Source organism: Heloderma suspectum, chromosome 3, assembly GCF_057233095.1.
Source record: "Heloderma suspectum isolate Gila_16-S chromosome 3, 16-S_ref, whole genome shotgun sequence".
Taxonomy (NCBI): Eukaryota; Metazoa; Chordata; class Lepidosauria; order Squamata; family Helodermatidae; genus Heloderma; species Heloderma suspectum.
Window position 1 is genome coordinate 321738138 of NC_139460.1, and position 72089 is coordinate 321810226.

Sequence of the window (72089 nt, forward strand, 5' to 3'; positions counted from 1 at the left end):
CTAGGCTGCATAAAGAAATATTACCCATGCTTTCCCCCCTGCCCCAACAAATAGGCTCCCTTGTGGTCTTTGAAGGCACAGGATTAGAAATAACAACTTTTATACATCGCAAGAAATCAGTTCTGAACGCATGTGCACAAACAGCAAATGAGTAAGAATTATATTTCTTAGGCAATGGTGAACCACAATTTATCAAGTATCACAGATCTGCTTCAAGTTCTGATAGAATGGATAAGCTCTAGGGGAGAGTTCAAGTAAGCAAACCAAGGTAGAATGTCAAATCCACTGAACAAGGAACACGAGAAATGTTTAAAATAATGAATAAACCACTCTTGTTTTTATGGTTTACGATGCGCTATTGCGGGGAACAGCACAGACCTTGTAAGGCTGGGGATGCAACGTCACCCCTACTATAGGATTTTTATTGATTTTTTTCACTCCGTCCGGCAGCTGGAACCTGAAGGCCCTCAGCAGGCTGGTCAAGAAGACGAAGAGCTCGATCCTCGCCAGCTGCTCCCCCGGACACACGCGAGCCCCTGGGAGAAAGCAGGGGAAAGCAGCAAGTTAGTAATAACCCATTATTCAGAGCATTTACCCTGGTCAGCAACTAGTTCTGACAGCAAGGCCCCCACCCACAAGCCAAAGCAGCCCACCAGCAACTCCCACTGCGGTAACCTCTCCTCCTTCTGTATCTCCTTTTTAACTTCTGGGTTGGCACTCGTCCAGGAGCTGGCTTTGGCCCAGGGGTGAGCAGTGCCTAGACTCAGCACAAGAGCTGTATGGTCTCCTATAGAAATAAAGAAACTACTTTTCCATTATTTCCCAGAGAGCTTTGGCTACTTCATCTACTTTCCCAGAGAGCTTCGGCTATTGGGCAGTATAGAAATAGATAGATAGATAGATAGATAGATAGATAGATAGATAGATAGATAGAAAGAATACGAATAGTCTGAAGAGAAGTCATTTCAATGGGCAGTATCCAATGGGGCTGCTGGCTCCATTGCGCTCACGGGACCCATCGCTTGTACAGGGCTTTTGTGCTTCTAAAAACAACCCCAGAAACTAGCTCATTTCCCGATCGGGAGAGGTCAGCAGAGCTCCCTTCTGTTGCCTCCACTGACCTGACCTGCTTATTTGGGGTTATGTTTGTTTGTACGCTTGTTTGGTTTCATTTCTAGACTGCCCAATAGCCAAAGCTGTATTAGAACCACAAAAGCCCCATTGCGCAAGCAGTGGGTACTGCAGGCACACGGGCAAAATAGGTTACTACCCAGTGTCTTCCCACCCCCTCACTCTGCCCCAAAGCTTGGCGGTACTACTCAAACTGTGCAGTGCTCTGTCGCTTATAAAGAGAGCTATACAGAAGGAATCACAGCTCCATAGTAAATCAGATGCTTTGCATTCAGGAAGTTCCAGGTTCAACACCTAGGCTAGCCTCTTCATTTAAAGCAGGGGTGGGCAACTTGTGATGTTTCGGCCTGGAACTCCCATCTTCCTTCACCACTGGCTGTGCCACTGGCTGACTGATGGGAGTTGTAGGCCAAAACATCTCGAAGACCACAAGAGAGCCAGGGCCTGCAGGAGAAGCCACCACCACCACCACCGGGGAAGAGGCATGCTTGCTGCTGCTGGGACTGCTGCTGCCGCCGCTGCCACCACCACCAGGCCTTCCCTGTGGACTCCTGCCTGGCATTTTTAAGGGGATTTTAATTGTTTTGTTTGTTTGTTTTATTTTGTTGGGGGGGATTTTGTTGTGTTTTTAGGGGTGGGTAGCCTGCCTGATAGGCGGGAGTGAGGGGGCATGTGTCCACCTGATGGAGGCAGCGGGGGGAGTGTTGGGGGCCAGAACATACCGAGGCTGGGCGGCAAGCACTGGCGGAGTGCTAGGGGCAGGCCATGCCAGGTAAGGGGAACAAGGGAGAGATGTGTAGTATCTGTCCCCTGCTCCAGGCCTGTCCAGAGCGAAAGGATGGCTGGGGGAGGCGTGACCCCATCTTCTGGCCTTCGTTTGCTGCTCTGCAATGCCAGGTCTGTTACCCAGAAAACCTCCCTCATCCATGACATGATCCTGGATGAGGGTGCAGACCTGGCATGTATTACGGAGACCTGGCTGGCCGAGGCTGCTGCTCCAACCCTTGCAGCCATGTGTCCAGCCGGATTTTCGTATGCACAGCAGCCGAGGGCTGGGGATCGGGGAGGGGGAGTGGCTGTTATCTACCGAAAGTCCGTGGTCTTCACCAGACCCCCTCTCCGGGAGACCAAGGTTGCTGAGTGCATGTACTGGAGGTTGGGCCCGAAGGGCAGTCTGGGGATTCTGCTCGTGTACCGTCCACCCCGCTGCACGACTGACTCCCTGGCCGAGGTGCTTGAGGTGGTCTCTGATGTGTGTGTGTGCAGTCCCCTAACTTACTGGTGTTGGGGGACTTCAACCTACATTCGGAGGCCATCCTCACAGGAGCACCTCGGGACTTCATGGAGACCATGGCCTCCTGGGAGCTGCACCATATTCTAACTGGGCCCACCCATGTAGCCGGTCATGCACTAGACCTTGTGTTTGTTTCTGGAGAAGCGGGGAGTGATCTGGAAGTCGGGGGTATATCCACCACCCCCTTGTCATGGTCAGATAACTATCTGGTGACGTTGGACTTCTTGGTTCCACAACCCCTCCGCAGGGGTGGAGGACCCATTAAAATGGTCCGCCCCAGGCGTCTTATGGATCCAAATGGATTCCTGAACGCGCTTGGGGATTCTCTGGGGCATGCCAACGGCCACTCGGTCGAGACCCTGGTGGGTGGCTGGAATGCCGCAATCACTGGGGCATTAGATCGGGTGGCTCCGAAACGCCCTCTCCCCCTGAACAGGGCTCGGACTGCACCATGGTTCAATCCGCGGTTACGAGCTCTGAAACAGGAGGTGAGACGGCTAGAGCGCCGGTGGTGGAAGTCTCGCTCCAAAGACGATCAGACACGGGCTAGAGCTATATCTTCAGCCTATCACGTGGCGGTGAAGGCAGCAAAAAAGGAATATTATGCTGCCTCCATCGCGTCTGCAGAGTGCTGCCCCAGGAGGCTGTTCCAAGTGGTCCGGAGCCTGGTCGGTCCTGTGGCTCCGGAACCACTGGAGCATTCTAAGGCCTCCTGTGAGGCTTTGGCAAGGCACTTTGCAGATAAAATTGATCAGATTAAGTGTGTTACTCTGCACGCTGTGGATACAGTTAGTGAGCAAGAGGCGGCCTGTGGCAAACCAGTTTTGTGGGATCGGTTCCAGCTTCTTCCTCCTGATGAAGTGGACAAGGTGCTTTCATCTGTAAGGCCGACCACCTGCTTACTTGATCCTTGCCCATCTTGGCTCATTATGAGCTGCAGAGAGAGACTGGGTGAGGGGATCAAGGCGGTGGTGAACGCCTCCCTTGAGGAGGGAGTGATGCCATCAGCCCTCAAGGAGGCAGTGATAAGACCGCTCTTAAAGAAGCCCTCCTTGGATCCTCAAGTTCTGAACAACTTTCGCCCAGTCTCAAATCTGCCATTTTTGGGCAAGGTGATTGAGCGGGTGGTGGCGGTGCAGTTGAAGGCACACTTGGAAGAAACTGATTATCTAGACCCATTTCAATCGGGCTTCAGGCCTGGGCATGGGACAGAAACGGCCTTGGTCGCCTTGGTGGATGATATGAGGAGGGCTCTGGATAGGGGTGAATGCTCCTTCCTTGTTCTCCTCAACCTCTCAGCGGCTTTTGATACCGTTGACCACGGTATCCTCCTGGACCGCCTGGAGGGGTAGGGCATTGGAGACACTGTATTGCGGTGGTTCCAGTCCTACCTCTCCGGCAGGTACCAGAGGGTAGCACTGGGAGAGGAGGTTTCAGACCCGTGGCCACTTACTTGTGGGGTGCCACAGGGTTCCATCCTCTCCCCGATGCTATTTAACATCTATGTGAAGCCGCTGGGGGCTATCATCAGGAGGCTTGGGGTGCAGTGTCATCAATATGCGGATGACACGCAGCTCTACCTCTCATTCAAATCTTCACCAAGGTTGGCCGTAGAATCCCTGTCCAAATGTCTGGAGACGGTGAGTGGCTGGATGGGGAGGAATAAGCTGAAGCTGAACCCTGACAGGACGAGGTACTTTTGGTGGGAGACAAGAGGAGGCTGGGGGATGTTGACCTGGTGTTGAATGGGGTACGGCTACCCTTGAAAGACCAGGTCCGCAGCCTGGGGGTCATTTTGGACTCCCAGCTGTCCATGGAGGCTCAGGTGTCAGCTGTGAGCCGGACAGCGCTGTATCAACTCCATCTGATACGGCGGCTGCGCCCCTTCCTTCCCGACCATCTGCTCCCATCGGTAGTACATGCCCTGGTCTCCTCTCGTTTAGACTACTGTAATGCGCTCTATGTGGGGTTACCCTTGAAGACGGTTCGGAAACTGCAGCTGGTACAGAACACGGCGGCTCGCCTGATTAAAGGCAGCCGCCGGCGAGATCACATCACTCCAGTGCTGAAGGAGTTGCACTGGTTACCAGTTGTTTTCCGGGCCAAATTCAAGGTGTTGGTTTTGACCTTTAAAACCCTATATGGTTCCGGCCCAGCCTATCTTAAGGAGCGCCTCCAGCAGCACCAGACAGGCCGCTTAACAAGATCAGCCTCGGATGGCCTTCTCTCTGTCCCATCAGCCAGGACAGCTAGACCGGTGGGGACGAGGGAGAGGGCCTTCTCTGTCGTGGCCCCCACTCTGTGGAACTCCCTCCCTAGGGAACTCCGTAATGCCCCCTCTTTAATGAGCTTCCGTCGTGTATTAAAAACGTGGTTGTTCAGGCAGGCATTTGGGGTGGGTTAGGGTATTTTAAAAAAAAAATTTATGGTAGAATTTTATTGTTTTAAATTGTTTTATGGTATGTTGTACATCGCCCAGAGTGGCTGGGTGACCAGCCAGATGGGCGATTAATAAATTTAATAATAAATTAATAATAAATAAATAAGTTGCCACCCCTGATTTAAAGGATCTCAGATAGCAGAACTAGAAAAGGGTAGGGATGGTGGAGAATTCTGCCATGGACTCCAATGAGGCCAGATTCTTTAGAATCCGCCCCCCCCACCGAGTCCGTGGCGAAACGGAAGACTTACCCCCGCCTCTGTGCAGCATCCTCTTCAGCCGGATCCTCCAGCTCGGATTGCCAGCAATACAGCTGCCATGCCATATCGCTGGCTGAAGGGGACGTAATGCAGCTGCAGATGGCTGCATTTACCTTAAACTAAGGCCTTTATGGCCACAAATGGTGTCCCGAATGCCGTTTGCATCCTCAGGCAGTAGTCCCCTTCAGCCAGTGATACGGCATGGCGGCCATATCACTGGCACTTCAGAGCTGGCTGGTGGCTCCGCGGAATCGCCGTGGAGCGGAGCCGGCCGAAGAGGATTCTGGGAGGAGAGGAACGGATCACCTCCCCCCCCGTGGACACCCCCCCCCCGGAACAGCAGGTAAGAGTTCCGCCCATCCCTAGAAAAGGGACCTCTGTCTGACCCCCTGGAAAACCTTTGCCAATGTAGACGGTACTGGGCCAGTGGTTTGACTCCACAGTGCTCTGCACGGTCTGATGGGGAGAGGAATGTGTTTCTCATTATTCCCTGTATCAGAACAGGTAGCCCATTCAGTAGTTTCACCAGATTTCATAGTTTATATAAGAGCATCTCTACACCAGCCTAAAATCCTGCATTTAAAATGGGGCTTTCTGTTTCCGTTTTAAATGAGGGATCACGGCGGACTGCCTTGACACGCACTTCCTTCCCAGCACCCCTTTCCACCTCTTTTCCTTCTTATCGGAGTCTTCCATATGTTTCATTGGTCCAGCTCCTCTTATTGTGAGTTTTCCTCTTTTCGTGGAGGGAACTCAAATGGAACTCAAGAGCTGTAATTTGATAGCTCATTATCACTGATCTTTTTAACAATGGAATAAAGGTCATTTAGTGCGTGATACGCCCTGGAGGTTGATGACGTCATTTAAAGGACCTGCAAACTTCCGTGAGTAACCAATCTCAATAGCAGGATAAAAGCTCCATGTGAAGAAGCCCTAAGTGTCAGGTGATTCAGTGACTATTGTCTAATAATCATTCCCATGATTATGAACAAATATTCATTTGTTCTTTCTCCTTCAAACAATTGCATACATTTGACTATCAATCACAAGTGAGTTGAAACTTCTGCATGTACCTGCACCAAATGGCAGAAATTCTTCTCTATCCACAAAATTTCCATCCTTGTCCAAAAAGTGACTTGGGTTGAATTCTTGAGGTGTCTCCCAATGCTCAGGATCAAGAAGGACAGAGTGCAGGTCTGGAACAATAATGGCCCCCTGCCAGGAAGAAAGAGTTGACTCAGAAGGCATCTAGATATTCCATTTTTGTCCCCCAATTCATTGTGCTAGTAATCTACTATATACATGCTTCATTCTCCTGGAACTGAAGAATCATATTGACTTTCTTAAACAAATGCTGACTTAGCAGAGCTGTACTTTTTGAAACTTTATACACATTTAGAAAACTAAAACTGCTGTGTAGCAAGCAAAGGAAGCATATTTTGAAGAAGCTACACAAGAACAATTTTGTGCACTTCTGGGACAATTAATCCTTCTTGGTCAGAGGAGATGTGACGTTAATTGTATGAATGCAATTAATGTGCAGTTTTTTGTAATTTAAATAGCAGCCATATAGGAACCTGGGCAACTTCAGAACTGCAGCAGCCGGGGAGGATCTTGCTGAACTCGGTCCTGCCTGAAGCTGCTATTTGGCACTAATGGAGTGCATTCAACAGCCAGATGCCACACAACACACACAAGAAGGGATCAGAAGAGATGGTACAGGGGACAGAGCAAATAACACATGAAACCCTGTTTTTTGCCCTTTAGATTTTGCACTATACAGGAATCTACTGTGCAGCCATAACAATCTTCTATACCTTTGGAATGTGAAAGCCACGCATGGTCACATCCTTTGTACTTTGTCTGGGAAGCCCAAACAATAAGATATATTTGGCACGCTGCATCTCGTGAATCACAGCATTGGTGTAGGGCAGTTTCTTCCGATCTTGGTAGCAGATGGTGTGAGACGAACCAAAAACATCTTCCATCTCCTTGTAGACTTTTTCTGAGGGAAATGGTGGGAAAGGAAAGGATTATCTTGGATACTACATCTCAAGTCCAGCAGTTATTGAGGGACATTTATTCCATGTGAAATTACTCCATATGATTCCATTAAATGAATTTGAATAACAACTCCCAGAGGGAAATTTGTGTTAAATCTGTTGCAGCAAAACCAACAAAGATTCTTTTGGCACCAAAAAGATTATCAGGTCAGTCTCTATGTAAAAGAATAAATAGATAGAAATCTGACATCAGAAATCCCCCCGGATACACTGTTACTGACCTTAAAGTTGACAATGCTGAACAAAAGAACATCAGAGGGAGACTCTAGTGTGAAACTACTGAATTACAACTTGGTAAGTGACCAGGTTTGCATGATCACCACAGCCCACCATGGTTTATTTAAGCCACAGTGGATTGTGGTGTATGCCAGTGACCATTATGAATATTCAGCTCCTGGCAGGGGGTTGCCATCGTTTATCACGTTGTCTGAATCCCAGTGACAGGGGTTGTTTGAGGGTTAAACATCCCTCAAACAACCCATAGTCTTTGTAGGGTTAAATAAGCCACAGTGGGCTGTGGAGATTGTGCAAACCACCCCACTGAGAAGTTTGGCTATGTCCGCCTAAATCGAAGTAGCAGGCTTTTATCCCACTATAGGTGGGAATTAGCTTGTATGGGCAGCTCTTAGTTGGGTCTGGGTGCTGAAGGGAAGAGAATAAATTAGCCACACTGACATAGCTGGGATAATAAAGTGGCCACAGCTTTATTGACTTTCACTTGAATAGGCTTGGTGGCGGGGTAGGGTGTGGATCCTGTCATAGACCAGCTTGCCTGCTGTTCGATTCCCCCTTCCTGGCCTGCATGCCAGGAGCGCTATTTGTCGCGTTCCTTCGCAATCAACACACTCCAGGATACCAGGCTTCAGGTTCACTACTTTATTAGTTAACAACTCACTTCCTTACAAATGCAAATTCTAGGAAACTCTCAGACCGCAATGAAAACAGGTACTCCACACAATTACGAATATCAATAGAGGAGCAGAAGTAGAAGTTAGAGAAGTTGCCATCAGTCTGAACAAGAACTTCTTGGCCAGACTACCTTTGGAGGGATGCCCCTCCCTTACAGTGGCTCCCTCCTATGTAGGGGGTTGGACTCGATGGCCTTGTAGGCCCCTTCCAACCCTACTATACTATTCTATGATTCTATAGGCTTTCATGCATAGCCAACCTGGTGGAGCATCTGAGCTCTGCCTCTAACTTCCCGCTTCACTCTGCGACGGACCCTAGCATCCCTCAAGTCATGGCCCTCACTCTCCTCCTCCTCCCCCAAAACTGGGTTCTCATGGAGGAGGAAAGGGGGGGCTTCAGGCTGAGCGATCTGTGTGCCAAGGTCTTGGGAAGAAGGTCTTGGCATATCTGAGCTCACTCAGGAGGGAGCCTCCCCCTGTTCTGGCTGTTCCCATTCTGAATCTAAGCTGCTAGATATCTCCACACGCTCAGATTCATTACTGACACTAGTGTGGATGGCAGGGCCAGGGTCACACCATGGCATGGGCCACAAAAGCTTATGCTGTTATAAATTTGTACGTCTTTAAGATGCCACAATATTACATATTTGTAATACACTGAAAAAAGAGAAAAGGAAGTGTAGCTGTATAAACTTAGAGAAGCTTTTATTATTTTCTGGACTGGCTGTTTCATCAGGTGTCCTAGTTCTGTCTTTCCTTGATCCAAATGCATTGGCTTTAATACTTCATAGAAGGAGAAAGATGGAAATACCAGAGGTCCTTGCATAATAAGCTCACTGGCACTTCCAGTTCTCTTCTACTGCATAGAAAAGAGACTCAAAGAGACTCAACAAGAATCTGCTCTGTTGTTTCTGGTGACCACACATGGCTAGCTTTGCTGAAAGGCAGTGTCCCTAAGTCTCAGTTTCCTTACTGTTTCTCTTCTACTCCATGCACTGCAACTGTCTGTGTTCTTCCAGTAGTGGAGGATACTGCAATTTCCCTGCCTTGTGAACAGAATTTTACAGGTGGACTCCAACTCATAACCCTCCTGTGTCTTCCCAGTGCTTCTTCCATCTTCTCTTACTGCGGAAAATCCATTAAGAAAGAAAAGATGGAACAGCGGCACAATGCCTTCTGATTAGTAGCACTAGGAGCCCCTCCGTCTGGAAGCGTGCTGAATCCGACAAGAGTTCCCTACATTGCCAGGGGAGCCCTTCTGAGGATGCCATCACTGGCACAGGTTTAAAAAAAACGATAAGCCATCAGAGGGCCTTCTCAGTGGTAGCACTCTGATGGTGGCTTTTTCTTCCTTCCCCTGCCCTGAGCTCCAGCTAGCTCCTTCGGTGTATACCTTTCAGCACCAACTGAAAGCTTTTCTTTTTCCGGGTAAGGGTTGTTTGATGTTTCTGTTTTAAAATCATATCAGTTTATATTTCATTATTGTAACCTGCCTTGAAATGACATGCAATGGATATGAACTTGAGCACGCTCCGGGAGAGAGCACAGGACAGGAAGGCCTGGCGTGCTATGGTCCATGGGGTCACGAAGAGTCGGACACGACTGAACGACTGAACAACAACAACAACAACATACATTTTATAAATAAATAGAACCTTGCCAGGAGTCACGGCATTTGTGGGGCGAAAGCTTTACAAAGGTGGCACAGATTCCAGTGGGAACCAATGGAGCTGAAATGCGGTCCTTCCGAGCACGCCAGTAGCTTCCCATCTCTTACATGTCAAGTCTCTTCCCGCTCTTCGCGGCAGACTGTAATCCTGCGCACCCTTACCTGGAAGCAAGACCTATTGAGCATGGCAGGACTCAGCTCAGAGCAAACATGCATAGGATTGTTGTTCTTGTTCTTCTTATCGCCAGCATTTATATACCACCTTATTTGCCAAAAAGCTATCAAGGCAGTACACAACAAAAACGTAAAACAAGAAAAAACAAGAACATTAAAAACATTAAAACACTAACTACATAATAGGCTGGATTAAGGAGATGTGTCTTCACGCCCTTTCTAAAAGCCAAGGGAGTGGGAGTCAACTGTCATTCTTGAGAAAGTGCATTCCACGGTTTGGGGGTGATGCAGGAAGAAGAAAGCCCTTCCACCCATGCCCTACAAAACAGGCCTCTGGAGGCAATGGTGCTGCTAACAGCACTAACAGTAACAACCAGACAGATTCATAATGAGATTCCCATTAGAAGATTGCATTGCACATTCTTCTTCAAGGCCTAGTTCTTCAGCAAAGCTTTTCTTGAACCATCTTATTTATTTTTTATTTATTTACAATATTTATATACCGCTCCTCATCAGAAGATTTCGGAGCGGTGAACAACATGATAAAAGAATAAAACAATGGTTAAAAGGGTTAAGACATTTTTTTTAAAGACAAACAAAGTGGAGTTCAACAAACCATGGCTGGTCATGCAAGGAAGGCCTCTTGAAAGAACAATGTCTTCAGGAAGCACTGGAAGGAACACAATGTTGGCGCCTGCCTGACCTCTAAAGTCAGGGAATTCCACAGGAAGGGGACCACCACACTGAAGGCTCTTTTCCTGGTGGACTCCAACCGGGCCATGGATCCATGTGGAACCACCAGGAACGTGCCCTCTGATGACCTCACTGACCGGGCAGGTTGGTAAGGAAGGAGACGCTCTCAGGTATCCTGGTCCCAAGTTGTTTAGGGCTTTGTACACTAGTACTAATACCTTAAACCTGGCCCGGTAGCGAATAGGCAGCCAGTGCACTTCCCTCAGCAAAGGAATTACACGCTGAAAAGGGGCAGGTCCCAACAACAGCCGAGCTGTGGCATTCTGAACTAGCTCCAGCTTCCGGACCAGCCTCAAAGGCAGCCAAACATAGAATGCATTGCAGTAATCCAGTCTTGAGGCTACTAATGCCTGTACCACCATGGTCAAGCTATCCCTGTCCAGGAGAGGCCATAGCTGGCGAACCAGCCGAAGCTGGTAAAAGGCACTCTGAGCCGCCACGGCCACTTGGGCCTCCAACGACAATGATGGATCTAGGAGTACCCCCAGAAACGAACCTGATCTTTCAGATGGAGTGCAAGCCCATCCAGAACAGGCAATGATCCTGTCTCCCAGACCCAGGAACCACTCACCCACAGGGCTTCTGTCTTTCCAGGATTCAGCTTCAGTTTATTGGCCCCCATCCAGCCCATTACCGAGTCTAGGCACTGATCCAGGACTTGCACAACCTCTCCTGATTCAGATGTCACAGGAAGATAGAGCTGTGTGTCATCAGCATACTGATGGCATTTAGCTCCAAATCCCCTAATTACCGCTCCCAACGGCTTAATATAGATGTTAAACAACATATAGATGTTAAACAACATTGGGGACAAGATGGTACCCTGCAGCACCCCATAGCTCAATTGCCAAGGGGCCGAGGACTAGTCACCCAAAGTTACTCTCTGAGGACCGGAACCACTGTAGCACAGTGCCTCCAACACCCATCCCACGGAGTTGATCTAGGAGGATACCATGGTCGATGATATCAAAAGCCGATGAGAGATCGAGCAGAATTAACAGGGTTAATGTATCTTGTGATACATTAACAATGTCGGAAAATGTGTATTAAAAGTATTTTCACCTGTCAGATGTAAATGAAACACCTTCAGTTTAGGTCTGTATCCTAAACTGCCGGTAAAAAACTAATTTACTTTGAAGTACATTTATTCAACGAAAGTTCATAGAATCATAGAATAGTCGGATTGGAAGGGGCCTATAAGACCGAGTCCAACCCCCTGCTCAATGCAGGAATCCAAGTCAGAGCATCCCTGACAGATGGCTGTCCAGCCTCATCTTGAATGCCTCCAGCATGGGAGGGCCTACCACCTCTCTAGGTATTATTATTATTATTTATTTTATTTATTAAATTTATTAATAGCCCATCTGGCTGGTCACCCAGCCACTCTGGGCAATGTACAACATTAAAAACAGTTTAAAACAATAAAATTTGTTTTGTAATTGGTTCCATTGTCGTATGGCTGTAACAGTCAGAAAGTTTTTCCTGATATCCAGCCGGAATCTGGCTTCCTGTAACTTGAGCCCATGATTCCATGACCTGCACTCTGGGATGATCAAGAAGAGATCCTGGCCTTCCTCTCTGTGACAACCTTTCAAGTACTTGAAGGGGGCTATCCTATCTCCCCTCAGTCTTCTCTTCTCTAGGCTAAACATGCCCAGTTCTTTCAGTCTCTCCTCACAGGGCCTTGTTTCCAGTCATCAGGAAACCTTGTTTCCTGATCATCTTTGTTGCCCTCCTCTGAACCCTCTCCAGTTTGTCTGCATCCTTCTTAAAGTGTGCTGCCCAGAAATGGACACAGTACTCCAGATGAGGCCTCACCAGTGCTGAGTAGAGGGGAACTAGTAGTTCACAAGATTGTTGTTTCTAAGAAGCATTATTGGGGATGGGGCTATATGTGATAATGATTTTGGATTTCCTCATTTTAGGCTGCAATCCTATACACACGCACCTGGGCGTATGTCCCATTGCACTCTATAGAGATTACTTCTGAGCAGACTTATACTATTAGTGTCATACTGGATACACATGAAATCTTAGAGGAATTCAAAAGTACTACTTAAAGATCAAAATTAAGTTCTTTCCTTAGGGATCAAGGGCAGTTCTTGCTAACATGGCACAGGTCTTTCTCACCTTGGACGTCTGGATGAGCCACTATCAGGAGCAGCGCCCACTGCAGCGTAGTGGCGGTCGTCTCCGTCCCTGCGATAAAGAGGTCAAGAATGCACTGAGCCAAGTTATCTTCATTGTAGGTAGACGTGGGGTCATCCTTGCTCTGTTGCTGACAATAAGAAAGGTTCAATTTAGTTCAGAATGAATTACAGGCATTTCGGTGTCATTAGCAACATGCCACCCAAAGTCTCAGAAATTGTATCTGAATAAAAGGGAAACGGGTGCTGAGGGTTTAACGTTCTGAACAGCAACATAGCTGTTAACAGGCTCCATATGTGCCATAGATACGCATGCAGCCACATACACATTGCACCTTTGCCCAAGCAAAGCATCACATGACCAAACCATCCCTTAAACTGAGCAGCGTTTCATTCTTTACTTCCCTATTTCTGTGCTGATGATCTGCTTTATTTCTTCCACTCAGGGATGCAAGAAGTTACATACTTTACACAGGACCCCCCAACGTGCGCACACACGCAAACACACACACACACACGCACACGCACACATAAACCTGCCTTCCTAGGGGTAAAACTGCATGGTGCTTATTAATGGTTGACCTTTGTTTCACCCCTGCCCAATATGATCCTAGAGCAGATGATGCAGAAAATGTCCTAAAACTATGCAAGCTAGTCTTTTGGTGAGGATGTTCCTCTGGAGACAGAAGCTAGGCTTCCTGGATCCATGCTGTATCAGCCAGGGTGGAGGTGGAGAACGTTTTTGGGGTGGGGGCCAAATCTTCCCCCATGCAGCCCTCCACAGGCTGATTGATGTCAGTGGCCGTGCCCAAGACCCCTGACATCAGTGGGTGGGGCCATGCCCCCTGACATCATTCAGTCCCCAGCCAAAAGGGCACTCATCCAGCTGGTACCTTGGTCGGGGCAGCTCTACCTGCCCCACTCAGGTAAAGCTGGTGGGTGTCAAGGGCTCCTTGGTGGCATCTTTCAGTCTAATCCAGTAGCCAAGTCCAGACACAGACAAAGGGATTCTTTTCAAAGCTTTATTCCTCTTTTACAACTTAACAACTCTACTGTTAGCAACTAGCTATGAGCAGCAGAGTACCTATGCCCTAAGTTGGTCCCCATTTGAAGGAGAATCACTGGCAGACCCTGAACTTATGGGCTAGGGAGAGTCCCTCCCCTTTTCCCTTGGATCCTCTGGGCGAAACTGTTGTTTGCGTGCCAACCAGGCACTACGCCTCCTTTCCGCGCCCTCCATTTGGCGCCACTCCCTGCGTCGGCGTCATGCGTCCAGTAAGTCTTCCCACCCTCTCTCACTCCCGGGACTGCTATCTATGCTAGGAATGCCAGTGGGAGGAATCTCTGCCAGCTGTTGGCCCTGGGAAGGATGAGCGCACTCCTCTCCCAGGAGTGGCTGCTCTTCCTCAGAATCAGAACTACTCTGGGATTCTATGGGCTCAGTGTCCATCCTGACAGTGGGCAAAGCCAGTTGGGAGAAGGAGCAGAGCTCAGGGGAAGTCCTCTGTCTGGAAGCGCCCGTAGACAAGGGCATAGAGGGGATGCTTATCAAATGTGCAGATGACACAAAGTTGGGGGAGATAGCTAACACCACAGAAGACAGGATCAAGATTCAGAACACAGGACCACAAGATTCTGCCTTATACTGAACTGGATCATTGGTGCATCTTGCTCAGTATTGTCCACACTGACTGTGGCAGTGGCTCTCTGGGAACTCAGGTAGGGGGCTTTCCAATCCCAGACCTCTCTTGAGATGCCAAGGACTGAACCTGGGACCTTCCGCATGCAAAGCAGGTGCTCAGCCTCTGAGCCCTTCACAAATCACCTTGACAGGTTGGAATACTGGGCCAAAATCACCGGGTGAAACTTAACAAAGATAAATTTTAAATCCTGCATTTAGGTACAAAAACATGGAAGCCAAGAGTGTAGGATGCAGGGGACTTGGCTTCACAGCAGTCCATGTGGACAGGATCTAGGTGTCCTGGTCAACCATAAGCTGAACATGAGCCAACAGCGTGTTGCTGTTGCTAGGGATGCAGGGATTTTGGAAAACCCATTCCGTCTGCATTTCGCGGATTGTCGGGTGCCTTTCATTCCGTCATCCATTCATTGGTGGAATCAGATTTTTTCCAATTACTCGAATTTGTGCAAATTTGCAAATCCCCCAAATGTGCAAATCCTCCCCAAAACACACAGATCCCCCCAAAATACACATTTTCATGCTTTAGCCTATGGCGGAAATGTGCATTTTTGGCCAGTTTTTGTTTTTTTTTTTACGTATTTTTCTATGATGAGATTTGCATAAAATTCCAGAAAAGTAAAAAAAACCCAGTCCACAAGTCCATGGAACCTGTGCGACTTAGGAAAACCTGGTTTGCTGCGGAATCTGTGGATCAGATTATAGAAATCCAAGCTCATTTGATTCTGTTGCAGATTTCTCCAACATCCCTAGCTGTTGCTAAAAAAAAAAAAAAGTCTAGTGCAGTCATAGGCTGGATTAACAGAAGTCTAGTGTCCAGATTGGGGCCGCGGTGGCCTAGTGGTTAAGATGCTGAACTGCAGACTGGAAGGTCGGCAGGACAGCAGTTCGAGACCCGAGTGCCGCGTGACGGAGTGAGCTCCCGTCTTCAGTCCCAGCTCCTGCCAACCTAGCAGTTCGAAAGCAAGAAATTGCAAGTCGATAAATAGGTACCGCCTCGGCGGGAAAGGTAACAGCGTTCCGTGCACCTCGGTGTTCAGTCATGCCGGCCACGTGGCCACGGAAGCATCTTCGGACAGCGCTGGCTCTTCGGCTTAGAAACGGGGATGAGCACCGCACCCTAGAGTCGGACACGACTGGTTGGGGACACCTTTGCCTTTTTAGTGTCCAGATTATGGAATCCCTCCACTTTGTGCTGGTGAGGCATCACATTACAATAAGGACATTAACTAACTGGAAAGTGTCCAGAGGACGGCAACCAGGATAGGGATCTGGAGACCCTGTGAGGAGTGGCTGAAAGATCTGGGTATGTTTTGCCTGGAGAAGGAACAATTAAGAGGAGACATGATGGCTGTCTTCACATGTCTGAAAAGGTGCCATGCAGAAGGTAGAGCAGATTTGTTTTCTGTTGCTCGAAAGTGTAGGACTACAATCAATGGGTGGAAATTGCAGGGACACAGCTTTCCACGAAGCATTAGGAGAAACTCCCTAAGAGTAAGAGCTGTTCAGGAGCAGAACAGATCGCGAGGTGCTGGCTTCTCCTTTGCTGGTGGTATTGAAGCAGATGCTGGATGCCATCTCTGAGGGATGCTGTAGTTGCACCCCTGCATTGCAGATCCAGCATTGCAAAGGTGGTTGGGCTAGATGACTCCATGGCCTAGGGTCTAGGATTCGCATAATAAGGCACTGGTTTTGAAGATGATGCCAGCACGGAAGAAAAAAATGTCATTAAATATTCCTGCATTGAGCAGGGGGTTGGACTCGATGGCCTCGCAGGCACCTTCCAACCCTACTATTCTATGATTCTATGAGTTACCATTTGTTGAATAGAAAAAGTGTCTTGTGTGGCTTGCCAAAACTCCCAGCAATTTTCAAGTCGCCCATGGGAAAAAAAGATTTGAGGAAACTGAGATTAATAGATCGGGTGTGGGGACTCATCAACTAAAAAGGTGCAGCAGATTTTTATTTATTTATTATTTTCAATTCAAGTACTTCTTTTAAAAAAACTGCAAATGGCAAGCATCGTCTTAAAAGAGGTAAGTGCTGTTCTCTCCTGCACAGTAGGGCTGTCCTCCTGAACCTGGTGCCCTCCAGATGTCTTGGACTACAACCCCCATCATTCCACCCAGCATGGGGGGATGGGTGAGAATTTAATGTGATTCATTGTCTGATAACAATGTACCAAAATTCAAAAATTTCTTAATCAACGGGACAGATGGGGGTTGTAGGGTGCACAACTGGAGGGCCCCAGATTGAGGACAGCTGCAATATGATCCCTGCTACGAAACATATGTGCATGATCTAAAGACAAAATATACTTTTTTCCTTTGCAAATATTGTTTTACTCCTATGTGAATTTAATCAATTAATCAACTAAAGCTCATAATTTTTTTTACGAGACCGAGATTTTTTAAAACCAGCTGACAGCCATAGGGAAGTTTTGCACTACACATTTGAGAGTGAAATGTACACTTGTCTTTGTAAAGGTAAGAAGGGAACTAAGATGCTGTATGCAGAATCACTGAACACACATTAGTTGCCACTTGACAGCATTAGGTGCCAGGCTCAGCGCCAGGGGTTGGCACAGGCAAGCAGAAGCCGAGGGCCCAGTGGCTCAGGAGGGCCCCTGCCTGCCCTTGAGCCTTCCGCTGGAGCAGGGACCACCATCCTCCTCCTCCGCCACGCTGGCCAAAGAAGGTGCTAGGCCCTGCAGTGCCCTATTCTAAAACCATTTTTAACTTTAAAAATAGCAGCGACCTAAACCAATCAGATGCTGCCTTTGCGGGGAGGGCAGTTGTGGCCACAGCCAGTGAGGGCACAGAGCAGTCTTTACGCTGCCACTCAAAACGTAATGTTAAAAATACAATTAAGGGCACAATCCTAAGTAGATAGGTGGCTGCCTCTGACCTCGGAGGCGGCCGCCTATCCAAAGCTCGTCTTCTGCGTGCAGAGGATGGGGCTTCTCTGCTCTGCCTCCGAGGACGAGGGGGGAGGTCAGTTCTCCGGGAACCGACCTCAGAGCAAGGTCAGTTCCTGGAACAGACCGTATCCTATGGCCCTCTAGACAGTGTCTAGCAGCCATAGGATTGCTCTCTAAATCACACTCCACAGGACCAGCAGACTCAGATGGCCCAGTCCCGCAGTGCTTTGCCAGCGAATGGGCCAGCCGGGAGGGGGGGGGACTTCACGAGGAGCCACCATTGCCGGAGGGGAACCACCGTCGTTGTCCCTCCCCCATTTCAAAAATGTGAAAGAAATGTTGGCTGGCTGGCTGGCTGGTGGTTTGGGCAGCCAGCAGGCAAACTTTGGTGGTGGTGGCAGGGGGCTGTGCAGCTGGTGGGCAGCTGGTGCAGTGGGGGATAGCAGAGGGCAGCAGAGGGCCTGTCGGCATGACTATGCCAAGGGTGCACTGGCTCTCCTCTGGAACTGGCAGCCACCCTATCCTACAGTACGAGGCATGAAAACATCTGCTTTCTCCAGCCATTTCCAGTGCTCTGGTGGAGCCGGGGTTCGCAGGGATATAGAGCCAGCGCTTCTCGATTAGCAGGAATGCTGATGTCTTTTGCTGCCCAGCCCCTCAGAATTCCCTGTTCCCTCTGAGCTGAGCTGCAATCCTCCCAGTAGCTGGAGGGAAATGAATCTTTCCCACCAACAGTGCATCATTCCCTGTTCTCATGCAAAGCATTGGGGGTGATTTGGTCATCAGTGGGCGATTAAAACCCATTAGCTTTACAAAAGACCTGCTCCTGATGGAGATGAAAACTGGTAGAACTGGGCCTTAGGGTAGTGGGGATTCCACCCTCCGAAGTTGGAGACAGTGCTCCAAACCCGGAAGGGAGAATTGGAGATCCAACCCCCCTCCCCCAAGCCCTCACCACCAGTGTGGAAAAGCAACCTCAGAGGAGGAGGAAAAGGGGTGTTCCAATGGGTGGGGGGTGGGGGTGGCAGGAGACTGGAGAGGCCAAGATACAAGCTATCCTGTGCCTCTTCCAGCCTCCTTCCCTCCCCCTCCGAAGCACTGTCACTAGATGGTCAAAAAAGCCCATCTAGCAAAAAATGCAATGATCCGAGGCTGGGGAGGTAATATCACCTCCACTGCTCCTCCTGCCCTTCAGCCCAACAGGACACTGGATACATGGAAGCCTTCGAGTTCGGCTGCTTCCATCTCACAAGGGCGCAACCCACAGGATTATGCCCTAAACCACTTTAATGGCTAACTAATCTGGGGGACATTCTGCAGGGAGCTCGGGGGACCGAATGTCAATATTATCAAAGACTCATAAAATCCTCTTGGTGGCCCTGCAGATATCAATCCTAGCAGGGAATGTAATAGCGGTGAGAATTTCATTAGGTTCATTTTTTGATAAGAACTTGCTGAAATTCACCAGTTTCTTCATAAAGAGAATGGAAAGAACTTGAGAATTTAAAATAACTGAACATGGGAGAAAGGGAATCCAACACATTCATCCATCCATGCAGAGGGCTTTAAGTGGTTAGCTTTTAAGGGTCTGAGTTTGCATCCCTGTGTATCTAACCATGATTGTGGGGGTGCTGAATTAGGCTTGCCACCTCTCTTTTTTTGACAGGCTCCTCATCTTCAATAGCTTCATGTCAGGCAGATATGACCTGGTCCTCTCCATGCTAGATAGAGTAGTACCTACCTATTGAATTTGGCCGCTTCCAATGGGTGAGAATTTCATTTGGTTCATTGTTTGATACAAACTTATCAAAATTTGTACATGTCCTTATAAACAGGACAGAAAGAACTTGAGATTTAAAAGGAATCGAATCTGAGAGAAAGTTAAATTGATAGATTAGTCCACCCCTGGTAATGATTCTTTGGACAAGTAGTATTCACATAGAAATACTTACTTTCTCCATCTGTAACAGATAGAAATCAATGAAATCTTGTGGATCGTGCAGATTCTGATTCTCCTTATGCCTTTCTATCTCCTTCCTTGCAAATGAAAGCACTGTCTCTATAGCGGAGAATGTTGTCTGGTGAGGCCCTGGGAGATATTTCATGATGAATGGGATAATTTCATAGAGCTACAAGAAAGAGAAAAGCAAACCTTGTCACAACCACAAGAAAGCTCAGCAACATGGTCTATGAGTCAACACCTTTGAGTTACCAGCTTAGCATCCTATTCTGGCTTATTTTTGAAAGCTAGAAAATATGGAGCAAGAGACCAAGCTAGGAACAAACTATGTGATATGGAGGAACCACATGAGCAATCTTTACATTTCCCCCTGCCAAAAACAGCTGTGCGAGCTTGCAAGTTTCAGTGGGGGGATGACTTGGGAAGAAGCTGCTTAATTCTCTCTCTGCCTGTTACTTGTCTGCTCAAAATTGCTCCCCCAGCTACTTTTCTCTCCACCGAGGGAAAAGAAACAGGAACCCAGTATCTTTTTCCCTATGGGTGAGGTAGCTGGTTGGGGTAGGCAGGGATGTTTTTGAGCAGAAAATGAAAACAAGGCCCATCATTACAGGCCTTCAAGCTGGGCCTACAGGCTCACTTGTTTACTCTGGCCTGTAATTGAACTAGGACTCTACTGGGACCATTGTTCATAACGGAGTTATCATAACCCGATAGTTCATTCTGATGTTATCATTGCTTTTATCATTTTTCTTCTTGTTATGCTTTATGGTTTTAAGTTTTGTTGTTTACCCCAAAAGGTGGATTATAAACCTTTTAATTAAATACATAAAGCAAAACATCACCACCACCCAGCAGAGGCTGGTGGCTCCTATTTCAGTGGGGTAATGAATCCGCTCTGGGTTGCAGTCAAAACTTTAGAGGAGCTATTCAAGATGCTGAACCTATTTTGGAGATGGGGTTCAGCCCTCTGGATAGCTCCTTTAGAGTTCTGACTGATTCTGACTGAAACTCGGAGAGGATTCACTGCCCCACTGAAAATATACAAATGAAAACTGAGTTTGGAACTGAACTGATTTCTCCCTCTGCTAGTACAATGACTACAGGGTTCATAAGAGCATCGGTCAGTTTTTGTGAACACTTAAGCCCTTCCAAAATACATTGCTTCTATTGGTTTTGCCTAGTTTTTATGGGAATTTTGGGCAACATCAGTTCTAATCCAGTTTGCTTTTTCTTTATATGCAGTGGACATCTGTGAAATTAATCTAAAAATAATTCAGATTATACAGATGTGTGGGTGCATGCAGGAGGGAGTATTTAGCCATCACAACTCACCTGCCCCCACAAGAAATGCATCTGTATATGGATGCAACTATATTGTTGGACTCGATGGTCTTACAGGTCCCTTTCAACCTTACCATTCTATGATCTTTCATCAATAAATAAGAGATGCAGCATGCTGAAAAATGTGCTCCAAGAAGAACTGAGGAAACCATGAGACAAGATTGTGAAGACTGATGTTTAGGCTTGAGAAGAGAAGACTGAGGGGAGATATGATAGCGCTCTTCAAGCACTTGAAAGGTTGTCACAGAGAGGAAGGCCAGCATCTCTTCTGGATCATCCCAGAGTGCAGGACATGGAGTAATGGGGTCGAGTTATAGGAAGCCAGATTCCAGGTGAACATCAGGAAAACATCCTGAGTGTTAGAGGAGTATGACAATAGAACCAATTACCTAGCGGGGAGGTGGGCTCTCCCACACTGGAGGCATCCAAGATGAAGCTGGACAGCCATTTGTCAGGGATGCTTTGACTTGGATTCCTGCATTGCGCAGGAGGTTGGACTCGATGGTCTTATTTGTTGTTCAGTCGTTCAGTCGTGTCCGACTCTTCGTGACCCCATGGACCATAGCACGCCAGGCCTTCCTGTCCTGCGCTCTCTCCCGGAGCGTGCTCAAGTTCATATTCATTGCATCCGTGATGCTATCTAGCCATCTCATCCTCTGCCGTCCCCTTCTCCTTTTGCCTTCAGTCTTTCCCAGCATCAGGGTCTTTTCCAGGGAGTTTTCTCTTCGCATTAGGTGGCCAAAATATTCGAGCTTCAGCTTCATTATCTGTCCTTCCAAGGAGCACTCAGGGTAGATTTCCTTTAGGATGGACTGATTTGACCTCCTTGCAGTCCAGGGCACTCGTAAGAGTCTTCTCCAGCACCACAGTTCGAAAGCATCAATTCTTCGGCGCTCAGCCTTCCTTATAGTCCAGCTCTCACAGCCATACATTACTACTGGGAAAACCATAGCTTTGATTAGACGGACCTTTGTTGGCAAGGTGATGTCTCTGCTTCTTACTATGCTGTCTAGGTTGGCCATAGCTTTCCTCCCAAGGAGCAAGCGTCTTTTAATTTCATGGCTACAGTCACCGTCTGCGGTGATCTTGGAGCCCAAGAAAGTAAAATCTGTCACTGCTTCCATTTCTTCCCCTTCTATATGCCAGGAAGTGATGGGGCCAGATGCCATGATCTTAGTTTTTTTAATGTTGAGTTTCAAACCAGCTTTTGCACTCTCCTCTTTCACCCTCAACAAGAGGCTCTTTAGATCCTCTTTGCTTTCTGCCATTAGGGTGGTATCGTCTGCATATCGGAGGTTGTTGATAATTCTCCCAGCAATCTTAATTCCGACCTCTGATTCATCCAACCCGGCATTTCTCATGATGTACTCTGCATATAAGTTAAATAAGCAGGGTGACAATATGCAGCCTTGTCGTACTCCTTTCCCAATTTTGAACCAATCGGTTGTTCCATGTCTGGTTCTTACTGTTGCTTCTTGACCCTCGTACAGGTTTCTCAGGAGACAGGTAAGGTGGTCTGGTACTCCCATCACTTTAAGAATTTGCCACAGTTTGTTGTGATCCACACAATCAAAGGCTTTAGCATAGTCAATGAAGCAGAAATAGACGTTTTTCTGGAATTCTCTTGCTTTCTCCATGATGCAGCGAATGTTGGCGATTTGATCTCTAGTTCCTCTGCCTCTTCGAAACCCAGCTTGTACTTCCGGTAGTTCTCGGTTCGCATACTGCTGAAGCCTAGCTTGTAGGATTTTGAGCATCACCTTGCTGGCATGTGAAATGAGCGCAATTGTGCGGTAGTTTGAACACTCTTTGGCGTTGCCCTTCTTTGGAATTGGAATGTAAACTGACCTTTTCCAGTCTTGTGGCCACTGTTGAGTGTTCCAGATTTGTTGGCATATTGAATGCAGCACTTTAACAGCATCATCTTTTAGGATTTTAAATAGCTCGGCTGGAATACTGTCATCTCCGCTAGCTTTGTTGTTACTAATGCTTCCTAAGGCCCACTTGACTTCACTCTCGAGGATGTCCGGCTCAAGTTCAGTGACCGCACTATCATGGCTATCAGGGACATTCAGATCTTTCCTGTATAGTTCTTCTGTGTATTCTTGCCACCTCTTCTTAATCTCATCTGCTTCTGTTAGGTCCCTGCCTTCTTTGTCCTTTATCATGCCCGTCTTTGCACAAAACGTTCCCTTGAGATCTCCAATTTTCTTGAAGAGATCTCTAGTCTTTCCCATTCTGTTGTTTTCCTCGATTTCTTTGCATTGTTCATTTAAGAAGGCCTTCTTGTCTCTCCTTGCTATTCTCTGGAACTCTGCATTCAGTTGGGTATATCTTCCCCTTTCTCCCTTGCTTTTCGCTTCCCTTCTTTCCTCAGCTACTTGTAAAGCCTCATCAGACAGCCACTTTGCTTTCTTGCATTTCTTTTTCTTTGGGATGGATTTCGTTGCTGCCTCCTGAACAATGTTACGGACCTCCGTCCATAGTTCCTCAGGCACTCTGTCTATCAGGTCTAATCCCTGAAATCTATTCCTCACCTCCACTGTATATTCATCAGGGATATGATTTAGGTCATACCTGAATGGTTTAGTGGTTTTCCTGACGTTCTTCAATTTAAGCCGAAATTTTGCAAGAAGCAGCTCATGATCTGAGCCACAGTCAGCTCCAGGTCTTGTTTTGACTGACTGTATGGAGCTTCTCCATCTTTGGCTGCAAAGGACATAATCAATCTGATTTCGATATTGACCATCTGGTGACGTCCATGTATAGAGTCGCCTCTTGTGCTGTTGGAAAAGAGTGTTTGCTATGATCAGCATGTTCTCTTGGCAAAACTCTATTAGCTTTTGTCCTGCTTCATTTTGTACACCAAGGCCATGCCTGCCTGTTATCCCGGTGATTTCTTGACTTCCTACTTTAGCATTCCAATCCCCTATGATGAAGAGGACATCTTTTTTTGGTGTTAGTTCTAGAAGGTGTTGTAGGTCTTCATAGAACCGATCAACCTCAGCTTCTTCGGCCTCAGTGGTTGGGGCATAGACTTGAATTACTGTGATGTTGAATGGTTTGCCTTGGATTCGTACTGAGATCATTCTATCATTTTTAAGATTGTACCCCAGTACTGCTTTTCCCACCCTTTTGTTGACTATGAGTGCTACTCCATTTCTTCTAAGGGATTCTTGCCCACAATAGTAGATATGATGGTCACCTGAATTAAATTCGCCCATGCCTGTCCATTTTAGTTCGCTGATTCCCAAGATGTCGATGTTCAATCTTGCCATCTCATGTTTGACCACCTCCAGCTTACCTTGATTCATTGATCTGACATTCCAGGTTCCTAAACAATATTGTTCTTTACAGCATCGGATTTTCTTTTCACCACCAGACACATCCACAGCTGAGTGTCCTTTCGGGTTTGGCCCAGCCGCTTCACTCTTTCTGGCGCTACTTGGAAATACCCTCTGCTCTTCCCCAGTAGCATATTGGACACCTTCCGACCTGAGGGGCTCATCTTCCGGCGTCATCTCTTTTAGCCTTGTGATACGTTCCATGGGGTTTTCTTGGCAAGAATACTGGAGTGGGTTGCCATTTCCTTCTCCAGTGGACCACATTTTGTCAGAACTCTCTGCCATGACCTGTCCGTCTTGGGTGGCCCTGCACGGCATAGCTTATGGCTTCACTGAGTTACGCAAGCCCCTTCGCCACAACAAGGCAGTGATCCATGAAGGGGCAATGGTCTTATAGGTCCCTTCTAACCCTACTATTCTATGATTCTATGATAAGTGGTGGGATTCTGGGTTCATCTTCTGTTTAAAAGATAGGGGCATGGCTGAACAGCACAAATGTAGCAACAACAAACAAACAAAATAGAAACGGGCAAATAATTAATAATGTTGGTTGAGACAGTACCCTGAAAGAGGGACAGCATCTGACCTGACCAATTGTATTAAAAAAATTAATAAGCCACAGGAAATCCCTGAAGCCAAGTGGTAATCAGGAAAAATGGGCTCACAAAATGCATTGTGGAATACACCCTCTCCTTGTGAGACCCCTACTTGTGTGTAGCCAGTTGCACTAATACTACCAATGTGGTGCACCTATAATCCTCTGCATCAAAGGAGGTGTTCATGCCCTATTGTAATCAGGTCCCCCTTCCCCCTCTCTGTTTCATATGGTGGCTTTACATTAAGTAAAGTGGTTATCATTAAAACTAAACCAAGTTTGTTTACCCAATATGATTTAAAATGGTCCCTATTTGTATAGAGACTAAGATGGTCTGAAGAAAGAGCTACAGTCTGAACCAGTGGCTGCTGTAAGCAACAACCATTCACACCCTTTCCCCTTCAGGTTCTTCTCCAGGCACACCCCAATCTGTAAGCTGATGGTTCAGCTGACTCACACCATGAAAAAAGCTGCCTCCGAATGTTAAGCTGGTCTGAACGGCATTCATCAGTTTCAGGAATTCTTCATCCTCAACGGAAAAACGGTGTCCAAAAGCCACAGCACATACGACATTGCAGACTGAATTAGTGATGGCTAACAAAGGGTCAAGTGGCTGCCCTGCAAACAAAGATATTTGATCATTAACATGAAATTAACATTAAGATAAAATTATATTGAATTCTGCTTCTCCCATTAATATTGGTATTTTACAGTGGAGTAGGTAAAGGAAAGGGAGATCATTAGTATGTATTTTAATGTATTTTAATGTATTTAGTTAGTTAGTTAGTTAGTTAGTTAGTTAATTTAAAAATAGAAAAAATCCTGCAAAACCTAGGGATGTCAGAGAATTCCGTCACGGATCTCGGTGAGGCCGAATGCCAGTGCATTCGGCCCCCCAAAATCTGTGGCAGAACAGCCTGCCACCCCCCACCACCCCACCACGGATCCCCCACAGGACGAGACTTACATGGGGCGAATGTTCCGGGCGGCAGCGGCTCCAGCTTCCGACCAGCTGCTGCCGCCACCATTTGCAGTCTGGAGGGGTTGTTTTTTTTTTTTTTTTTACAGAGACGTGATAGGCCATGTAAAGATTTACATAGCCTATCACGGCTGGGTTAAAAAAAAACAAACGCGTCAGCCGCCGCCATTTGCATTTCCTTCTTTTTGGCCGTCTTAGTCTACGTAAATATTTACGTAGACTATTACGGCGAAAATAAAGGGGAATGCAAATAGCATAGTGGGCACTATTTGCGTTCCCCTTTATTTTCGCCCTAATAGTCTACGTAAATATTTACGTAAACTAAGACAGCCAAAAATAAGGAATGGAAATGGAACAACAACAACAACAACAAGGCATCCTTTTATAGAAAGATGGGACATTTAAATAATCCCTCTCCCATTCAGCTGAGTTCCTTATGTACAATTGCACATTTCTCATCAAGTATCTCCAGTTGTAATCTAAACAAATGAATTGCTCAAAGATCCTGGAACATGGTAATAATTGCACAGTCCCTTTAATTATATGCACACATAAATTAACAGAATCTAAGAGGCCCATCTTGTGCAAGCAGAAGTGACTTTCCACTCATGCAAATCACCTTTAGATCCAGTCCAAAGTTAATTGCATGCGTCATCCTAATTAACTGCTGTGAACTGTAAAATATTGCCAGAGCTTGAGAATATGTTGCCTAGACACCCAAGACAAAACCTACTAATTAATTGTACCTTCTGTCATTCTCAAAATGAATCAACATTCGTTGCACTCTTCCTACTTATTGTGCTAATTGCAACCTTAATTGAAATTGTTATTGTGATTAACAAAACCAGCAAGGATCAATTGCACAATTCCCAGACTAAAATGATAAACAGTCTTCCAGGTTTTGTCTCCTAACAGCTGCTAAGGGTGCAATCCTGTACATGTTTAGACGGGAAAAGGCCTACAACTCCCAGCATCCTAATGGCGCCATCCTATGGAGATAGTTGGCAGCCTCCATACTTGGGCTGCCCTGCATTTTCGCTAAACAGGCGATTTTGCCTGTCTAGCCGCAGTATTTCTGAGCAAGAGGGAAGGAAGCTGGGGCGAGTGTAGGAAGCTGCATAACACAGCTTCCCTGGTCTCCTCCCCTCCCTGCCTCTGGGACCACCCCCTTTTCCCCATCTCTGCACTTCATTTCCGAGCACAAAGACATAGCCAGAACTGCGCTGGCTAAGGGGGGAAGCGGGGAGTGTGGTTTCTGGGCTCTGAGACTGCAGCCCTGTTTCCAACTTCGGATCCCAGAAACCAAACAATCCTATGTCCCCCCAAGACGCTGTCTAGGATTGTTCTCTAAATCTTCTTACTCCCTAGCCATTCATATCCAGCTAACAGGATCCTGGAGGACTCTTATCCTCAGCTTGCAAAACAGAACCAGTCTCTTCTGGTGTTAAACCAGTGAACTGGAACTCATCAGATGGTCTCAGGAAGAGGCAGTTGACGAAGCTACCTGGTTCTTGCCAGTATCACATTCTTTCCTCCTCCGATGGGATCTCTTACAGTTTTATTTCTATATTAGGACAATAAGTAACATGTATTACACTTCAACCCCAAATATTAAAAGGATTCCGTTTAAACCGTTTATCAGCAGTTCTGATAAAGGCCATGCTGCAAGAGGACTACGTGTGCATGAGGCAGCCATGGAGGAATGAGACCAGCACAAGCAGCTGGGGATTCTGCTCTGGCCACTCATCCTGCCAAGTTGGCGAGCTGCATTTGTTATTCAGTCGTTCAGTCACGTCCGACTCATCATGACCCCATGGACCATAGCACCCAAGGCCTTCCTGTCCTGTGCTCTCTCCCGGAGTGTGCTCAAGTCCGTATTCATTGCATCACTGATGCTACCTAGCCATCTCATCCTCTGCCGTCCCCTTCTCCTTTTGCCTTCAGTCTTTCCCAGCATCAGGGTCTTTTCCAGGGAGTTTTCTCTTCGCATTAGGTGGCCAAAATATTTCAGCTTCAGCTTCAGTATAGCTGGAAAGCAGCAGCTTGAGTCTCCAGCACTGTTGGCAGACGGGATGGGTGAAAGATTAATTCGGTTCATTTTTTGTTAAGAGCTGACCAAAAATCCACACATTTCTTCATAAAGAGGATGGAAACAGTGTGAAATTTTAACCAAATGAATGTGGGGGGAACCCAAATGGACAGATTTGTCCATCCCTACTTAGCAGCAGAGGTGGGGAAAGTGCTTGAAACCATCAGCTGTGTGCACAGCTCTCCCTTGAGAGAACCCACGCCGTTCTTGGATGGGGGCCAGGGACACATCTGAGAATTCTGGGCTCTGCAATCCTAATATTAGGGGAGAAGCAGAAAGATACTGCTCCAGGTCAGCGGAGGCTGGTGGCTCCTATTTCAATGGGGCAGTGATTCTGCTCTGGGTTTCAGACAGAACCAGTCAAACTCTAGCAGAGCTATCCAAGGTGCTGAAACCATTTTGAGGATAGGGTTCAGCACTTTGGATAGCTCCTTTAGAGCTCTAACAGAAATCCAGGGTGGATTCACTGCCTCAGGTTCCATTCCAAAAGGCTATATAGGTTCTTGACCCGGATTGGGTAGGGCGAGCAAAGAAGCACACACACTGTCAGACATTTTGCCACTCGCTCTGCTAGGAAGCTGCATTTCTAGAAGGCTCCCTTCTTCAGCAGTCTGAGTAGCTGGAAACTTCAATGAAACAGGCAGCAATGCACATAGTTTTTCCCTGCATATACACATATCTGTGTTGGATTGTGATTGTTGTCGTTGTTCAGTCGTTCAGTCGTGTCCGACTCTTCGTGACCCCATGGACCATAGCATGTCAGGCCTTCCTGTCCTGCGCTCTCCCCCAGAGCGTACTCAAGTCCATATTCATTGCATCGGTGATGCTATCTAGCCATCTCATCCTCTGCCGTCCCCTTCTACTTTTGCCTTCAATCCTTCCCAGCATCAGGGTCTTTTCCAGGGAGTTTTCTCTTCGCATTAGGTGGCCAAAATATTGGAGCTTCAGCTTCAGTATCTGTCCTTCCAATGAGCACTCAGGGTTGATTTCCTTTAGGATTGACTGATTTGACCTCCTTGAAGTCCAGGGGACTCGTAAGAGTCTTCTCCAGCACCACAGTTCGAAAGCATCAATTCTTCGGCGCTCAGCCTTCCTTATAGTCCAGCTCTTACTTATTTTTATTTATTTATTTATTTTCTATACCGCCCAATAGCCGAAGCTCTCTGGGCGGTTCACAAAAATTAAAACCAAACAGCACACAATAAAACAATTTAAAATATATAGAACATCAAAACCATAATATAACAATACAACCACAATAAAACCTAGCAGCAGTGCAGGAATTTAAAATACAGATTTAATACAGCTCTCACAGCCATACGTTGCTACTGGGAAAACCATAGCTTTGATTAGACGGACCTTTGGCGGCAAGGTGATGTCTCTGCTTCTTACTATGCTGTCTAGGTTTGCCATAGCTTTCCTCCCTAGGAGCAAGCGTCTTTTAATTTCATGGCTACAGTCACCGTCTGCAGTGATCTTGGAGCCCAAGAAAATAAAATCTGTCACTGCTTCCATTTCTTCCCCTTCTATATGCCAGGAAGTGATGGGGCCAGATGCCATGATCTTAAGTTTTTTTAAAAAAATGTATCAGGGAAGCACATTTCCATCACAGAATGCCTCAGAAGAAATTTTAGCTTTTGAGGGGTTTTGGTCCCACCGTCACTCATTTCAATGGCCACCTGTGTTGATCCTGCTAGACTCTGAGCATTTCTACACCAGCCTAAAATCCCACAATTATAACAGGGCTTTCTGCTTCCATTTTAAATGCAGAATCATGACGGGCTCCCTTTACACTGCTTCCTCCCCCTCCCTTTCCCCCTTATCTGAGTCTTCGATATGTTTCATTATACAGCTGCTAGATGGCGCTGTGGTCTAGCTCCTCTTATTGTGAGTTTTCCTCTTTTCACTGAGGGACCTCAAGCAGAACTCAAGAGCTGTAATTTGATAGCTCATTATTTCCGATCTTTTAAAAAAAAATGGAATAGAGGTCATTTTGTGTGGGATATGCCCGAGAGGTTGACAACGTCATCTGAAGGACCTGCAAACTTCCATGAGTGAGCAATCTCAATAGCAGGAGAAAAGCTCCATGTGAAGAATCCCTCTATCTGTCATTTGGGCTTCCACTAATCAGGGATCAACTTGGCACCTTGAAGGTATCAGACATGCTGAATCAGTGAGTTTGACACTTGGAAAAACTTTCACCTCGAGTTCCAGGGGGTTAGCTATGTTAGTCTGTTGTACCAAAACCAACCAACTATCTGAAGCACTCTGAAAATGCAGGCTTAGATTAATTTACACATGCAATCACTAACAAAAAGCAGATAGATCATACAAGGACTTCTGCAGACTGGGACACATGCCTGCATCATCGCCTAGGATCACATACCCTTCGCACATGCAAAGATCTCCACAAGCTCACGGGCCTCTTCTATTATTTCATCCTCCGTGCCTTTCTTCCCCAGTCCCAGCTTCCGCATAGTACCTACACCAAACCGTCTCTGCTGCTTCCAGGTGTGACCGTTTGAAAGTACAATACCTGAGGCCATCAGAATGAATGAGAAATTAATGCTTGCAAAAAAATCAAATTCCAAATGTAGTGCAGCTCATGCCTGTGAATTCAAGAGCTACCCATTCCTTCAGAACCAAAGAAATGCAAGGCTGATGCAGTATTAGTCTAGCAAAAGGTAATGTTGTTCATACTGGCCAGTAGGGATGTTAGAGAATTCCTCCACAGACTCCAGTGAGGCTGGATTCTTTAGAATCCAGCTCCCCGGAGTCCGTGGTGGAACAGAGCAATCCCCCCCGCCACCCCGCTGAATTGCCCCAGGATGGAGCCTACCTTTGTCGGCCGGCTGCTGCCCCGGCTGCCCCAGCCTGCAGCTGCCATTAACTCCATTAGGGTCCCTGCCTTTTGCCGTGATAGGCTACATAAATATATACATAGCCTATCACGGCTACGACAGGGACGCAAATGGCGGCCACAGCCCAGAGCAGATGGAAGTCCGGCTGCAGGTGGCCCCGGCTGGTGGCTCCGCGGGCTCCCCACGGAGCGGAGCTGGTCGGGGAGGATTCCGGGGGGGAGGGATGGATCACCTCCCCCCCAGGGGATGGCCCCAGTGGAATGGGGTAAGTAGTCTGTACACCCCTACTGGCCAGCACAGTAGGTTTCAGAAAATCTAAATGAGACACAAGGCCTTCATTCTCTCCCAGTTTCAATGCCTTTAAGGTTCAGGGTTGGTTCACTCAATATATTTTTCCCCTCAAGCAGTTTTGAACATCCCATTTCATGCTCTAGTGCAAGACATGCAACAGAAGAGTAGAGTTCCCCACAAGTAAAGTGTATGTGCCATCTCAGGGCAATCCACACACTAGTATTGCTATGGGGCACACTGGTGTTACACTGGTACTTCCTGCATCCAACAATATGTGGGCATCACACATGAATGTGCCCACATCTTTAAACGCCGGTGTACATCCATGTGGGAAACTTTATTGAACTAGGTTTCCCAGACAGGTGTACAGTGGTATTTAAATATGCAGGTACACAAGTGTGATGTCAACATTTTACATGTTTTCTGTGGGAAACACCAGGATTTTTTCCTTTAGTAGTTTTAAGGTCTCTAACCTTTTTGGATCAGTGGGCACATTTGGAATGTTGAGGGAGTATTGTGGACACAAAATGGATGCCATGGGATGTTGCCAATTCACACATGCCCTCTGCCACCCTGTTCCTTATGTACAGAAGGGTCACTTCTACTCTTTTCAAGCCAGCAAGACATCCCCCTTTCAGTACCGCCTCAAGACCCCAGATTACGTGGCAGTCTCTGGGTGATTCTAGGCAAAGTGTTCCTAACACGAACAACCAAAAGGTATTGTACAGCTATTCTATTTTTCCCTTCTAAACAGATGTTTTTCTCATAAGAAAAAGATGGAAGAAGTGGTGGAAAAATACAGGCAGGTTACAAATTGAAGCCAACATTATCTGGTCCCATTATAAAATTATGTCAGTGAGGTAGGGTGATTGTACAATAATAGCTTTGTCTGGAGCACCCTCAGAGCCAAATAGCATAGATGGCAAATGCAGGGCAATTCTTGTGTCCTGGATTATAGAAAATAGCTGATTCTGCTTTATTAGATTTGCTGAGAAGACTATCGGAAAAATGCTAAACTACCTGTCTTAAAGCAATATAAGATCCCTTATTATGAAATGCAAATGCCAAATATTAATGAATAATTAAGAATTTTAAAATGTAAATAAGTAAAAAAAAAAGTTATCATTATATTAAAGGGAAGATACTTTTCCAGTACTTTTCCAGCTGCACTAGCTGCCAGTCCATTTCCGGGCCCGATTCAAAGTGCTGGTGTTAACATTCAAAGCCCTTAACGGCTTGGGGCCAGGTTACCTGAAGGATCGCCTCCTCCCATATGTGCCTGCCCGGACCTTAAGATCATCGTCAGTGGCCCTTCTCTGTGAGCCCCTGCCAAAGGAAGTGAGGTGGGTGGCTACTAGGAGGAGGGCCTTTTCTGCTGTGGCACCCCGGCTCTGGAATGAGCTCCCTTGTGAGGTTCGCCTGGCACCTACATTGTATTCCTTTCGGCACCAGGTGAAGACCTTTTTATTTTCCCAGGCATTTTAGCATTTTAGCTTTCTAAATTTTTAGCTTTGCTGTTTTAAATCTGTATTTTAAACTCCTGCACTGCTGCTAGGTTTTATTGTGGTTGTATTGTTATATTGTGGTTTTAATGTTCTATATATTTTAAATTGTTTTATTGTGTGTTGTTTGGTTTTAATTTTTGTGAACCGCCCAGAGAGCTTTGGCTATTGGGTGGTATAGAAATGAAATGAATGAATGAATGAATGAATGAATGAATAAATAAATAAATAAATAAAAGATACATGTTCACAAGCAGGTTCACAATGAATTCTGTGTAACTGGCATAAAAAATAAAGGTCAAGTTGACCTGGATTGTATCTAAAGAGAAAATGCTGAGTTAAAGCCCTATCACTTGGGCCAAAAAGTTATTTGAGTAATGAACAGGTGTGAGCCTGTAGTATTCCAAGTCAAAGGTGTACTTAAACTTTTTGCTTATCAGTTAATAAGCAAAAAACATGGTTTAAGGTCTATACATGAAAAAGCTTGATAAAGAGATGTCTAGAAAAATGTATAGACTTAGGTTTAATTGGCAAATTTTGGGGAAGGAGTTTACTTCTCAAACGTATAATTCAAAATTGATCTTATCTAGCCTGAAAGGATTTTATGTTATGTTTTGCATGTAAGCCTTTTTATATGTTCTAATTTTTTTAGGAATGTTTAATAACAATGAGATAATTAAGACTGTGAGCCCTAATTTATGGGACAATAGATAATATTAGCTATGAGGTAATTTCTACACAAAAATGGTATAAATATGTGCTGATTTTAGAACACAAGAGCTTCTTATTAGAAGCTCATCAGGGCTGTGTACCTGTCAGCTGAATAGCCTATTCAGTATTGAATAGCGAACTTGGAACATAGAATGAGATCTCTCCTTTTTAAGCTTTTAGGACTCAAAGTATAAGAACAAGAAATGTTTAAGAAATTCTACTTCCTGTTAAGCTCTTAAGATCTAAGAATCTTTAGTAAAGCTCTGTTTAACAAGAAATGTGTTTATATTATGTTATGCAAGTTATATTTTGATGTGATGGTACAAGCATTTCAAATAAAAAAGAAAAACAGGTCAAAAAGATTTTCCTTTACTAATTCTTGTTAGTACAAAACCAAAATTGAATCCACCTAAAACAATTTTTGGTGTACACTTTGTTTGAAGTGTATTGATCAGCTATGGGTAGTTAACTGGAAGCCAAAGGCTTCCTAAATACTGGAATTATAGAGTGAAAACACTCAACAAAGGCCAAATCCATAACATCTGCCAAGGTTATTTCCAGAGCTCACCTGCTGAAGAAATCTCTAGCTGATCAAAACATTTAGAGAATTCCCTTGTTCTTTTTTTTTATGTTTCTCTACAGGCTGAACTACATTGCACTTGCCATCACAATGAATTCGGTTCCTGTCAGGTTAAATGCTCTCGCATTAAAACATGATTATCCACACTCACCCATTTTCCCCATAGCAGTGCTTCATCAAATGCGCAAGCTCAGTTCACACTCGAGCGCTGTGCTGTTTTCCTGCTCTTAAAGATGGAGGCTCTCATTGGAGGATCAGAAACTCTTCCTGTTTCTGCTGATTCCACACCCACCACGCTCACTGCTCTCGATGGCCCCATGTTGTCTTCTGGCTACTAATCGCATAGCTTCCTCAGTACTCAATGTTTCCTCAGCAACAAGCAAAGGGCTGGATGTGTGCGCGCTTGTCTGATCTGAGAAGCTAAGCGGGGTCGGCCCTGGTCAGTAGTTGGATGGGTGACTGCCTGGGAATCAGGCTTCAGATGTTCAAATTTTCGAATCTTCAAAGATCATGCCTGAATTAGAAGGGGGGAAAAAACATCGTGGAGAAGCCACGATTCTTCGAAGAGAACACCTTAATTTTAAAAAAAACATCCCGAGCGGGGGATAGGAGGGGGTCAAACTTAGTCTCATTTGAAGGGATAGAACAACCCCCTGCTCAATGCAGGAAGCTTGATTCCCAAGCAGTTGCCCATCCAACTACTGACCGGGGCCAACCCTGCTTAGCTTCTGAGATCAGACAAACGTGCACACATCCAGCTTGTTGCTTGTTGCTGAGGAACCATTGAGTGCTGAGGAAGCTATGCGATCAGTAGCCAGAAGACGACATGGGGCCGTCGAGAGCTGTGATTGGACAGGAGGGAAATACAAACACCACTGTATATGGACAGGCTGGGGAGGGGACTATGACCAGATATGGTAGCGAAAGCAGAAAATCAGAGCACATTAAGGGGAAATACCAGGATATTAGGGTATTGAAAGCGGGAGCACAGAAGCAGGAAATTCCAGTTCTAATTTGAGGCGGCTACTGTGTAGTGTGAAAGACGGGCAGTGAAACCTCATTGGAAGCAAAAAAAACCTCATAAGTGTAGATTGGCCCTACGATTCACTGGAGAAAAGACCAGGAAAAAAAACCCTTGCCCTTCTCAACAACACACACCTCTTTCTTTTCCTGCAACTTCAAGGAAAGGGGTCACTGGTCGGTTAATGAACTCTTCTGAATAGTTGATCAGGCCTTCCTTCACTGCTTGGAATCCAGACAGAATTACTGCAGGTTTATACCCTATCCATATAGTGTAAATGTTTCCATATTGCTTTGCCAGCTGCCATTGGATCAAAACAGAGACGATAAATGTTAGATTTAAAACAGATTATTTCAAATTAATACATGAACTTCAGCCTTCCTCACTTCTGCAGCTTCAACACACACACACACACAATTTTTTTAGCTTCTCCAACTCACTCCCATCAGAGCAACATAGCCAGTCACTGCTAAAGCCCCTTCTTACTGCCCAAGTAGGAAAATGCTTCACCCCCACCAATTCCCTTAGACAGAAAAGGTCCTACAATTCCCAGCATGCCCCAGCCACCTATGCTGCCTGGGGCATGCTGGGAGTTTTTTCTGTCTAAACCTGCATAGGATTGTGCCCTTAGCAGACTATATTATTGGTGGCTTAGAGACACTTAACAGGTCTTGCAGCCACTGTAGGATTGAGCCACTTTCCTCGTGGCTTAATCACAACCTCAGTGCAAGTGATAGGGACTGATAATGAGCTGGTTATTGCAGGAGAAGAGAATCAAAAGAAAGATGCAAGTGTTGATCTTTGCCTGCCTGATTTAGCCACCTGTGAGGCAGGTGTGAGAAGCATGCGTGCAGCTGAGAAAGGCATGGGCTGGTAGAGGCCATGTGCACTGTAACTCAGAGATAGTAGTGCCATAGAGGCAGACCACCAGGCGCAGGTCTGGGGCCCACCACCCAGAGAGCCCCTAAATGCAGTCACCACACACATCTTTTAAAAAAGGAAAACCTTTCAGAAGAGGATGGGCACACTGCAGGGGAAACTGTTGTTGCCCCTGGCATCGTCATTGCTCCAGGGAAAATCAAGATGCTGAGTGGATCTGCAGCACTCCTGAACTCTTCAGGAAGGAAGGAAGGAAGGAAGGAGAAAGAAAGAAAGAAAGAAAGAAAGAAAGAAAGAAAGAAAGAAAGAAAGAAAGAAAGAAGAGCGAAGAGAGAAAGTGCCATGGGGGAGCAAAAGAGCTGTGTGTGTGCTGGGGGTGAGGGGGTGAGGGGGAGCAGACACTAGGGAAACACCCAGGAGTGGGTGGAGGCAGACAACATCTTCCCCAGGGCCTCCTTAACCCTGGTACCACCACTGCCTAGGGCCTGCTTGGGAAATACCAGAGCAGTAAAAATGGAGAGGGATTAATGCAGCCGCTTATATAAGTTTGTTTATAAACTCATAATGACAGGTCACCTAGCTGGAAGTTCTAGGCAACAGATAGAACATCCGCTCAAAAACCATGCCTCTGCTGGTACTTTTGTGGTCTCGATTTTGCTGGTGAAGCAGATTCAGCATTAGAGACTGACAACTGGGAGCCGCAACAAAACGTGGCAGTGTGGAACACTCCTGTTCAGGGGGCCACGGCATTCCCTGCCACCATTGTCACCTTTTCCCCCAACAGTCAGCCTTCCATGTCAGTTGAGCATGCTCAGTCCTTACTGAGCAGTTTGGGGGGCTGTTTTTGCTCAATGTTTGGTATAGCCTTCTTAGATACAAAGTTTGCAAGCCTTTGCTATTTTGTTTTGTATGGAGTTTCTGATTGAACATAGTGACTAATGAGGTCTTGGGGTCATGGTGGATAGCCCAATGAAAGTGGAAACCCAGTACATGGCAGCTGTGAAAAAGACAAAGTATATGCTAGAATATTAGGAAAGTGGTTGGAAATAAATTTGGCATCTCCTGGAATGCTTCTGTGGCAGCTTCCCAGGTGCCAGGGACCCCAGGAAATGGATTTTTCCCAAGGCTCACCAGTTATCTGAATATTTCTTTATTATTTATTTCTTTATTACATTTATCCCACTGTTTTCCTCCCTAAGGAAGCCAAGGTGGTGTACATAATCCTCTTCCCCTCCATTTTATCATCACAACAGCCCTGTGAGGTGGGTTGGGCTGAGAGTCTGTGACTGGCCCAAAGTCACCCAGTGAGCTTCCCTGGCCGAGTGGGGACTAGAACCTGGATCACCCGACTCCCAGTCCAACAGTCTTACCACTACACTACACCAGCTCTCAATTCCACTGGCTGGAATAGAAACTACATGTTCTAGGGCTCTAGGAACTGTGGGGCATATAGTTTCTAGGGCATCTGATGTCCATACAAAGGACTCATGTGGCCTGGGAAAGCTACATTTCCTAGGGCCTCTGGCAGCTGGGATATAGTCACAGCAGCATCAGAATAGGTGCTAGAGGGGAAGGGCAGCCTTAAGCAATACGTCCATTTCACCACCAGCACTGCTGCCACTGCTGTTCTCAGCCCTGGTAACTCAGAACCAATCAAGGTACAGACGCTTGGGGGTGCGTGTTGGGGCACTAGTTCAGACCCTGTTATGCGCTTGATCATATTGTCAGCGGGGTCCAAATTTGAAGAAACACGAGCTATTTTCCTTTTTCTTCTTTTTGGAAAATAGCTCAATTTGTTAAGCCCAGTTCCAAAGCAAGCTTGACTGGGGCGTGTTTGCCCGTCACTACTCATGAGCACTGAACTACCTAAGCATTCAAAGTAGCCTCGTTACCATTTCCCCTGAAGTCAATGGAAGGCATGCATCTCAACGGAAGAAAATAAAGGGTCTAACTTAAGGTAGCGTTGGGCGGCTGGGCGGGAGCAAATGCTTACTGACATCTATCAATGGCATTTCTACTCTGCCTTTCTGAAGCTCAAAGCAGTTTACAGTCAAATATTAAAATGACAAACAAACCATTTGAAGGATCGGACAGGTACATCTTATAAAGCTCAAGTAACGCAGCAGCTTTAAAAAGGCAAAAGGTTATACAGCCATATGGGTCTGCTTTGAGCTAACAAGACCTTCAGCTAAGCTTCAGCAGCAGATACGTATCTAAGCCAAAGCTCTTCATCCTTGATGGGAAGACTGAACATCAACAAGAAAACTAGACATTGGCATGTCATAGGATGGCCTGGAATAGCCTAGAATGATCCCAGAGGAAATGGAAGAGTGGAGGGATTTCAGCCAGATGAGTTGCTGTCTATAACCACAAAGACATGACAAATGTCATAGGTATAAACAGGATAAGGGTAAGCAGAATTAGGAAATCTAACATCTTACGTATGTGGGGGAAGTGCAGTATGCACAAGGGGGATGGTTTGGAGGACCCTAACAACCAAAAGGAAAGCTTAAATCCTATGAAATCCATTTTTAACACATGGGGTAGGGCATGCCCAAGCTTCAAGGCCTGTCTCTGCTCCTGGGACCTGAAGGGTGTGTCATGCTTGCTCTGAGTTCTGGGTCAGGGCAGCACTTCAGTTGACATATACTATGAATGCTGAATGAAGAATGATTGCAAGAGTAACTTTTATTCCTTTCTGTACTTGAATGTATAAACCAGTGCTTTTTTTAAAGAGTCGTGTGTGTTTTTTTACAAACACTATGAGTTCCTTGTTGTTTATGTTTTTTTATATTATATAAAAGGCTGTTTAACAAGTTGTTCCTGTGTTGCTGGATTCTGGTCTATTTTTTAGAAGATTGCTGCAGAGCTGGAGTGAACTGAGTAGAGACTGATTTCTTTCTTTGGCCAGCAGAAAAATCAAGCTTCATAGAGAGATCCAGATGAACCCATTGTTGCCAAGGAGAACAGAAGCCACACAGGGCAAGTCATGAAAGTGAGTCTTTGGCCATTTCATAAGGGATGGGGAAACCTGGACTAGCACTACCTGGCCAAGCTTTCCATATTTCAGACTCCAGGTATGCAGTGATACTGCCCCATCAGAGAACACTGCCTGGACCTCAGCACTGTTGAGGTCCCCTTCCTGCAGGTAATCCCTCATGGCCAGCTGGTCCTCAGCAGATCTTCACCTCAGTTCCCCGCCTGGAATATTCATGGAAGAAAGGAGCGAGATGGAATCCAGCCTGGAATTGGTCTCAACTTTCCATTGTTTCTGCTGAAGCTCTGTGATGCGCCCAACCACATTGTCACCAACTTCACCATTATACCTTGTTTTCAGAGCTTTCACACAGACCAGCTTGTTGACCCTGTCCACAACACCTTCCTCTCTCAATGAAGTTTGATTTTTCTGCTGGCCAAAGAAAGAAAATAGTCTCTACTCAGTTCAGCTCCACAGCAATCTTCTAAAAAATGGACCAGGATCCAGCAACACAGGAACAACTTGTTAAACAGTCCTTTATATAATATAAAAGAACATAAACAACAAGGAACTCATAGTGTTTGTAAAAAAAACGGTTCTTTAAAAAAAAATCAAAAGGAAACCTCCCTACTAACCTCTCTCAAGGGGTTCAGGGTCTTACAGAGAGGAGAAAGCAAGCTTCTTCTGCACTGCATTTTGGTAACAGCCTAAAATGGTGGCCACTCCCTATCTCACTCCTTTACTGAGCATGTGCAGGAATATTCCTCAGAATTCTTAAAGAAAAATATAGCAGTGGGTTACACTATCACACCTCCTACAGTAGGCCATTTCCTAGACCCAGAGCTACCATTAAAAATACCACGCTGTTTGCTACCAATGAGCTTGTTTCCCATAGAGATCCTTAGTATCTGGATGAGCTCATATGGGGAGAGGCTTTCATGATAGATGGATAGACAGAAAGGATTAATTTATCTCTCTATCTACCTACCTAGCATAGAATTGGTCACAGAAGCCTAAGGAGGAGCTGTTGCAGTTGCCACAAATATGGTTTAATGTGGTCATGTCAGTTCAATTCACACCCATCAAAAGATGTGCCACCACATTAGCTGTAGCTTCTGAAGCATTTCAAGGGCAACCCCTTGGAGAGTGCATTGCAGTAGGATACAAAGTTATAGATCACAGTAGTGAGATCCTGGCTTCCTAGAAAGGTGGTGCAACTGGCATGTCAGATTCAACCGACAAAAGGCATCCCTAGCCATTCAACCAGTAAAAGGCTGCCCCTAGACCAGCATTCCCCAACTTGTTGTCTTCCAGGTGTGTTGGGCTACAATGTCCACCATGCCCTCCCAGCAGGCTGGGGAGGATGAGGATTGTAATCCAACACATCTGGAAGGTGCCAGGTTTGGGAAGGCTGCACTAGACCATCAAAGAGGGCTACTGGATCTCAAAGAACCCTTGTACCTTCACTAGGATGCTAGGGCAGGTTTACCCATAATTGCAAGTACCTCATCTTCTCCCAGTGCATCAGGTCTCTCTCAATGGCAAGTGGCTGGTGGCTAACCTTTGTTCCATTTTAATGGTGTCACCAACTGAAGCCCCTTTATTTGCTTCCACAGAAGTCAATGGGTATCATTAATTTTTATGTCAGACAATGAATATAACCATTCATTTGGACAATTCTTTCACAGTTTGATTTTTTTAAAAAAATAATACATATGAATATAAGAGCCATGCTGGATCTGACCAAAGGTCCATCTAGCATAGTAATCTGTGCACACAGTGGCCAAACAGCTACCTGTGAGAAACCATAAGCAGGACATGAGTGCAACAGCACCCTCCTGCCCATGTTCCCCAGCAACTAGTGTACATAGGCATACTGCGGCTGATACCAGAGGTAGCATCAGGACTAGCAGCTATTTATTGCTGAATAGTTGTTGTTGCAGATGTAACCAAGCAGGAGAGAATTCCTGGCTTATTGACTGGAAATCTGAGAAAACTAACCTTACTGAACTGATTATTGCCAGTATAATTAAATTCATGACAGGATACAGACCAACTTTAAAATCATCCATATTTTTGCTGGAAAGATGACCACACGTATCATTAAAAAGATTCTTTTTCCACCTAAAATTTTAAAGTTCCCTAGATTTTACATATTCTAATTATTTATTATCCAGTTTCCAAATTAAGAAAATAATTCACAACCCTCTTCACACATTCTCCTCATCAGCTGACTAATTATTTTGAAAGAAATACCTTAATGAAAGTATCGTGAGAGAGTTTGACCCCAAACCTCCACATGCCTCCAACGAGAGGAAGCCGCAAAGGTCCAGGAGGGTGAGGTCTGAGTGACCAGAGCTGTTTCAGGGAGCGCTGGATCAGGTTCGGAAGTGCAGTAATCAAAGATGCCGATGTCTGCACCATACTTCCACTTTCTGTGTGCTTTTCTGGTGTAGCTCTGTGGTTTGAATGGTCTTTCTCTGCTGGCATTTGCTTTCCTTAGAAACATTGCCACCTCTCTCATTTTCTCTACTAACACCCTTTTATACATGCCATTTATTAAAGACAGTAAATCATCAGACACTATAACTAAGTAGGAATCTGGTCAGCCAGGCCTGTATTATATTATTAATAATAATTATTTCGTTATATTGCACCATTATGAGTGTACATGTTATTAAAATAGTTAATTGTTTTACAGCCCATTATAATTGTTTTACACAGTGCAGGTTTCTCCTGCACTAAAAAAAAAAATTATGTCCTGCTATGGGCTCTGTGAGTTAGTTATCTTTCATGATGTTCCCGCTTGTTTACTTTGTAATTATTATTGTTCTGCTCCTGTAGATTTTGTTAGGACAGTGGTTATTTTTATAGTTGAAAATATAGTACATGGTTGTTTTTCTAGTTGAGCAGATACTCCTCCTTGAGCAGATTCCTCCTTTTTGTAAGCAGCTTTAGTTTTTCAAGAAAATTGGGATATCTGTGTTTTAAAAGGGATAAAAGAAGGAAAGAATGAGTGTGTTACTCAAATGATTGAGCAGAAGAGAATTCATTATCGAAGGCCAGTATAAGCCATTCCTGGGCAAGTACAGGACTAGTTTTGTTCCATATAGTTACTGAAAATGTAATCTATTATATGTTCATAAAGTATACCTGTATACATTTAGATGCCAGATTAAGACTGTCCTCTTCCAGATGGCATTTAATTTCTAATTTGATGCTCTGGTAATTAAGCTAGCTCTTTAATATTTTAATGTTTTACTGTTTGGATATTTTCATTGTGTATATTATTTTGGTTGTTATTTTATAGTTGTGTTCATTTGGGGTGGGGGTGGAGTTATGACTGTGAACTACCCCAAGAGCATCTCCCAGTTTGGTGGTGTAGATAATAAATAAATAAATAAATTGCATTATTCCAGTGTTCGGGCTGTGCTGTTGCATACATAGCCAAAATGGCACCACCCACACAAAAGAGTGAAGTATCCACAGGCTTTGGGGAACCCCAACATTTGCAAAAGTACAAAAATCTTTAGGCAGAAAAAAACCCAAAAAGGGAGAAAACCCCAAAACATCACAATGCGGACTGAGCACACCCACTGGATATGGAATGCTGAGTGTTTTGGGAGGGATGAAAAAAGGTGACAGCAGAGGGAGAATTCAGTTGAGTGCCTGGAATCCTGAACAGCTGCAGTCCATGAGGCAACATTCTGTTGCAGGTCCCACTTAAGTCCCTTTATTTTCACTCAGTTTTCTGCTGTGCCTCTACACTTACTCAAATATCCTAAGAAAGTCTGTTGGAGAGTTTGGGATATCCTTGCTTTTTGGTGTTTACTATAATAAATGATTTTCTTTCTTTCTCCTACAAATATAAAAATAGAACAAACATTTTGAGGCCCCACATGCAAAGAAAGTTGGTTGTGGTTGTTGTTGTTGTTTATTCGGTCAGTCGCTTCCGACTCTTCGTGACTTCATCGACCAGTCCACGCCAGAGCTTCCTGTCGGCCGTCGCCACCCCCAGCTCCCCCAAGGTCGAGCCCGTCACCTCCAGAATATCATCCCTCCATCTTGACCTTGGCCGGCCTCTCTTCCTTTTGCCTTCCACTTTCCCTAGCATCAGCATCTTCTCCAGACTATCCTGTCTTCTCATGATGTGGCCAAAGTACTTCAGTTTTGCCTTTAATATCATTCCCTCAAGTGAGCAGTCTGGCTTGATTTCCTGGAGTATGGACTGGTTTGATCTTCTTGCAGTCCAAGGCACTCTCAGAATTTTCCTCCAGCACCACCATTCAATTATCTTCCTTTGCTCAGCCTTCCTTATGGTCCAGCTCTCGCAGCCATAGGTTAATGCGGGGAAGACCATTGCTTTCACTATGTGGACCTTTGTTGTCACTGTGATGTCTCTGCACTTCACTATTTTATCAAGATTTGTCATTGCTGTCCTCCCAAGAAGTAAACGTCTTCTGATTTCCTGGCTATAGTCAGCGTCTGCAGTAATCTTTGCGCCTAGAAAGACAAAGTCTGTCACTGCCTCCATGTTTTCTCCCTCTGTTTGCCAGTTATCAATCAAGCTGGTTGCCATAATCTTGGTTTTGTTGAGGTTTAACCACAACCCAGCTTTTGCACTTCCTTCTTTCACCTTCGTCATAAGGTTCCTCAGCTCCTCCTCACTTTCAGCCATCAAACTGGTATCATCAGCATATTGGAGATTGTTAATGTTTCTTCCAGGGATTTTAACTCCAGCCTTGGCTTCATCAAGCCCAGCACGTCGCATGATGTGTTCTGCGTACAGGTTGAATAGGTAGGGTGAGAGTATACAACCCTGCTGTACTCCTTTCCCAATCTTAAACCAGTCCGTTGTTCCGTGGACTGTTCTTACCGTTGCTACTTGGTCATTATACAGATTCCTCAGGAGGCAGACAAGATGACTTGGTATCCCCATACCACCAAGAACTTGCCACAATTTGTGATGATCCACACAGTCAAAGGCTTTAGAATAGTCAAGAAAACAGAAATAGATGTTTTTCTGAAACTCCCTGGCTTTCTCCATTATCCAGCGGATATTGGCAATTTGATCTCTAGTTCCTCTGCCTTTTCTAAACTCAGCTTGTACATCTGGCAATTCTCGTTCCATGAATTGCTGCAGTCTACCTTGCAAGATCTTGAGCATTACCTTACTGGCATGTGAAAAGTGCCACTGTTCGATAGTTTGAACATTCTTGGGTGCTTCCCTTTTTTGGTATGGGGATATAAGTTGATTTTTTCCAATCTGTTGGCCATTCTTGTGTTTTCCAAATTTGCTGGCATATGGCATGCATCACCTTGACAGCATCATCTTGCAAGATTTTAAACAGTTCAGCTGGGATACCGTCATCTCCTGCTGCCTTGTTATTAGCAATGCTTCTTAAGGCCCATTCAACCTCACTCTTCAAGATGTCTGGCTCTAGCTCACTGACCACACCGTCAAATCTATCCCCGATATTATCCTTCCTACACAGATCCTCCGTATATTCTTGCCACCTTTTCTTGATCTCTTCTGCTTCTCTTCCATCCTTGCCATCTTTGTTTTTGATCATACCCATTTTTGCCTGGAATTTACCTCCGATGTTTCTAATTTTCTGGAAGATGTCTCTTGTCCTTCCTCTTCTATTATCTTCTTCCACTTCCATGCATTCCTTGTTTAAAAATAATTCCTTATTTCTTCTGGCTAACCTCTGGAATTTTGCATTTAATTGGGCATATCTCCCCCTATCACTGTTGCCTTTTGCTTTCCTTCTTTCTTGGGCTGCTTCCAGTGTCCCAGCAGACAGCCATCCTGCCTTCTTGGTTTTCTTTTTCTTTGGGACATTTTTTGTTGCCGCCTCCTGAACAATCTTGCGAACTTCTGTCCATAGTTCTTCCAGGACCCTATCTACTAAATCTAGTCCCTTAAATCTATTCTTCACCTCCACTGCATATTCATGAGGAATATTAGTGAGCTCATATCTAACTGCTCTGTGGGTCTTCCCTATTCTCTTTAGTCTGATTCTAAATTGTGCAATAAGAAGTTCATGATCTGAACTACAATCAGCTCCAGGTCTTGTTTTTACCAACTGCATAGATGTCCGCCACCTTTGGCTACAAAGGATGGGGTCAATCTGATTTCGGTGTCGACCGTCTGGTGAAGTCCATGTATAAAGTCGTCTCTTCAGTTGTTGGAAGAGAGTGTTTGTTATGCACAGTGAGTTGTCTTGGCAAAATTCTATCAGCTTATGTCCTGCTTCATTTTGTTCTCCCAGACCATGCTTGCCTGTAATTCCAGGTGTCGTTTGACTACGCACCTTAGCATTCCAGTCTCCTGTAATGAAAATAACATCTTTGTTTGGCGTACTATCCAGTCGGTGCTGCAGATCCTCATAGAACTGATCTACTTCTGCTTCTTCAGCATCTGTGGTTGGGGCAGATATTTGGATCACTGTGATGTTATTATTATTATTAAAATATTAAATTTATTAATTGCCAATCTGGCTGGTCACCCAGCCACTCTGGGTGATGTACAGCATATAATAAAACAATTTAAAACAATACAATTCTACAATAAAAATGTTTTCTAAAATACCCTAACCCACCCCAAATGCATGCCTGAAAAACCATGTTTTTAATGCACGGTGGAAGCTCATTAAAGAGGGGGCATGGTGGAGTTCCCTAGGGAGGGAGTTCCATAGAGTGGGGGTAAGCCATGTTAAATGGCTTACCCTGAATTTGAAATGAGATCATTCTGTCATTTTTTGGATTGTGTCCAAGCACTGCTTTAGCCACTTTATTATTAATTATGAAGGCTACTGCATTTCTTCTGTGGTCCTCTTGTCCACAGTAGTAGATCTGGTGGTCATTTGATGTGAAGTGGCCCATTCCAGTCCATTTCCGTTCACTGACACCCAAAATGTCTATATTTAATCTTGACATCTCCCCAATAACCACATCCAATTTGCCCTGGCTCATAGATCTGACATTCCAGGTTCCTATGGTGTGTTGATCTTTAGAACATCGGATTCGTCGTTCACCACCAGCACCATCGGCTGCTAGCCGTCCTTTCAGCTTTGAGCTAGCTGCGTCATCACATCTGGGGCTAGTTGAACTTATCCTCTGTTCCTCCCCAGTAGCATTTTGACCATCTTCCGACCTGGGAGTCCCATCTTCCAATGGTATACTGACATATCTCTGGTTGTACTGATCCATTTAGTTTTCATGGCAAGAATACTGGGGTGGGTTGCCATTTCCTTCCCCAGGGATCGTATTTAGTCTGACCTCTCTGCCATGACCTTCCCCTCTTGGGCATCCCTTCATGATGTCATTGAGGTGCTCAAGCTCCTGCACCACGACAAGGTAACGATCTCCTTTGCTGGAGTGGTTGTGGTTACATCCCGTTAAAAACCAACAGTTATTTGCAAGAAACTTAAGTCACATTGATTCTTATGAGATTTAGGGTGCAATCCTATGCATGTTTAGGCAGAAAAATGTCCGCCAGCTATGGAAATGCTGGCGGTTGTGGGACTTTTTCTGTCTAAACATGCATAGGATTGTGCCCTTAAGTACAATTCCTTTCTTCTGGGTTAGGGCCATTAAGTGTAAATCCAGCAATTTCCCACATCTTTGAAAATTATATTAAAAATAACACATATTAAAGCCATTTTAATAATAAAACAAGGCCCTGTCATTATCTTCTGCTTGGTTGGAGGGGAATAAAATAACCTCTAGATAGAACTTCATTAGCTTCTTTCGTAGTTGTGCATACAGAAAAGGAGATCCCACCCGTCCAGATATGCTACAAGAAACATTCATTTCGAATAGAGTTCCCAATCTTTTATGCATATTTCTAGATCCCGTTTAAAATAATTTTGTAGGTGGTTTCTCTTACTGGCTATCTTTAACTGAAAACCTCTGTCTATAAAGTTGTCAAACTTGTCATTTAATTATAGTGAAATGTTTCAAACACAGGGCAATATCAACAATGCCATTTCGCAAACTCAAATAGCACTAGTGGAGCTCTGCCGAATCTTTCGGTTGCACAAGTGCTTGCACATTACATTAGCAGAGTGCATTGCAATTGCACAACTCGTTGCACAACCATGTGCACATCTGGTTGCACAACCACTTGCACAACTGCTTGCACAACTGCTTGCACATCCAGTTGCACGAGGGGTTGCACAAACGTAACAATAGTTGCATTCTCCCCTTGCGCATAGTTTGGAATTTAGTTTTCTCTAGTGCAACATCAATTTGCACTAGCAGAATGACACAGTTGGATAGTGACCACATAAGGGAAACACAGAAGGGTGTTCAGACGAACCCACCATGCATGCAAAGAACATATGAAGGGGGTTGTGGGGTTGCACTGGGTAGCTTTGCCCCCTGCTATCCGTGCAGGGATGGGCAGACAGTAGATCAGATCTCTACTGATAGGTCACTAGGTGATGTGCAGTAGATCAGCAAGGGTTTCAGATTCCCAATTGTTTAACAATAGCAACACCTAGAAAGCCTTTCCTCCCCACCCCACCCCCAAATTAGGTTGCTGAGGGGAGGGAAACTTGGGGGAAACCAGCTGTGGTTCTTTGTGTGAAAGGATTTATGAGCTTGGCTTTAGTACAGACCACAACTTCCTGGGTTGAGCATATGTTCATAATCATCCTGTTTTTTTACTTCTTAACATTTGTCTTCCTGCCTCAGGAACTATTTTGCACCTGGGTCTGGCTGGTGGCCTTTCGGGTTCAGGTAAAAAGCAAAGTAGATCCTGCAAGCCTGACATCTGCCCGCCCCTGCCATACAGAAAGATAGGGTTGTGTGAACTTTGGTGCTGAGGATTGCTCTGAATGGTGGAGGAGACTAACTTCTACTACAAGAATACCAAGCAACTACTTTATATTTTCTTTTTTTTTTCCAGATCATAGAATAGTAGTGTAGGAAGGGGCCTATGAGACCATCGAGTCCAACCCCAAGTTACATGATTAGATGCTTCTTGCAGTAGAGGCTGGTGGCTCTGATGTCAGTGAGATGGTGTATCTGCTCTGGGTTTCAGTCAGAACCAGTCAGAACTCTAAAGAAGCTCTCCAAAGTGCTTCTGACTGAAACCTGGAGCAGATTCAATGCCCACTGACATCAGAGCCACAAGCCTCCATTGGCTTCTGGTCATTGTTATTCGTGTTGATTTTTTGGAAGGATTAGAACTGTGGAGAAGGAAGAGGAAGAAGAAAAGATCTGTAAATTAAATTAAAAGGAAGATGAGATAAAACACCTGAAATAGTTTTCTCCCGCACTCCACCCCCCACCCCACCCCTGGTGTCTGATAAAGACTTTTTTGTTTTGCCACACCTTTTGACTGTTCCTAGAGGGCTTCTCCCCTTCATGGTTCACTGCCTTGTTGTGGCAAAGGGGCTTGCGTAACTCAGTGAAGCCATAAGCTATGCCGTGCAGGGCCACCCAAGACAGACAGGTCATGGTGGAGAGTTCTGACAAAATGTGGTCCACTGGAGAAGGAAATGGCAACCCATTCCAGTATTCTTGCCAAGAGAACCCCATGGAACGTATCACAAGGCTAAAAGAGAAGACGCCGGAAGATGAGCCCCTCAGGTCGGAAAGTGTCCAATATACTACTGGGGAAGAGCAGAGGGTATTTCCAAGTAGTGCCAGAAAGAGTGAAGCAGCTGGGCGAAAGCCAAAAGGACACTCAGCTGTGGATGTGTCTGGTGGTGAAAAGAAAATCTGATGCTGTAAAGAACAATATTGTTTAGGAACCTGGAATGTAAGATCCATGAATCAAGGTAAGCTGGAGGTGGTCAAACAGGAGATGGCAAGATTGAACATCAACATCTTGGGAATCAGCGAACTCAAATGGACAGGCATGGGCGAATTTAATTCAGGTGACCATTATAGCTACTACTGTGGGCAAGAATCCCGTAGAAGAAATGGAGTAGCACTCATAGTCAACAAAAGGGTGGGAAAAGCAGTACTGGGGTAAAATCTCAAAAACGATAGAATGATCTCAGTACGAATCCAAGGCAAACCATTCAACATCACAGTAATTCAAGTCTATGCCCCAACCACTGAGGCCGAAGAAGCTGAGGTTGATCGGTTCTATGAAGACCTACAACACCTTCTAGAACTAACACCAAAAAAAGATGTCCTCTTCATCATAGGGGATTGGAATGCTAAGGTAGGAAGTCAAGAAATCACTGGGATAACAGACAAGCATGGCCTTGGTGTACAAAATGAAGCAGGACAAAGGCTAATAGAGTTTTGCCAAGAGAACACGCTGATCATAGCAAACACTCTTTTCCAGCAGCACAAGAGGTGACTCTACACATGGACATCACCAGATGGTCAATATCAAAATCAGATTGATTATGTACTTTGCAGCCAAAGATGGAGAAGCTCCATACAGTCAGTAAAAACAAGACCTGGAGCTGACTGTGGCTCAGAGCATGAGCTTCTTATTGCAAAATTTCGGCTTAAATTGAAGAACGTAGGGAAAACCACTAAACCATTCAGGTATGACCTAAATCATATCCCTTATGAATACACAGTGGAGGTGAGGAATAAATTTAAGGGATTAGACCTGATAGACAGAGTGCCTGAGGAACTATGGACGCAGGTCTGTAACATTGTTCAGGAGGCAGCAACTCAATCCATCCCAAAGGAAAAGAAATGCAAGAAAGCAAAGTGGCTGTCTGATGAGGCTTTACAAGTAGCTGAGGAAAGAAGGGAAGCAAAAAGCAAGGAAGAAAGGGGAAGATATATCCAACTGAATTGAAGAGTTCCAGAGAATAGCAAGGAGAGACAAGAAGGCCTTCTTAAATGAACAATGCAAAGAAATCGAGGAAAACAACAGAATGGGAAAGACTAGAGATCTCTTCAAGAAAATCGGAGATATCAAGGGAACGTTTTGTGCAAAGACGGGCATAATAAAGGACAAAGAAGGCAGGGACCTAACAGAAGCAGATGAGATTAAGAAGAGGTGGACAGAATACACAGAAGAACTATACAGGAAATATCTTAATGTCCCTGATAGCCATGATAGTGCGGTCATTGAACTTGAGCCAGACATCCTAGAGAGTGAAGTCAAGTGGGCCTTAGCAAGCATTACTAACAACAAAGCCAGCGGAGAAGACAGTATCCCAGCTGAGCTATTTAAAATCCTAAAAGATGATGCTGTTAAAGTGCTGCACTCAATATGCCAACAAATTTGGAACACTCAGCAGTGGCCACAAGACTGGAAAAGGTCAGTTTACATTCCAATTCCAAAGAAGAGCAATGCCAAAGAGTGTTCAAACTACTGTACAGTTGCGCTCATTTCACATGCTAGCAAGGTGATGCTCAAAATCCTACAAGCTAGGCTTCAGCAGTATGTGAACCGAGAACTACCGGAAGTACAAGCTGGGATTCGAAGAGGCAGAGGAACTAGAGATCAAATCGCCAACATTCGCTGGAACATGGAGAAAGCAAGAGAATTCCAGAAAAACGTCTATTTCTGCTTCATTGACTACGCTAAAGCCTTTGATTGTGTGGATCACAACAAACTCTGGCAAATTCTGAAAGAGATGGGAGTACCAGACCACCTTACCTGTCTCCTGAGAAACCTGTATGAGGGTCAAGAAGCAACAGTAAGAACCAGACATGGAACAACCGATTGGTTCAAAATTGGGAAAGGAGTACGACAAGGCTATATATTGTCACCCTGCTTATTTAATTTTTTTTATATGCAGAGTACATCATGAGAAACGCCGGGTTGGATGAATCACAGGTCGGAATTAAGATTGCCGGGAGAATTATCAACAACCTCAGATACGCAGATGATATCACCCTAATGGCAGAAAGCGAAGAGGATCTGAAGAGCCTCTTGTTGAGGGTGAAAGTGGATAGTGCAAAAGCTGGTTTGAAACTCAAAATTAAAAAAACGAAGATCATGGCATCTGGCCCCATCACTTCCTGGCTTATAGAAGGGGAAGAAATGGAAGCAGTGACAGATTTTATTTTCTTGGGCTCCAAGATCACCGCAGACAGTGACTGTAGCCATGAAATTAAAAGACACTTGCTCCTAGGGAGGAAAGCTATGGCAAACCTAGACAGCATAGTAAGAAGCAGAGACATCACCTTGCCGACAAAGGTCCATATAATCAAAGCTATGGTTTTCCTAGTATTAACATATGGCTGTGAGAGCTGGACTCTAAGGAAGGCTGAGCGCCGAAGAATCGATGCTTTCGAACTGTGGCGCTGGAAAAGACTCTTACGAGTCCTCTGGACTGCAAGGAGGTCAAATCAGTCAATTCTAAAGGAAATCAACCCTGAGTGCTCATTGGAAGGACAGATACTGAAGCTGAAGCTCAAATATATTGGCCACCTAATGTGAAGAGAAAACTCCCTGGAAAAGACCCTGATGCTGGGAAAGATTGAAGGCAAAAGGAGAAGGGGACGGCAGAGGATGAGATGGCTAGATAGCATCACCGATGCAATGAATATGAACTTGAGCACACTCCGGGAGAGAGCGGAGGACAGGAAGGCCTGGCGTGCTATGGACAATGGGGTCACGAAGAGTCCGACACAACTGAACGCCTGAACAACAAGAGGGCTTCTGCTCCAGCAAAGGAGATCGTTACCTTTTCACGGTGCTGGAGCTTGAGCACCTCAATGATGCCATGAACTAAACCGTGAAGGGACACCCAAGATGGGAAGGTCATGGCAGAGAGGTCAGACTAAATACAATCCCTGGGGAAGGAAACAGCAACCCACCCCAGTATTCTTGCCATGAAAACTTAATGGATCAGTACAACCAGAGATATGTCAGTATACCATCGGAAGATGGGACTCCCAGTTCGGAAGATGGTCAAAATGCTACTGGGGAGGAACAGAGGATAAGTTCACCTAGCCCCAGATGTGATGACCCAGCTAGCTCAAAGCCGAAAGGATGGCTAGCAGCTGACGGTGCTGGTGGTGAACGACGAATCCGATGTTCCAAAGATCAACACACCATAGGAACCTGGAATGTATGATCTATGAGCCAGGGCCAATTGGATGTGATTATTGGGGAGCGACTTGACCTTGGAGGAGCTGGGGGTGGCAACAGCCAACAGGAAGCTCTGGCGTGGGCTGGTCCATGATGTCACGAAGAGTTGGAAGTGACTGAACGAATGAACAAACAAAAAAAGAGGGCTTCTGACGAAATGTAATTTAGCTGGCTCTGTTTTTAACTTTCTGTTCATGTTATTGTTTTGATTACATTACGTTTTTAATTAATTAGGTAAGTCACTTTTGGGAGCTGAAGGGCAGGGTAGAAATAATTCAATAAATGATGCAAAGAAAAAGAAGATCTTTCATTTTTTGATCTCGTCCTTAGGAGCAAATTATTTCCAACAACAAAGCCTTTTAAGAAATAGGATTCTACATGCCTATCCGCATAGTGGCTATGAGCTGGCATATGTTCATTGGCCTGGATACTGAAGTTAATTGTTTTAATTATAAATTAGCTTGCAACTATTTATATAATGAGCTCTGATGAACCTCCAGGTGCAGCATACTTATTTGTATGACCTCATTTGAATGAGCATACAAATATGAATCAGAATATGGATCCAGTGTTTTGTATGGGAGAGAACAATAGGGGATCAGTGGATAGGAGACCCTGTTATAATAACACTCCTTTGTCATGGAAAGATTATTACCTGGTGAAGGTTAGTCTATGAGTGACAACCCAGGGCTTCTGCAGGGGTGGAGTTAGGATGACTCATTCTTGGAGACTAATGGGTCCAATAGGATTCCAGGCTGCCTTTGGGTGTTCTCAGCTGACGTACCTAGCTATCCTGTCAAAACTCAGCATCAGGAGTTAAACTGGACATTGCCCCACATGTTTCCTGGTTAATTAAGGTCATCAGAGAAGCGCTGATCAGTCCAATCCCAATAGTGATTATTTTTTCAGTATAAGTTGGGCCTTTTCCTGGCCTTTTGAAGTGATTAAAGCCATTACAAAAGAATGTCAACACTTGATCCTTTTTACCTTGAAGGTTATGGACCAGTTTCTTTGGGGTTAAGTTAGTCAAGCATGCCAGGGTGCGGGGGCTGGGGGGCAAGCTCACAGATTATCTTGATCTTCATACAGCCAGTTTTCAGAATGGTTTTCAGACTGAAAGAGCCTTGGTTGTCATGATAGATTATTTCTTTTGGGAGAACAATAAGAAGAGTGTGACCCTGCTAATTCTCCTGGACCTCTCAGTGGTCTTCAGTACCATCGACCATGGTGTCATTCTGGACCATCCATATGGGTTGGGGTTGGAGACATGTAACTGCAGTGGTTCCATTCCTATCTTAAGGGCAGGTGCCAGCAGATGGTTCTGGAAAGCTATTGTTACACTCCATAGGACAAGTCATAAGAACATAAGAAGAGCCATGCTGCATCAGACCATCTAGCCCAGCATTCTGTTCACACAGTGGCCAGCCAACTGTCGCTCAGGAACCCACAAGCAGGGCATGAGCACAACGGCACCCTCCCACCCATGTTCCCCAGCAACTGTTGTACATAGGCTCACTGCCTCTGGTACTGGAGGTAGTACATAGCCATCAAGACTAGTAGCCATTGATAGCCTTTTCCTCCAGGAATATGTCTAACCCATTTTAAAACCATCCAAATTGGTGGCCATCACTACATCCTGTGGCAGCGAATTCCATAGTTTAACTATGAGGCATGTGAAGAAGTCCTTCTTTTTATCTGTCCTGAATTTCCCACTAATCAGCTTCATAGGATGACACTGGGTTCTAGTATTTTGAGAGGGGGAGAAAAATGTCTCCTTATCCACATTCCCCACACCACGCATAATATCATTGGCCTCTATCATGTCTCCCCTTACCCTCCTTTTTTCTAAGCTAAACAATCCCAGCTGTTGAAACCTTCCCTCATAGGGGAGATGCTCCAGCCCCTTGATCATTTCAGTTGCCCTTTTCTGCACTTTTTCCAGCTCTACAATATCTTTTTTAGGTGTGGTGACCAGAAGTGTACACAGTATTCCATGTGTCAGATACAACCAATAAACGGCCATTAGACTGCCCCTAGACCAGCCTTCCCCAACTTCTTGCCCTCCAGATGTTTTGGGCTACAATGCCCATCATGCCCATCCCCAGGCTGGGGATGATGAGGGCTGTTGTCCAACACATCTGGAAGTTCTAGAAGCTGCACTAGACCATCAAAGAGTACTGGGTCTCAAAGAAACCATATACCTTCTGCCAACACTAGGACAGGGCTACCCTTAATCGGAAGTACCTCACTTTCTCCTAGTGCATCAAGTCTCTCTCAATGGCAAGGGGCTGGTGGCTAATCTTTATCCCATTTTAATGGTGTCACCAATTGAAGCCCCTTTATTTGGTTCCACAGAAGTCAATAGGTACTTTTATGTCAGACAATGACTATAACCATTCATTCGGACAATTCTTTCACAGTTTGATTTTTTTTAAAAAAGGAAATGCATACAAAAAAACATCAGAAGAGCCGTCCTGGATCAGACCAAGGGTCCATCTAGTCCAGGATTCTGTTCACACAGTGGCCAACCAGCTGCCTGCAAGAAACCATAAGCAGGACATGAGTGCAACAGGAAATGAGTGCTGTGTGAAGAAGTCCGTCCGTCCTTTTCCTTTTCTCTGTCCTGAGTCCTATGAAGTGAAGTCCTATGAAGTGAAATGATAGTCTTTGGGCTTGTGAGCTCTTGGATCCTGAATTGAACCCTGTTCTATTGGAAGACTCATCCTTAGGTAACATATAGGATATGGCTAGGTATTGCTTTATTTTTGCCAGGAGCATTGTGCCAAAGGTTCCTCTGATTTCTGTATGCCTTCCCACACACACACTTTCCCTTTTCCCTGTGTAAATAAAACCTCTACCTCTAGAGTGTGTGTGCTTCCTTCCAGGTAAACTGCAGCACTAATTCCTGAGTCTTCTGCTTGGTTACTTGCTACTGGGAAAAGTGTCAGGTTTGGGCCCTTATTTCAAAACCCTAAGTTTGTCCTGGAGAGGGACAGATTGTGTATAATCTGTTCCATCTGTGTTTCGCGGGTTGTCAGGTGCCCTTTGTTCCGTCATCCACCCATCAACGGATCTGGATTTCTTTTTTAGTTCGCATCTGCACAGATGTGAATTTGCACAAATTTGCACATGCAAAAATGTGCAAATCCCCCCAAATGTTCATGTTCACACTTTAGACTATGGGGGAAATGCACATTTTTGGCCAGGTTTTTAAAAAAAGAAGAAGCATATTTTTCTATGACAAAATTTGCACAAAATTCCTGAAGGTGAGAAAAAATCATCTGCAAGTCTGCCGAATCCACCCGACAGGGGAAAAGCCAGTCCACTGTGGAATCTGCAGGTCAGATTCATAAAAATCCAAACTCATTTGGTTCCGTTACGGATTTACCCAACATCCCTAGTTCTGGAAGGTCTGAGAGTCCCCTGGCTCAGGCTGAGGTGGATGAAAAAGGGGTGGTGGCCATCTACCTGGGTAATTGTTTGCCCCTGCTTACACTGCAGGGAGTTTGGGCAACCCCCTCTGACCCATCACTTGGTCTTATGGAGCAAGTTCCATGGAGTTTGACTTTAAGGTTAGACTTTAGATCTCACACTGTCTGGAGGTTTGTTGTGAGATGTCATCAGTACATTGACTGTCTATGTCTCATTTTTATCTGCTCAGGATATGGCAGTGGATTCTCTAAACAAGTGACTGAGATTAGTGATGAATCAACTGAAGCTCAACCCAGACAAAATGTAGAAGTTGAGCGTGGGTAGGTTGCCTGATCAGGAGACCTGCATGCTCTAACGCCCTCCCAAGGTGCATGGGGACTTTCTCATGGGAGGTATCAATAGACCTTGCGGTGGTCATACATGTCTTGATAAATTCTAGATTGCACTATTGGAAGCCACATAGGGATGCCCTTAATAACAATTGGGAAACTCCTGTTGGCCCAGAATGTGGTGGCAAAATCATTAACTGGTGGAGTCACTTGGAACATAATACACCAGGGTCTTGGTTTTGGTTTGTTTGTAATGTAATAATTTAGGGCACAATCCTATGCATGTTTAGCCAGAAAAAAGTCCTACAACTCCCTGGCTGGGGAATGCTGGGAGTTGTAGGACATTTGTTGTCTAGACTCTGGAGATTGAACCTGGGAACTTTTCTATGTGTGCTTCCACTGAGCTATTGCCTGTCTCCCCTTTGAACTATCAAGTTCCAGGAAATGAACAATTTCATGTCCAAATCTGTGCATGTCTGTGCAGGCTAACAATTCGTTCCTAGGTTAAGGGGCATATCAAAGGCAAAGTAGCATCCCACTTTGTACATTTCCAACATCTATATCAGCTTTCCTCAGCCCAGCACTCTCCAGATGTGTTCAACTACAACTCCCATAATCCCCAGCCAACATGCCCATTGGGAATTGTAGCTCAACACATCTAGAGGGCACCAAATTGGTGGAGGCTGATCTATGGCACAGAATGTATGCAGATTCCTTTTCAAGACCTCTGGATTCCTTTGGAGGTGTCTTTAAAATCCATCCTTAGGTAAAAGCACACATTGTACATGCACATAAACACAGACAGTTTTCCTGCATCAAAAGGAAAGTGAATAAAGTTACAACACATAATGGAGATATTACCTCAAAATTTTCTGTTGACATTCATTAGATAGTAAGTATGAGTCCTCTAGTTTCCACTGTAAAGGACTTGCATCAGATTTCTGGATAGGATTGCAAAGGTGCTCCCAAACAAGGTTTTGATCGTGCTATCACCTTGCCTCATTCATGGAATTTAATGGGGGTTCCAGATGACATCTTCCCTCCCATGTTTTCCCACGGCTTCTTCTGTTTGTTTTTTCTTAAATAGATAATCCATTCAGGAGAAAAAGATTGAATAGCTGCTCTGTGCCTTCTGATTGATAGCTTTAGGAGCCTTCTGTCTAGAAGTACCCCTAGGGTATTATGTAGGCTCAATTTTCAAAGGGACATGCAGGTTTATGTGAAATCACTTTCGGAACACACTAACTCTCCCTTACACACAAGTGTCACAGCAAGATCAGATACATAGATATCGGGTCTTGTAGAAAAACACACTTTTAAATTAAATCTGCATAGATTTGTCATAAAACATCAACTTATTTTTCCTTTAAAAATTGTTAGGCAATTTACATCCAGGTAGTCTCTAAATATTTGTTGCAGGCTTATACAATTGCAGGTTAAGCAACTGGTCCTCTATGAGGCCATCGATTCGCATTTGACTATATTATTGAGCAGAGCAGGAGCTGATTCTCTTGGAGCAGGAAGCTATGGGGCTGGATGACTCAGTTTTACATTCCTCCTGGAGGTCATCAGACTAATAGTTAGAGTAATAGGGAACTTCATAAAACATCTTGGGTGTTCTCTTCTGGAGAACAATGCACATGGTATGGACAGAGGCAGAAGACGTTAGCGCAACATAAAACAATAATCTGCTGGCTTTTTATCAATATACAGGATCTTCCGTGGGAGGTGTTCTACTTTTCCTGGTCCATCAGCATAACAAATATTTCAGTTGTAGAGCAAGAGAAAGCAAGGAGACAGAAACACGATTCCTAAATTGCATGTTAAAATGTTAACTTCTGTATTATTAAATATCTGGGAGATGTCCCCTTTACATTTGCTCCTGCAACTGCAAATAGAAAACAGAGAAATGCTAGTAAAACAGAACTTGAGCCACAATAACAATCTCATAGTCCTTTGCCTACTAATGGCTAGTTCCTTAGGTGAATATTCACTGAGTAGGTTGTCTGCTCAGGGCCGCTTCTTGCTTAGATTAAAAGGTAGCAAACAGGAAGACATATCAAACAAGCATAACCAGGTGTTTGTCTAACAAAAGTTTCTCAATTCAGCCTAAGACAGAAGCAAAGACCTGACCACTTTTAAGCTACACTGAGATTTTTGAGTCAAAACAGACTTCTTCTCAGCTGCCTCAGTAATTCAATGCAAATATTGTAGTTTGCGCTGAACAACCGAGGCATCTGGGAAGAAGTCTGTTTTGACTCAGAAAGCTCACCAGACTTTGTCCCTGATGCTCAAATGTTCAAGGTAAATTATGACAAGACCTGTTGTACATAACTTCACACAGTTCCCCTTAGGCCACATACCAACACCAGCGCCCAAACAGGGCATGCTACTGCCAACTGCCCCACTGTGGAATGAGTGGGCAAGAAAACTGCCCACAGGGGCTAACTTGTAAATTAAAATAAGTCACCTCCATCCAAACCCGCATCCATCACTGCAGTCAGCCATACACTCATCCCCAGCCAACGGCCAAATGTAGCAGCAGCATCCTGTGTATGGTGGAAGGTTAGAGGACACACCAACACCTTTACTCCCCCAGTGCCTCTTGCGTCTGCTTCCAGGAGCCAAAACGGCAAGATACATCAGCGGTGGCGGTCCAGGTGAAGAACCCTCACCTTGTCAGGGACTAACATCTGGCTGCTGCTGAACTCTGCCATGGACCAGAATTGATGAACAGGAGTGGCAGCTGGAGCATCTGAGATCTGCAGGAACACTATTATACGCACCTCTTGTCTATTTTGATCTATTTTAAATGTATTGTAAGCAGCACCGGTGCAAGCACAGGCATCTTCTGGGACACTTCTCCAGCAAGCGATGCCCGCTCTGAGGAAGGACCCCCTTAGAACCAGACCTTTGGGCCTGGGTGGCTCTCTGAAGTGCCATGCTGGCCGCTCCCTTCACCCAGCATGGGTCTCCAGAGAGCCCAGTGACTCACAGATTTTCAACGTGAGCCAGAGGGTGGGTGGCTGAGAGCAGCTGCCTGACCTGTTTTGTTCTGAGGATCCCCTCAGAGCAAAGCAAAGGATGGACGGCTGCTCCAGAGAGCCCCACCAGCTGCTTTTTCATTGTGGCATTTGCCACAGCAGGAGAGTGGGGCCAGTGGGGCTTTCCGGGGAAGCTGCTAGTGATGCTGAGGGGGCAGCTGCTCCAGACAAATGCCATGGTGGGAGAGCAGCTGGCAGGGCTGCCCAGAGCACCTGCTAGAGGAGGAGGCAGGCCCTCCTGGTGGGGGCAGGAGGAGTGTCATTTGCTACTCCTCCACTCTACCATCTGAGGTGGGGGATTTACTCCACCTCATGGGATGGCCAGCCCTAACTGCAAACTATCTTGAGAACTTCAGTTAGTGGACAGAATCTAAATACTCCAAACAAAAAAATATTGTCTCTCTGAACAGACACAAGAAACACCTGATTCACCTATAACAAAGTCCAGTGCCACCTAGTGACTAATATATAAAATTTCCAGAGGATTAACCATGTTAGTCTGTGGTGCAGCAAAAGCAACAAAGAGCCTTGTAGCACCTTAAAGACAATCAATGCTTCTGCAGCTCAGGATGAGTAGGCAGTCATCAGGTGTTTGCAAGGTCAGGGCAACTGTACCTCCCTTGGGAGGGTATTCCAAAGTCGGAGCACCACCACAGAGAAGGCCCTTTCTTCTGTAAGTCTATAATGTATTTCCCCCTTTAGCTGGAGAAGGGCCTTCTCTGAAGATCTCAATACATGGGCAGGATGACATGGGACGCGGTGCTCCTCTAGTTGTGTGTCAGCGCACTGCCAGTGGTGTCCTGAGAAGATGGTAGTTGCATGCTGCTGCACTGGCTAGTGTTGTGATGGAAGATTCCTTGAGTTGTAGACAACAGGGAAAAGAAGCCTTCAGATCACCATACAGTTGTAATATATGTATAGCCTTGGGGTGGCAGAAGGAGAGACTCTGTGAAAGAACAGCCTCTTTTGCCTGGCTCGGTGTTTGACTGTACAGATGGATGGTATTGTTGGCTGAGATCAAGGTGTTCTTGCTGCAGTCATGAAGGGGGTTGGACATGATGGTCTTATGGGCCCCTTCCAACCCTACTACTCTATGATTCTATGAAATTGGAAAGTTTGATATCTTCCTTTTTCTTTAGAGAAGCAAATTCTGTGCAATACATTACTCGCCTCATTTTGGAGAATTTCTACCAGGTGCACAGCAGAATGGAACATTACTTGATGTACCAGGTGTGAGAGTTCATTCTTAAACTTTTCCTGTTTGGAGAGAGCGTAACACAATTATCTCATCATCTGTATACCGGCAGCTGAAGATAACACTGCAAGTCCTATTTCTGCAAGGGGAACAAGAAAGAGACCAGTGTGTAAATGGACAGCACTCATGTCCTGCTTGTGGGTTCCTGGTCGACAGCTGATGTACACCAGTTGCTGGGGAACATGGGTGGGAGGGTGCTGTTGGGCTCATGTCCTGCTTGTGGGTTCCTGGTCGACAGCTGATGTACACCAGTTGCTGGGGAACATGGGTGGGAGGGTGCTGTTGGGCTCATGCCCTGCTTGTGGATTCCTGGTCGACAGCTGGCTGCCCACTGTGTGAACCGAATGTTGACTAGATGGACCCTTGGTCTGATCCAGCAGGGCTCTTCTTCTGTTCTTATGGATGGGGTGTGTATGTGTGTAAACGGATGGAGTATGTTCATACTTGAGAATAAGAAAGGGAAGGGGTGGTGAGCTTCTGATGATATTAGCTTAAGATCATCACAACCCCATATTCTCTTTCTCTCTTAAGAATCTCAAGAGAGAAACAAGGGCGGGGGGTGACAATGCCAAAGTGAACAAAAGTGTTCTTCAGTTGCCGCACAGTGCTGCAGCATGTCTGGCCTGGGAAGCGTCTCAATATACCTAGAACGGCAATCAAATAGTGTCAACCTCCCAATTCACTATCAGGTGAGGGCAGCATGATTATTGTGCTTATCTATTTCTTCTGCAGTACCCACAGGATAAAAGTCTGTTCTTTTCCATTTCCAGTACCAGGCCACCTTACTATCTGCTTGGCTGACTCACGGTATTTAATTAGACCTTGATGTCCTTGGTAGATAAGGTCCTTGATGCCCTTGATGTCCTTGGTGTCCATAATGTCCTTGGTGTCCATGATGTCCTTGGTGTCCATGATGTCCTTGGTGTCCATAATGTCCTTGGTGTCCATAATGTCCTTGGTGTCCATGGTGTCCTTGGTGTCCATGTCCTTGATGTCATTGGTGGATAAGGTCCTTGATGCCCTTGATGTCCTTGGTGCCCATGATGTCCTTGGTGTCCATGTCCTCGATGTCCTTGGTGGATAAGGTCCTTGATGCCCTTGATTGCCTTGGTGTCCATGATGCCCTTGGTGTCCATGTCCTTGATGTCCTTGGTGGATAAGGTCTAGGAAAGAACAGGCAATAAAATCACCTACAGGGGGAAACTCATAAACTGAAATGAGTTGCCACCACCTTAACCTCTGCCCGCGATTCCAGCTGGCCACCTACTCCTTCCTAGCCCAGGGCCAAATGTAACTCCTGCACACTCCAAGCCCTCACCTCTCTCTGCATTTCAGGCCCAAAAGCCCTAGTCTGGGGTCATGGCAGGTGCTACAAGCCAGCAGTTCTTCAGTGGCACTGCACATCCCTCTGAGCCAAGGCTCAACAGTACCTGAGGCATTCAGCCTGGCCCCACTCATGCTGCACATGCTTTGGAATACCTCTTGCTTAGGAACAGCAGCAAGAGATGGCTGGTGCCCTCATTTCTTGCTTGTGGGCATCCCATATATCAGACCAGACACAGTAGCATTTTTACTCGTACTGGTGGGTTAAAAGCAGGCATCCATGCCAGATCAATTGTATGTAGGCTGACAGAGAAGATGTGGGTGGATGCCCTTAAAAACGACCATGAAGATCACACTCTCGGAGCTCTGAAAGTAACAGATTTGGACACACGATAAACCAAATTTATTTGTTTGTTTGTTTGTTTATTGAATTTCTTAATTGCCCATCTGGCTGGTCACCCAGCCACTCTGGGTGATGTAGAACAGTACAATTTAAAACAGTAAATCATACATTAAAACATTATTTTAAAATACCCCAACCCACCCCAAACGCCTGCCCAAATAATCAAGTTTTCAGTGCGTGGTGGAAGCTCATTAAAGAGGGGGCATGGCAGAGTTCCCTAGGGAGGGAGTTCCACAGAGTGGGGGCCACCACAGAGAAGGCCCTCTCCCTCGTCCTCACCAGTCTAGCTGTCCTGGCTGATGGGATAGAGGGAAGGCCATCCGAGGCTGATCTTGTTAAGCGGCCTGTCTGATGTTGCTGGAGGTGCTCCTTGAGATAGGCTGGGCCAGAACTGTATAGGGTTTTAAAGGGCAAAACCAACACCTTGAATTTGGCCCAGAAAACAACTGGTAACCAGTGCAATGAAGGTAAGGAGCTGTGCTATCAAACATGTAACCACAGTGGAAGACTCTCTTTGATAAGTGAAGAGCTGTAAGACTTGAGTGACAAAAATAAAGAATACAAAATATATTTATTACAGTTAACAGCCCAACTATCAGTTATGGGATTTTTCTTATGTACCAACATGGCTTCCTTTGGATTTTATTTACTATTATAAAAGATCATTTAGGTCATTCATTATCTAAAATGTGGTGGAGTGGCTGTTTTCTAATCTAGTCATTTATAAAGAGTCAAAGCTTTTAAAAATTATTTAAAAGAGCAGAGCTATCTGGGACTTAGCCCCAGGCAAGTATGTATAGAATTGCAGCCTAAATAAATAAATTTGGTTGGCCTTCCTGAAACTTTATGCTACATAAAAGTAAGATGCTCTTCATTTCTTCTCTCCTTTTCCAACCATCTTCCTTCACATTTAAAACCAACCAGAATGCTAATTGTACTTTGATGTTGTTGTGCTTCAAACATTATATGTTTGAATATGAGTATTTATAGGGGCTGCGGGCAGCATAGGGGTTTGTTTATATATGGCAAAAGTAACAAGGACTCAATAAAAAAGACAAATGGGAATGGATTGATGAAGGAAGAAACAGAGTACAGTAGTACCTTGTGTACCTTGTGTACCTTGTGTACCTACAGCATTGATAAGATTCTCATTCAGCATATATCCTTTTAAAATACTCAGAAAGAACAAGGCCCTCATGGTATTTTACAGGGCCGCATGCTAAATTTTACATGGGTGCTCCTTTTGAGGTGTGATAAGAGGCACACCTGTAATTTGTACTTAGGTATTTTGAGCCAGAGGACATAAACGTAATGTGACCATCAGCATTTAGGTATCGGTCATTTAATTTTCTCTGTGTTCTTGCTAGTTAATAGGCAAATCTGAGTATGGGTGTCAGGAGAATGACCATTCTGTTCAAATCAGGCTTAGGTTTAGGCTGGGCTTTTCTACGCAAGGCATTTATTGTACACCTGTCATTCCCTACTCACGGTTGTTCACCGGTTCTTTAGGCAATGATGTGACCCTCCAGTTTCACTTTTATGTCTAACCAGGACTTTTGGCAAGTTTTTTTAGAGCAGGGAACTGTGGCATTTAATTGTGGAAGTGAAAGAAAGGGCAATTTCTTCTTGTGTATTTACACTATTCCACTATACCACAGCGCCACCTAGAGATTATGTAATGGAAAAGCAGGAAAGGAAATGGTCAGATCTCAAAAAGTAGATACAGCAGATTAACAGCCTTGTATAGAAAAGCACAACACGCCCCCAGGTCTTTTAACCCAGCCCCAACATGAACATCTGCCTGAATTCTCTCCTCAAACAATGCATATAGTAAGGCAGCTGCCCCCAATCTGCCCCCCCCCGGATGTGTTGGGCTACAACTCCCAAAATCCCCCAGCCCAACACATCTGGAGCAAGCCAGGTTGGAGAAAGCTGTAATAAGGTCTAACAAACACATCCTCCTTTTGAACAGGCATGTCACAGTGGAAATATGAACTGGATAAGTAAAGAAAAATGTGGATAAAGTTAAATAGTAGGAAGATAAAAATTCACGGGGACAAGTCAGCCTCTGTCAGCTCTGCTCTGTTAGTCTTTGATGTACTGCAGTCTAACGAAGCCCTGCACAGAGCTTGAATGGGGGCGGGGGTGCACCGTTTGGTGTTAATGTCCTTCACTCCCTCTGGCAGCTGGAAGGTAAATGCTTTCACAAGGGAGGTAAATAGAATGAAGAGCTCAGCCTGTGCTAAGCGGTTCCCCAAACATTCACAGGGAACATTCAATTGCCCCTGACAACATGTTACTTTTCTCGTTTCCCTGAAATTTTACAAAAGGGATCAGTGGTCATCCAGACAATGCTTCGGGATTGTCTGATTGTGCACCATTCACAGTTTCAAATCCAACCAATACAACCACAGGTGAGTGTCTTATCCATAAGGTGAAAAACGTTTCCATAACAGTTTGCAAGCTGTAAGTGGAGTCAAAGCAGACAAAATAAATGTTACACTTGGGGCTAAACCAGATGATTTGTGGTCGGTGTGGTTGCATGTCACAAATCTGTATTTTCTTTTTTTATATATATATAAAACGCAGCCACAGGGAGTACCCCCACCATGCAATTAGAACTGGGGCCATAGTACATGGGGAGGCAGGTTCCAACAAAAATCTCACATGCACACACTCAAAGATGAATAGTTGATCCTATTACCTGGATGCCAACAAAATAGAAAGTCTGTAACAGCAGTATCAGGGGCCAGTATAAGGGTAGGTATGGTTGGGCACCTGCCAATGGCCCACATCCCAGCAGGGCCCCCCTGACAAGTTCCTCCTGGACTGCTCCTCCTCACCATTGCAAAATGCTTGTTCACCTGCCTCTCGCTCTGGTCTGGACAGCGGTAATGGTGAGAGGTAGCAGTAGTTGCCACTGCCTCCTTATACGACAGTGGAACCCATGACCTAGAGAGGTGGTGGGCTCTCCCACACTGCAGGCATTCAAGATGAGGCTGGACAGCCACCTGTCAGGGATGCTCTGACTTGGATTCCTGCATTGAGCAGGGGGGTGGACTCAATAGTCTTATAGGCCCCTTATTCTATGATTCTGTGAGTCTATGATTCTATGAAAAACCTGCAGCTGGCACTGAGAATATTCTTGACTGCTCATGGTCCTAAAACATTTGCCACTTTTTGTTCAGCTGTGGCTCCTAACTCACCAAACCTACAATGAACTAACTGGCATGCTGAAACCCTAGTTTGCCCAGCCCCACTTTTTACCTTGCAGAGTTTCATTTTTTTTAAGTAAGACCATAAACAAACAAACCACCCCACTGGGAAGGCAGGGCAGGGTTTGTGGCTGAACAATACCATCGCCTGGCTAAATCTAGTAATTTCCTGCACAGCTTTGCTCCATGATCATTGCAGAGTTCAGAATCAAGCGATCCAACGGTGCCACCTCTCCAAGCCAAGCATGATTTCACTGCTGCACAAGTAAAGCCCTTGGCAGCTGAAGCAGCATCCCATCTCGTCAGATAAATTTGTCATGCACGCTCCACCAATGACCGTGTGCTCTGAACTGAACAGAAATCAGACCAGCAACTACAAATGGAGCAGATTGCATTCTTCTCAATGGGGGTCCCGTAAGTCAAGTAATGCATGCTCAAGTTGCAGTGGCCAAAGTAAATGCAGGTTTCGGTATTGAGAAATTATGTCTGAAAGAACCACAAGTCTCCTGGTCAAGAGCTAGTTCAGAGAAGAGACTGTGACAAATGCTAAGACGATTTTGTTAGCGTTAATTTACTGCTGCTGTGAAGAGTCATACATCCAAGCTCTAACAGACCGTACTTTTGCAATCTATTGCCAGTTAACTCCAACCTTACATTTTTCCCCCTTTACGCCCACACTGGGGATTACATTCCATGTATCTAATGAAATGGGCTCTAATTGATGCAAGTTTATGCTGTAATGGATCTTGTTAGGGTGCTTCTAGATTAGACTTTTATTGTGCAATCACACTGCCTCATTCATGGAATTTTATGGGGGATCATGACATCTTCAGTATGTAGCCCTCCTGTGTTTTCCCACTTCATCTACCATCGTTGTTCTTATCTGAAAAAAAATCCATTAAGTAAGAAAGACAAAATAGCTGCATAACGCTTTTTCATTAATAGTGCTAGGATCCGTCCATCTGGAAGCCTCGTTAGCCTGGTAGGCGGCACAAGACTCTTTGGATGCTTCCAAATGAGGCTTTTATGGTGCAATCACCTGCATCATTCATGGAATTTTACACGGGAGACTACATGTCATCTCCCACTCATAAGCCTCCCGTGTTTTCCCACTTCTTCCTTTCCTTTAGTGCAGAAAACCTATTAATAAGAAAAAGGCAGAATAGCAGTGCAGTGCCTTCTAACTAGTAGCTCTAGGAGGCTTCCATCTAGAAGAACCCTTGGTTGTTTTTGTGACAAATGTGTTTGTTCTCAAACCACCCATATGTTAGACTTCCCTGAACGTGAAGTGCAAAAATTGTACTTGGTCCAAAATGTCAGTGCTGTTGATAATCAAAGTTCTGAAACGATTGCATCTACAGGAATCAGTGGTCAAAACTGGAAAATGGACTATTGGAAAATGGATGAGAACACACGTCCCAGTACTATCCTCCCAAATTACTGAAAAGAGAATGTCAGCTTTGTGACTACAATAGACATATCATTTCAGCAACTGGAAGCAGCAACATCAGTGTCCAAGCTGGGTCTCTTGAACAAAGGCCACCTCTCATAGTCACAAAAGCCTTTGGGGTGGGGGCAGAAACTGTTTACCACCAGCAGGAATCAGTGTTCATGAAATGAGATGGGGCTGGTAGTCTGAAGGATCACTCACGAATCCAGCCCAGCACTGTGAGTGTGCAGTTGTGAAGAGAGATTGTTAGAACAGGTCAAACTGGGCATGTTTAGCCTGGCAGATTCCTGACTGTTATGGAGGTTAGCTGAGTGGGGGTTGTCCTCAGAGATGGCCATAAATAGACTGGTCTGAAGGGAGCTTATCTTTCCCTCCAGGTCTCTAAGGAATGTGCTAATTGAGTCTGGGGTGAGAACAATAGAAGCAAGCTCAGTCTCTCTTAGGGATGGATGAATCTGAAAATTTTGGTTTCTCTCAGTTTCTCATTTTTCCAGTCAAGTTTAGTTTGTCTCAAACTTTGAGAATTTCTCTAGTTTTAAGTTCAGTTCATTTTGAACTTTGATAATTTTTTTTAAGTTTGCATAAAAATTCTTAAGCATTTTTATGCCCGTTTCTCCTATTACATGCATTTTGTATGCATTTTTTTACTAATATAAACATTTTAAAGCAATTTTCCTAATATAATGAATGCTTGAATGTTATTTTCCCTAACATATACATTTTTGTACACTTTTTGATTGGCGAACCCCAATGCAAAATTCAGAGAAGTGTGAATTTCAAGGATAACTGAGTTTTTGTTGTTCACATTGTGGTTTGAAATTAGGTAAATGACCAGAACGAATTTCTTCCCCATCCCCGGTCTCCCTCTCTGTGTTACCACTGTGCTGAACTCTGAGAACTCTGTTCTCAGAGTTGAACAGATCCAACTCTGGATCTGAAAAGGAGTCAGAGAGATGACTTCGTTCTCTGCAGGAAATCCTATGGCATTTTGGGTTCCCCTGTACATCTGATGGGGAGCAGGAATCTCTTGGAGTGTTAAGGTTGTGAATCCCCATCTTATGGTCAGCTTGTATATGTGTACAAATAAACCTTATATCATGCTGGTTCTTCCCCTGATCTTGGGGCTTCTAAGTGCAAGTTAGGATTAAAAGCAGTGCACACACCCCAAAAGCATGTGTCCCTCCACAAGGATGTCTGTTATGTCCAAATTCTGCTTGGCAAAGCACTTTAGACCACCCCTCCAGGTCATGGGCAGATATCAACAGTTCAATGTGTTGTTTCAATAGTGTCTTGTATACCTTTACTAGTTCAAAGGTGTGAATAAAATCCAGTATGTACACAATCACAACTTGCCATCATGCTTTCTCCATGGGCTCTAAAGGCCACAGAATCAGATACAGGTGCAGTCAGTTCAAAAGACCATCTTGGGACATCTGAGGCAGCGGTCTTCGTTCCCCCCACTCAGATGCCCGGGTCCCATCCCAGTTGAGATGCTTCCCACCCCGGCAAGTCAGGGCACAGCTTGGGAGGCTGCAGGATCAGGATCTCATCTCCATTATCCTCACAATCCGTCTGTGGTGGTGCAGTTGGAACTTGTGTTTGTGCCACGTTCCTTCCAAAGTTCGGGAGGAGACAGTGAGTGGCAGTGCTTGCATAGCTGACTCTTTGGGCGTGCCCTTGTCCTCCCTCTCGGTATCCGAGGAAGACTCCCAGACATTCCTGTCCCACTTCTTGGGCTGAGCGCCCAGCGCCCAGAGTTCAACTCCATTTATTCACTGTGCCTTCCACGGCAGTGTTTCATCTTGGCAACTTTTATAGCCAGGTTCTCAGCTTCAGTTTCAACTTTCTGGCTTCTCCTTGCAGCGGACCAAAAAATCCACTCTACGCCCACAGCTTTGCGTTTCTTCTCTCTGACTGTGCCCAACTGCACCAGGACACCAGGGGTAAATCTCTTCTCCTTCAAGTCGGCATCTCGCGGTGTGGAGGGAATGACCCCACTCTGCCTTTGGGCCACGGCATTCCACATGGTATTCCATACTTTTGCTAGTTCAAAGGCTTGAATAAAATCCAAGATGTACATCATCACAACTTGCTCCTGGCTCCAGCACAGGCAGGAGCCTGGCCAAGTGCGCCTTTCCCCTCCTTGCAAGGAGACCTTTCCCTTCCTTTCAAGTGGACAGTGGCGCCCTCCCTTGATCATTTGCTTTCAGTGTATTGCAACAACGTGTGCCTACTTAAGTGGATTTACGGGTAATATTTTCTAGTATTAACTAAACTAACCCTCACAAAATGGGCAACAATGTTTTTTTTAGTGAGAGCAACAAGGGGGGGTTGTACCTTTAATAAAATAAATTAATAAATATTTTGAAAATATTGTTTATTTCATCTTTATCTCATTCTTCTCTAATTTCTATTTTTGTGTATGTTTTATAATGTACTTAATATTAGTATAATAGTACATGTATCAATACGCACTGGAAAAGACCTTGATGCTGGGAAAGATTGAAGGCAAAAAGGAGAAGGGGACAGCAGAGGATGAGATGGCTAGATAGCATCACCGAGACAATGGATATGAACTTGAGCATGCTCCAGGAGAGAGCGGAGGACAGGAAGGCCTGGCGTGCTATGGTCCATGGGGTCATGAAGAGTCGGACACGACTGAACAACAACATGTATCAATCTATAAATTCTATACATCTACATATATTGGGGGTGGGGGGTGCACAATTTTTTTTTACTGATAGGGCTGGGTGATCAAAAAAGTTTGAAGACCACCGTTTTAGATTACCAAGATGAAAGAAAGCCACTTGGGCAAAAGGATGGCCATTTATCAATAGAAAATAGATGCAGAATAAATATGCATCGAAAGCTCACACCTCTCATCAGCCAATGAAGCTGTCACACCTGGGATGTCTACCGAAGTCCCCAAGATAGACTAGAAGTCTATCTTGGAAGACAACAGAAGAAGCCAATGTGGCTTCACAAAAAGCTTAGGGATGACCTGAAAACAAAAAAGGACACATATAGGAAGTGGAAAGAAGGCCAAGTAACAAAGGAAGAGTACAGGCAGGTAGCACAGAATTGCAGGGATGGCGTCAGGAAGGCTAAAGCAGAGAACGAGGTGAGGTTAGCGAGGGATGCTAAAAACAACAAAAAGGCTTTCTTCAGCTACGTGCATAGTAAAAGGCAGAGGAAAGAAATGGTTGTTCAGCTATTAAATAAGGATGGCAAAATGATAACAGAGGACAAAGAAAAGGCAGAGGTGCTCAATTCCTACTTTGGCTCAGTCTTCTCCCAAAAGAGGGTCTATGACCCCCCTGGCAAAGGCGAAGTACAGGCTGAAGGGGCAGGATTGCAGCTTGAGATCGACAGGCATATGGTCAAGGAACACCTCATTACTTTGAATGAGTTCAAATCTCCAGGGCCAGATGAACTGCATCCTAGAGTCATAAAGGAACTGGCAGAAGAACTCTCAGAACCGCTGTCTATTCTCTTTGAGAAATCATGGAGGACCGGGGAAGTGCCAGATGACTGGAGGAGCGCTAACGTTGTCCCGATCTTCAAAAAGGGTAAAAAGGAGGAACCTGAGAACTACAGACCAGTCAGTCTGACATCAATCCCTGGGAAAATTCTGGAGCAGATCATAAAGCAATCCATCTGGAAGCACCTTGACAACAATGCCGTGATTACTCGAAGCCAACATGGATTTGTCAAAAACAAGTCCTGCCAGACAAATCTGATCTCATTTTTTGATCAAGTCACCTCCCTTGTAGACCGTGGGAATGCTGTAGACATCATATACCTCGACTTCAGCAAGGCTTTCGACAAAGTGCCCCATGATATCCTGATGAGCAAACTAGCTCGAAGTGGGCTGGATGAAACAACGATCCGGTGGATCCACAGTTGGCTACAGAATCGGACTCAAAGAGTGCTTATCAATGGGACCTTCTCAAGCTGGGGAGAGGTAACGAGTGGGGTACCGCAGGGCTCAGTCCTGGGCCCAGTGCTCTTCAACATTTTTATTAATGACTTGGAGGAGGAGGTGCAGGGAATGCTGATCAAATTTGCAGATGACACAAAATTGGGCGGGATAGCTAATACTTTGGAAGACAGAAACAAAATTCAAAGTGATCTGGATAGACTGGAGTGCTGGGCAGAAAACAACAGAATGGCATTTAATAGGGACAAATGCCAAGTTCTGCACCTAGGAAAAAGAAACCAAATGCACAGTTACAAGATGGGGGATACGTGGCTCAACCACACTACGAGCGAGAAGGATCTTGGAATTGTCGTCGATCACAAGCTGAATATGAGCCAACAATGTGATGTGGCTGCAAAAAAGGCAAATGCTATTTTGGGCTGCATTCATAGAAGCATCGCTTCCAAATCCCGGGAAGTACTAGTTCCCCTCTACTCAGCACTGGTTAGGCCTCATCTGGAGTACTGTGTCCAGTTCTGGGCACCACACTTTAAGAAGGATGCAGACAAGCTGGAGAGGGTTCAAAGGAGGGCAACAAAGATGATCAGGGGACTGGAAACAAAGCCCTATGAAGAGAGACTGAAAGAACTGGGCATGTTTAGCCTTGAGAAGAGAAGACTGAGGGGAGATATGATAGCACTCTTCAAGTACTTGAAAGGTTGTCACAGAGAAGAAGGCCAGGATCTCTTCTTGATCATCCCAGAGTGCAGGACACGGAATAATGGGCTCAAGTTACAGGAAGCCAGATTCCGACTGAACATCAGGAAAAACTTCCTGAGTGTCAGAGCAATACGGCAATGGAACCAATTACCTGGGGAGGTGGTGGGCTCTCCCACACTGGAGGCCTTCAAGACGAGGCTGGACAGCCATTTGTCAGGGATGCTCTGACTTGGATTCCTGCATTGAGCAGGGGGTTGGACTCGATGGCCTTGTAGGCCCCTTCCAACCCTACTATTCTATGATTCTATGATTCTAAGTCACTCCTGTAGGCCCTGCAAAAGTTCTCCAAGCTGGTAGTCTCTTGGAGAGAGACCAAAGGGCAAAGCCTGTGGGTTGGATTTTATAGGTTTCTTCTCTCTCCAAGCTCACGAGCTCACAGGGAGAAGGCTGGGGGGTTCTCTTCCCATGGGAGGTGAAACTTATCTCATCTCCTAGGAGCTAACATCATCCAGCTAACAAAAATAGCTTCAAGGTGAAAGCTGTAAATTGCTGGCCTGTGTGAAAGGCCTGGTTAGGGCACAATCCAATGCAGGTTTAGACAGGGAAAAGTCCAACAACTCCCAGCATTCCTCAGCCAGCATGGCTGGATAGGGAATGCTGGGAACTGTAGCACTTTTTCCTGTCTACCCCTGCATAGGATCGCACCCTGAATTAACTATAAAACTGCCAGTTGGGCCAAACTACACTGGTGTCTACCAACAGCATATAGTACCAAAGGACAAAGCCTATGGGTTGGATTGTGTAGGTTTCTTCACCCTCTAAACTCACGAGCTGACAGGCTACCTCTTCCCATCTCAAAGAGGCGGGGTCTCTTTCCCATGGGAAGCAAAACTGACCTCAACTTTCAACAAGCTAATACAGCTGGACAGAACAGCTCCAAAGGGAAAGCTGGAAATTGCCAGCCAATGTGAGAGGCCCACTTAATTAACTATAAAGCTGCTGGTTGATCCAAACTACATAGGTCTGTAGGTGGTTACCAATAGCATATAGCAGTGTTGTGAAGTCGACCTTATTGCTCACCAACAAACTCACTACACATGCCAACAACCCATCTTTGCCAGTTTGGGATGGCATGACAAGCCACGATTGCAGCTTGAATGTTCAAAAGTTGCCCAGCGCACACCACAACCCACTGTGGCTTAAACAAGCCTTATTTAAATATAAATATAAGCCACAGTAAGCTTCAGTGATTGTGTGAACGGATTCAGTGTGTGATCATAGGCAAGCCACCCATGATAATTCCTCCCTGGTTCCTGCTCCTTTCCCTCCCCTCACACGTTACTGGTGGCTGGGCTATGACTGACATGCAGACATCTCC

The 72089-nt window shown here is 45.3% G+C and overlaps 1 protein-coding gene across 1 annotated transcript; it reads right to left on the reverse strand.

Moving 5' to 3' along the window:
- Window positions 1–345: 345 nt before the first annotated feature.
- LOC146351713 (cytochrome P450 2J2-like) lies at window positions 346–41012 on the reverse strand. The gene is made up of 9 exons (XM_084842095.1): window positions 40845–41012; window positions 34870–35032; window positions 30153–30302; window positions 25156–25316; window positions 19411–19587; window positions 12823–12964; window positions 6943–7130; window positions 6199–6340; window positions 346–536 (listed from the first exon to the last, which is right to left on the reverse strand). Exons 1-9 carry the CDS (start codon window positions 41010–41012, stop codon window positions 346–348), a joined length of 1482 nt encoding a protein of 493 aa, XP_084698221.1.
- Window positions 41013–72089: the final 31077 nt, after the last annotated feature.

Excerpts from the sequence above, each read along its gene's own strand:
- LOC146351713 (XM_084842095.1), bottom strand. The coding sequence starts at position 41,012 with ATGGTGCAGACATCGGCATCTTTGATTACTGCACTTCCGAACCTGATC. Across the intron at positions 30,303-34,869 it reads AGTTGCAGGAAAAGAAAGAG|GTATTGTACTTTCAAACGGT; the intron begins GTGTGTGTTGTT and ends TGATGGCCTCAG. Across the intron at positions 537-6,198 it reads ATTTCTGCCATTTGGTGCAG|GGGCTCGCGTGTGTCCGGGG; the intron begins GTACATGCAGAA and ends GCTTTCTCCCAG.